General features: G+C 45.3%; 2 protein-coding genes across 9 annotated transcripts in view; one reads left to right on the top strand and one right to left on the bottom strand.

The window, feature by feature from the left end:
* ctc1 (CTS telomere maintenance complex component 1) overlaps positions 1-12347 on the top strand; it is a 74301-nt gene extending 61954 nt beyond the window's left edge. For 6 of the 7 annotated variants that reach the window (XM_038278131.1, XM_038278129.1, XM_038278127.1 and 3 more), the window contains 4 exons: positions 3808-3860; positions 5254-5410; positions 5479-5599; positions 12027-12347. In XM_038278131.1, coding sequence (XP_038134059.1) covers positions 3808-3860; positions 5254-5410; positions 5479-5599; positions 12027-12118 — 423 coding nt within the window. In that variant the 3' untranslated portion in view covers positions 12119-12347. The remainder of the gene's footprint in view (positions 1-3807; positions 3861-5253; positions 5411-5478; positions 5600-12026) is intronic. The other variant, XM_038278132.1, reaches the window with a different exon arrangement.
* A 23877-nt stretch (positions 12348-36224) lies between these two features.
* LOC119778761 (rano class II histocompatibility antigen, A beta chain-like) lies at positions 36225-51599 on the bottom strand. Of its 2 annotated transcripts, none has more exons than XM_038278126.1 (6): positions 51538-51599; positions 50296-50509; positions 50132-50199; positions 39498-39611; positions 36958-36992; positions 36225-36456 (listed from the first exon to the last, which is right to left on the bottom strand). In XM_038278126.1, exons 2-5 carry the CDS (start codon positions 50451-50453, stop codon positions 36967-36969), a joined length of 366 nt encoding a protein of 121 aa, XP_038134054.1. In that variant the 5' UTR covers positions 50454-50509; positions 51538-51599; the 3' UTR covers positions 36225-36456; positions 36958-36966. The 2 variants fall into 2 exon arrangements, with proteins under 2 accessions (XP_038134054.1, XP_038134053.1); XM_038278125.1 differs by lacking the exon at positions 36225-36456 and adding an exon at positions 36612-36902.
* Positions 51600-52500: the final 901 nt, after the last annotated feature.

The raw sequence follows: 52500 nt of genomic DNA, 5'->3' as shown, positions 1-52500 counted from the left end.
AGGATGAAATCGAATGATCGACACCAAAAGTTTGACAATTGGTCCTGTCTCTGCTATTTGGCTCATGCAGAATCCCCCCCTGACTGCTTCAGAATGGCTTCCATAGTGCATGTCCGATAATGGATAAAAGATGTTTATAAGCCAAAAATGAAAAAGCTGGGGCCTTTTTTGTCTGATTTAGACAGGGGGAACAGATTACAGCAGGTTTTATTTCATCCCATATTGCCAATTCTGGCAAAATAGGATGAAATAAAACGGCTGATGTTAGAACACAAACTGTTTATAAAGGATAGTACAACAGTGATAAATTGTACGTTACTATAAACACAGATATAGATTTAAGTACTAAATTTCAACCAGGAAAAAATTATTTTCCTTCTGCATATAGTCTTTAATGATTACACGTGCACTCCATTTTCTATTTCATTTTTATTACAAGTATATGGTTTACAACAGTTTTCAATGGGATGAGAACATTTGGACACTGTGAAACAATGAGAGATTTTTTTAATGAACATGTGGAAAAGAACAAGGATCTGTTTGCTTTCAGAGGGAGGAGTAGACACTGCTGTCAGCGACCAGCTTTCAAGCCAACGTTTGTGTTTTATTATTAGTTTTAGATCAATATCACTGGCGATATTCTGCTATAACATGTGAAGTAAAGAACAAAACAGTAAAGCTCAACTCTCATGTACGTAAAACCTTTCAAATTTCAAGTTCTGCACGTTGGAATTGAAGTGGAGTTAACTCGGGTTGTTCTTCCTACTCCGTGCGCGCTCCCAACGAGGGGATACAAATTTTCGCAGGGATAACTACCTTGGCACGACACCGGGACGGTAATTTCGCATTCTGCTTACTTTTTTCCATATAGTCAGAGAAACAAACTCAATCCTTTAGTCCTTCGTTTAGCTATGCTGCGGTTGTTTACGCCTTTTCAACCAAAAATGGCATCTTAGCAAAAAATGTCACGTGACTGACGGAGACCGATTGCATTGCACTGATTTAGAATCTATAAAGCAGGAGTTATTATTTTTCAGTGATTGAGGTTTTAATAGGAATAGGTGGAGTACAACTTTTCTACTTCTGTTATTTGCTGTTGTTTCTAAAATCCCTAACGATATTACAGCTTTCATTGATTTATTTCAAAGTTGAAACATAGTCTAGACTGTAAGGTGTAAAAAATAAAATAAAAAAATGAACCAATTAATTGAATCGTGGTGTATTCTTGAGTATCAAAAATAATGGAATGGTTGGGTCAGGAAATCGATACTGAATGGAATCGCCATGATGGAGGTGATTTACACCCCTACTCAGATTCCTGTTTAAAAAAAAAAAGAAATAACTCAGTATTTGTAAGATAATAGTTCAGTTAGCTCTCTCTTGGTTTGCTGGAATATTGTGGATAAAAAACTTTCTTCTTCGCTGTTTTCTATGGTTTTGCTGCAGGACTCTAATTGAGACGCAGCCTATATGAAGCAAAGGAACTTGTAATGGTAACATTTCACCACTAGTTCTGCATTGAGATTTTGTCATTTAGCTGAACGCTGCAGCATCAGCAGGTAGAGGTTCTGTGTTGATGTCATCTTGTAGTGAAATGATGGAAATCACATGTCTTCCATTTCTGGATGCAGCCTGTAGAAGTTTAGCAGTTTAGCCGTCAGACTCAGGTGGGATCACAGGAAGTTCTCTCTGGTCACTTCCTTCTTCAACATGTTTGGAAATATGAAAGTTAAGTTTATTTTATACAGAAATTAGCTTCAGTGATGATGAAGGCCAGTTCTCTCTTGCAGTAGGACAGTGAAAAAACTAATCATTAAAATTGTCTTAAAATAATTATTAGAGATGCACCATACTGTAGCAAATAATGCTCAGCCTGCTGCCTTGTGAAACATCCATCCACCTGCTGAGGTCTCCAGTTTAGGTTACTCAGCTAGAAGGCTGCTGGAACCTTTTTTAAACACACATACGTACGCATGTCTATAAGAAAATAGTAAAAACTAATAGCTTCTTACATAAAGATGATCACAGTTGATATAACTGATTGTCATTGCAGTCAATGGCAGATTGTTTATGTCCAAATGCTCCAAACTGAACTGACAGTAATTAATGCAAAGTTAGAAACAACCTTAACCTGTTTATTCTTATTCAGCAGACCTGCTTTAATGTCCAACTAAACTAATTAAAAGTTCATAGAACCAGACTGATAGAACTTAGGTACATTTCCATAATATTAATAATTTGCCAATTGTAATCAGGGAGTCAGCTGATGGTTTTCATTGGGAATTGTTTCACAATTATGTTTAAAAAATCCTTATAGTGATTAATTGATCCCACAGAGCTTTGATGTCAACAAGCCGTCTCAGCTGTGCTACTGATTGGGTTTCAGCATCATGTTAGATTTTCTGCATGTTAACCTGTGCATGGCGGCTGTTTTCAGGCAATGATATCAGGCGTTAACCATGGCCGTTAACATCCTGGGATCCTTCTGGAATCCTTGTCATCAGTCTTAGAAGTGAAAAAACAAACAAACTGGAGATCTGTGCTCTTTGTGGGGACTGATGAACTGCTTTCAAGTGGTGCAGGAAATCTCTGTTTTCCACTGGTCCTTTCTCGTCTGAAAAGACCAGGAAAAGACCTTTAAAGCAAATGGTCAAATGTAGCAGATAAATTAAAAATGTGAAACATATATTGTTGTCATAATAACATATAGAGTCATAATTTCTAACTTGGTCATCTCCTGCTGGACGTCAGTCTGTCTCATTCTTAGTTCCTGACTAGAGATGGTTCCTGAATTTCAAGCTGCAGTTGCTGATTCTGGTCTGGATCCTGAACTGTTGCTGTTAACAGTGGCAGCAGGTTCCTTCCTGCCGACTCAATGTGAGAATATTCTGGTCTCTGGAAAGAAATGCATAGAAGAAAGAATAAAGAACCCTAAATGATCTGTTAGCGCTGCATTAATCCTGGTATCCTCTGTAGCACTACTTGACATTCCACACCAAACACAGGCTACCTGAAGGAGTTGCTTTATGCAGCAATAGTTTGTGTTTAGCGTTGCCTAGGCCAGGTCTAATGTGTTGCTCTGGGCTAACATGATCTTGAACTGCAGCAGTGGCAGTAAACTGAAATCGTTCATGACGATTGGAAATATAACAACTATGTCATATTTCTGTCTGCATAAATGTGACATAGTCGTCTTTTATCTTTTTAACTCGTAACGTTTCAAACTCACCTGCAGTGCTCTCATCATGCAGCTTTAATCTCACATCAGTCTTTAGCCAAACCTCATCTTATCCTGCCGGCGGCACGTTTCAGGTGTTTCGATTGTGTGGCGCCTCCTGCTGTCGGTTAGTCAGAATGACAGTTCTCCATGTATCACATGACTTTTAGCAGAAACTTACAGCAGTGAGTGAAGAATTGTCTGGAACACGAGGAGAGGCTGATTGCTATGCAGCAGAGATCGGTTTGGACTCAGGGAAAATTTACTAATTATATTTTCAGTCCAATGTTAGAGTTCGGTTTGTAAAACTAACTTTTGTGTTTAAAACATTTAAGGACAGTTTGAAAAAAAGTTTGATTTGTGTTTGACATCAGAGGAGAGTTAATAACACAAGATTTATTGGTAAACAAGATTTATTTGAGCGCAACATGTTTATTTATGAGAGATAAGATTTGTTTGTGTGAAACATGCATTTTTGTAAACAACGTTTTGGTATAAAAGTCACTCCATACTGATCTATTAGATCTAGTTCTATTCTAGAGCTGCAGCGCCCTCTACAGTCTGACTGGTTCTGATCCGTTCTCCTGCAGGTCTGCAGCTCTCAGTGTGGATCCTCCTCTGCTGTGTTCCAGTCCAGAACAAAGTAAGAACAGAACCGCTGATCAGAACCTGCTGGTTCTGATTAACTCACCTGTTATTGTTCCTGAGGCTAAACCAGAACTAATTAGAACCTGGTACCGTCTGACCCGCCTTTAGAACCTGGTACCGACTGACCCGACCTTAGAACCTGGTACCGTCTGACCCGCCTTTAGAACCTGGTACCGTCTGACCCGCCTTTAGAACCCGGTACCGTCTGACCCTACATTAGAACCTGGTACCGTCTGACCCGCCTTTAGAACCCGGTACCGTCTGACCCTACATTAGAACCCGGTACCGTCTGACCCTACATTAGAACCTGGTACCGTCTGACCCGCCTTTAGAACCCGGTACCGTCTGACCCTACATTAGAACCTGGTTCCCTCTGACCCAACTTTAGAACCTGGTACCGTCTGACCCGCCTTTAGAACCCGGTACCGTCTGACCCTACATTAGAACCTGGTACCGACTGACCTGAAATTAGAACCTGGTACCGTCTGACCCGCCTTTAGAACCTGGTACCGTCTGACCCGCCTTTAGAACCCGGTACCGTCTGACCCTACATTAGAACCTGGTACCGTCTGACCCGCCTTTAGAACCCGGTACCGTCTGACCCTACATTAGAACCTGGTTCCCTCTGACCCAACTTTAGAACCTGGTACCGTCTGACCCGCCTTTAGAACCCGGTACCGTCTGACCCTACATTAGAACCCGGTACCGTCTGACCCGACCTTAGAACCCGGTACCGTCTGACCCAACTTTAGAACCTGGTACCGTCTGACCCGCCTTTAGAACCTGGTACCGTCTGACCCGCCTTTAGAACCCGGTACCGTCTGACCCAACTTTAGAACCTGGTACCGTCTGACCCGCCTTTAGAACCTGGTACCGTCTGACCCGCCTTTAGAACCCGGTACCGTCTGACCCTACATTAGAACCTGGTACCGTCTGACCCGCCTTTAGAACCCGGTACCGTCTGACCCTACATTAGAACCCGGTACCGTCTGACCCTACATTAGAACCTGGTACCGTCTGACCCGCCTTTAGAACCCGGTACCGTCTGACCCTACATTAGAACCTGGTTCCCTCTGACCCAACTTTAGAACCTGGTACCGTCTGACCCGCCTTTAGAACCCGGTACCGTCTGACCCTACATTAGAACCCGGTACCGTCTGACCCGACCTTAGAACCCGGTACCGTCTGACCCAACTTTAGAACCTGGTACCGTCTGACCCGCCTTTAGAACCTGGTACCGTCTGACCCGCCTTTAGAACCTGGTACCGTCTGACCCGCCTTTAGAACCTGGTACCGTCTGACCCGCCTTTAGAACCTGGTACCGTCTGAACCGCCTTTAGAACCTGGTACCGTCTGAACCGATGGTTCTTGTTCTGTTTGTCCCTCAGGTTGGTGATGGACGATGGGACGGCTGAGGCTCAGGTCTGGTTGTCAGGGAAACAGGTCCAGAGTCTGCTGCGATTGGCTGATCCTCAGTGGGAGGGGCTTCAGAGAGCAGTCAGGGTCAGAGGTCACATCAGTGTGACTCCTAGGGGGCGGAGCCTGGTCAGTACCTGGTCAGTCTGAGCTGAATCAGCTCCAGGTGAGTTTATTAACCTGTCTTTGTCTCTCAGGGGACTGATGGAGACTCTGAGGACGTCCTCCTCCACTTCCTGTTGTCTCTCTGCAGCAGTGATGTCATCAGGCAGCAGGTCTCCCTCACCTGCAGGAAACTGACCAATCAGAGCTCAGAAGGTAAAAGTCTAGGTTCTCATTCTAAAGTCTGACTAAACGGGGCTGAACTTGGTGACGGTCAGATAGAGGTTAGGATTTACTCTGAGGAAGATCAGCGTTTGAACACCTGAGAAAATCAGTGTTAATATTTGGTCCAGTAGCCTTTCATTCCAGAGGTCAAAGGTTTCCTGTAGTTTTTCAGCAGGTGTGAAACCACTGCAGCAGTGATTTTGGCCCACTCCTCCACACAGATCTACTGTAGATCAGTCAGGTTTCTGGGCTGTCACTCCCTCCATAGATTCTCTGTAGGGTTTAGGTCTAGAGACTGGCTAGGCCATGCTAGAACCTAGATCTGCTTCTTCCAGAGCTGCTCCTTGGTTATCCTGGCTGTGCTTCAGGTCATTGTGATGCTGGAAGACCCAGCCTCCACCCATCTTCACTGCTCTGAGTAAAAGGAGGTTGTTCCCAATAATCTGTTAATCCATGGCCCCGCTCATCCTCTCCTTAATACAGTGCAGTCAACCTGTCTCATGGGCAGAAGAACAGCCCACAGCATGATGCTGCCACCGCCATGCTTCACTGTAGGGACGGTGTTCTTGGGATTGTTCTCATCATTCTTCTTCCTCCAAACACAGTTAGTGGGATTCTGACCATAAAGGTTTATTTTGGTCTCATCTGATCACATGACTTTCTCTCCTCTGGATCATCCAGATGCTCATTAACTGCAGACGGCCCTGACATGTGCTGCTTTAAGCAGGGGAACCTTCCATGCATGATTTCAAACCATGACGTCCTAGTGTATTACCAACAGTAACCATGGAAACGGTGGTCCCAGCTCTCTCCAGGTCATTGAGCAGCCGTAGTTCTGGGCTGATTTCTCACCTTTCTTGGGATCATTGATCCCCAGCAGGTGAGATCCTGCATGGAGCTCCAGTCTGAGGCAGACTGTCAGCCATGTTTAGCTTCTTCCATTTTCTAATGAAGCTCCAACAGTGGAGCTTTTCCCACCAAGCTGCTTGGTTATTTCCCTGCAGCCTTTCCAGCCTGGTGGAGGAGGACAGTTTAGTCTCTGGTGTCTTTAACAGCTCTTTGGTCTGGGCCATGTTAGTAGTTTCTTCCTGGTTGTCTGGGGTGGTCGGGTGTCTTTATGCAGCTGACCACCTCAGACTGGTGCATCTAATTTAGGAGAATAAATGGAGGAGGACATTTTAGTCTCTGGTGTCTTTGGACAGCTCTTTGGTCTTCATTATTAATATATCTGTTGAATATGCTGGTGAAGATTCTCAGTCATTCAGGTCATAGGCATCCCTAAAAACTTAAAATCAATCCTCTGGACTTTGTTTCCAAGTCTGAAGACGTTTCTCTTCCATCCAGGAAGATTTTTCAGTTCAAAATGTCAGAAATAGCGTTTAGTTCCAGGTTTTATCCAGCAGCCCAACAAAGCCTGGTTTTAGTTTAGAAAACATGCAAATAGAAACAGATGAACGGGTCCCCCCCTTTGGAATGGGGGTTTCTGAGGTCTTTATTAGCCTCTGTGATGGGAGTAACGGCGTTTAAACTAACGGACAGACGCTGCAGTATCTATAACAACCCAAACACACAGGATTTCAGAATTAAACATCCCCAGTTATTAATTTCATCACCAGATCTGAACGCCCTGTTAAAAAAATTCACTCCCATGAGGAGAGATAATGCAGCCTGATGATATTTACATCGTATCATAGAGTGTTCCCCCATGTTAAGCAGAGGGAACGCTATCTGACGGGCCTATAAACCCCCTCAGATAGCGTTCCCCCCCTGATGTCATTTAGGTTGAGTTGCAATAAATGCTAAACTCTCTGCAGGTTCTTGTCTTTGTCGTCCGCTCTATTCAGCTGGCTTTGGAAACACACGGTGAGAAGGTGGGGGCTGGAGGGGAGGGTTACGGGGGCGAGAAACGCAAAAGTAACGCAATAGTTACTTTCAAGCATGGACTGGTAATCGGGCGTACCGGGCATTTGCCCAGTGAGCGGACGTGCTGTTTGGGCCGGCAGACCCCACATGTATATTAATAATATGTATTATTATTATTATTGTTATTATTAATATTATTATTATTATTATTGTTATTATTATATATCGGCCTCATTATATTTGCATACTGCATGAAGAAAACTAAAATCAGCAGCAAGAGTCTGTTCTGACCCCCCGTTCCTTCCCTCAGGCTACTGCAGCCCATTGGTTATCATCCCTGACAGTCTAAAGGGCTCGGCCAATCAGAAAGTAGAGAAACAACCTTCACCTCCATTGGAACTTTGTGTTCACAGTAGGAATGAAGAAGAAACGCCAGGGAGGCGCAGAGAAACTGACTGACATGTTCCCATCAGCAGGCCCTTCATCTGCTCCGGTGTCTGATGGTAAATATGATGGTGGTTGCTGACATCCCAAGTCTCCTGGAAGTTTCAGGCGTCTCCCTCATATAGACAGTTGTTCACGGATGCCCGCGAGTCGGATAAATATTTTAGATTTTAGACTCTGGGAGGTGGTGCTTTTTAATGTGAGTGAGAGAGGGCAGGCAGTACAATAATTCATGCATCATGTGTGGATTAGAACTACTGCGATTGCGCAGACAACAGAGAGCGGGGTGTGTGAAAGAGGTTGCTGGTGAAACCTGTGCTGCGTTTCTGTCCAAAGCGATGCTCTGATTAACCAGCGTTCCAGGAGACTGGTTGATCAGAGAGCTGATTGGATCAGTCTGAAAAATAAGCCAATAAGTTTCAGTTTACTCTTTTACAGTCTCCTCATTTTGCAGCAGAAAGTGTCTCCATGTCTCGTGAAGGTGAAGAATGATGGAGTGCATGTATGGCGCATGGTGCAGCCAGGGGCGTCAGCTGACCCAGTACTATACAGGGGCACAATAGAGCACCAAATGAAATGCGAGCGCACAGAGCACCTGAGCAAAAAAAAAAACATAGGCACAGATAATTAATGCAAGCATGCGAGCAAATATTTTATGGCACTTATTTATTATTATAAAGCATCATAAATAAATTGTACAATCAGATTGTTATTTTCTGCTTTATGAAATATCTACCTGAACCAGACTGAATTGGCCCTCTTGTGAACTTCACTGTATATCTCTAATCCACTACTGATGAAGGCACAATTGATCTTCATTAATTATTTCCCTGAAATTAGTTTTTGGAACTTGGGATGTCTGTGGTTGTAGTGGAGGCGACGGCGAACTGAGCAGTGAACATGATGTCGTTGCGGCTGAGGAGAGAGAGATGAGCGCAGAGAGCAGGAGGTAATAGATTACTTTGCCCGTCCTGATCCTCGTCTTTTACTAAACTGTTTGAATCACCACTAACAACAAAGCACAAAAAACTCAGTTGTGCAAAAGGTGTTCACCACTAAAAATCAACCGACAGGATGCGGCTCACATATTGTGAGAAGCGTCAGGCTTTATTTTAGTTTTGTATGTATTGCATTTGGAAAGACTTCTGATAGAAGCTCATTTATTACTGGGACGTCTGATGGGAGGCATGTGCACCAGCGCACAGAAGAGCATGAGAGGAGTAGCATCATTTGTGTGGTTGACTGTGACCTCCCTCCCTCTCTCTCTCTCTCTCTCTCTGATCTAAGAATTGTTGCTGTGGTGGAGTTTACATTTTACAGTGTTAATAAATTAAGATGTTGGAAGTATTCTAAGTGTCCACTCTCACTAATTGAACCTGGTCTTAAGGTATTGCACCGTTGGTATAAACATTCAGTACACCAAAAAATGTGGTGGGCCAGTCTAGTCCAAAATGCCAGGGCCCACTTTTTTGTCCCAGTCCACCACTGGTTACTTTTACTAGTAACTAGTTGCTTTTATTGAGGAGTAACTCAGTTACTTTTGGGAGAAGTATCTAGTAACTACAACTAATTATTTTTTCAAAGTAACGTGCCCAACACTGGTTAGCCTGCAATGCCCCATACCTGTCTATGTCTCTGAAAGGGGGGTCGTTAGGGTTGTTATTGGCCTGGATGAAAAGGTGAGATTCAATTCTATTCAGTTTATTTCTATAGCTCCAATTCACATCATGTCATCTCAGGTCACTTTCCAGTTCACCAGATCATCCAGTCAGATTGATTCAAAGTTTTCTATCTAAGGAAAACCAGCTGATTGCATCGACTCATTGACTCTTCAGCAATCCCTCACACTAAGCATGCTTGTAGCGACAGTGGAGAGGAAAAACTCCCTTTGAACAGGAAGAAACCTCCAGCAGAACCAGGCTCAGTGTGAGCGGCCATCTGCTGAGGCCCACTGGGGTTCAAGGAGACAGAAGCAGACATAGAAAAAGAAGCATAGATACAAAAGGAAACCAGCTCCACAGGCGGCCCCGTCCAGGAAACACACAGCCAGGCAGACGAGCTCCGAGCCAGCTCCCATGTCAGAGGATGAAGAGAGCACATCCAGTTAGTCACAGTCAGAGAAACAGGACTACACTGGAAAACAGGCCAAGCTCCAACATCTAGAAACAAAGGTGTTGATGGCAGCAGCACAGCTGATATTTCTCTCCAGGATGGAGTCACAGCCAAACAGGAACAGACCAGATGAAGCTACTATGAGAAAAAGCAGAGAGAGCAGAACGTTAGAGATTGAACTAACAGATTCTGCAGAGTGGGAGAATAGAGATAGAATGAAGCAGAATGATGAAAAAGGGGTCCCTATGTCCTCCAGCAGTCTAAGCCTATAGCAGCAGAACTATAGAGATAGCTCAGGAGATGTTCTGGTCCCCTGCATGGGGGTGGGGGTTGCTGTGATGGCGGGAAGGAATCAACTCCTTTTGTCCTGTCTGACCATGTGGCAATAAGAATAATTGTCTTGATGCCAAAAAGAGCCCAACAGATTTTAGTGATCCGCTTGATTTATGCGTATAAATTGCTTTATTATAATTATGCAGGGAGTTTTACTAATTATATGGACACTGCAATGTAAATAGAACAGGAAAGGAAAAACAGATAAAAAGGACAAAAGATGAAAGAAAGAGGAGATAAAAGGGAGAAAATGATATAACATCTTCAGTCTGCTTCATCACCTGCAAAGAGATGGAAAAAGAACAGAACAACCAACAGACATGATATAAGTTATACAATACCGTAACACCTAGATATTGTCGCTGAAGGAATCAACTCTATCGCTGCTTTGGAGGTTTCTGGAAGCTGGAATCTGAGTGCCCCCCCCCCCCTCTTTAAAGTGGTCTTTCCTAACATAGATGCTTCCTTCCTCTCAAACCACCTGTCTTCTTTGTCCAGAATGTGAACATTCTGGTCCTCCAAAGAATGTCCTTTGTCCATCAGGTGTAGATGTAGCGCAGAGTCTTGTCCAGAGGAGGGCGCTCTTCTGTGTTGGGCCATGCGTCTGTGGAGAGGTTGTTTGGTTTCTCCAAAGATCAGATCATTCCTCCCTGCATTGACCTGCAGACACTCTGCTCAGATTAGGATGAACTAGTCTCTGTTTCAGGGTCTGGTTGGTTTGAAATGTTGTGGAGTGCTTGGAGGAAATCCTCTGGAGTTCCTCAGAGACTCCAGCTACATGATGGGATGGAGATGTTTTAGGGTTTAATCTTCTCACCGTTATGTTCTGCTGCGTCTCTTTGGGATTTCACCAGTTTGGGTCTCCGCAGGTCTGCAGAGCATCTCTGATGTTTCTGATCTTTGTGCTTCTGTTCTAGTAGAGACATGTTCTGCCCGCTGCTGGAAGGTTCTGATGACTGAGAGTTTGTGTTCCAGTGGGGGGTGTGAGTCAGAAAGAAGATACTGGTCTGTGTGAGTGGGTTTCCTATAGACTTCAAAGTTTAGGCTTCCATCTCCTTCCATGCTCACCAGGCAGTCCAGAAAGGGTAGTTTGTTGTCCTTGGCATCCTCTCTGGTGAATTTGATGTTACGGTCAACAGAGTTGATGTGTTTGGTGAAAGCTTCCACTTCCTCTAGCTGGATTCTGACGAATGTTTCATCCATGTATCTAAACCAGTGGCTTTGTGATGTTCCTCTGAAGGCGTCCAAAGATTGTCTATAATTGGTGAGACAGGAGATCCCATGACTGAACCATGCTTCTGTCTGTAGAAATTATTCCTGAACTTGAAATAGATGGAAAGACAAAGGTCCAGCAGGGTCCAGATCTGGTCCAGAGTGAAACTAGTCCTGGTGTTTAGGTCACTGTCTTGTTGAAGACGTTTCCTGACTGTTTCTCTGCCTCTGATATTCTGCAGGTGGAAAGAGGAGGAACATCAAAGGGTTCCTCCTGCAGCCATCTTTAGATTGAAAAAGCTTCCTAGATGGGAAATGTCTAAAACCTTGGTCCAGTGGATTGTTTTTTTTATTACTTTTTTTAAATGTGGTTGCCAAGGTAACCAGTCTCCATAGACCCTCAGCAGAAGCTGCTGATCCTGATCTGATTGATCTATTTCTGTGTTTCTATCAGAGGTCAGAAGATTCAACAGAGGAGACAGAGACTTCCTGACCAGGATGCCCCGCCCCCTGCAGCTCACCTGTACTCACCTGGACCCCCCATGAAGAATCACGATAACAGCAAATAGAAGCTCCTGTTCTGTTTAGATCCGTTAGTCTGAGTCACTGTTTCCCTTCACTGACATAGAAAGTGTTTATAGATCAGTTATTCTGTGTTCCTCCTGTTTCTCTCTCCTTTAACCTCATCAGAAGGTTTCTGGTGTTTTCTATATTTTCCATGTTCCTTTAAATATCTGGTAAAACATCAGTGAATAAATGTAGATCTAGAACATGACAGATGTTGCTCATTTGATCATTTTCATCACATTCGTTCCTGAATCCATCAAACTGCTGCTAGTATCAGAATGGTCCAGATAAAGTTCTACTGAATGGTTCTGGTCACAGTGTGAAAGTTGGATCTGGATTAAACCAAACAGCCTACCTGAGAACAGCTGGGTCCTGGTTCTGGTTCTGGTTCTGAGGTCCAGCTGGATCCTATGAGGAAGATCTATTCTCTGAAACACACCACCACCTGGTGGAGGAAGTCTGCAACTGCAGCAGAAAAAATGATGGGATCATCCATCCATCTCCTCATTCCTTCCGGTTCGTGGTGGGGGCGAGGCATATAGGACAGAGAGGAGGGGGTCCACCCTGGACAGAGAGGAGGGGTCCATCCTGGACAGAGAGGAGGGGTCCATCCTGGACAGAGAGGAGGGGGTCCACCCTGGACAGAGAGGAGGGGTCCATCCTGGACAGAGAGGAGGGGTCCATCCTGGACAGAGAGGAGGGGTCCATCCTGGACAGAGAGGAGGGGGTCCACCCTGGACAGAGAGGAGGGGTCCATCCTGGACAGAGAGGGGGGGTCCATCCTGGACAGAGAGGAGGGGTCCACCCTGGACAGAGAGGAGGGGTCCATCCTGGACAGAGAGGAGGGGTCCACCCTGGACAGAGAGGAGGGGTCCACCCTGGACAGAGAGGAGGGGTCCATCCTGGACAGAGAGGGGGGGTCCACCCTGGACAGAGAGGAGGGGTCCATCCTGGACAGAGAGGAGGGGTCCATCCTGGACAGAGAGGGGGGGTCCACCCTGGACAGAGAGGAGGGGTCCACCCTGGACAGAGAGGAGGGGTCCATCCTGGACAGAGAGGGGGGGTCCACCCTGGACAGAGAGGAGGGGTCCATCCTGGACAGAGAGGAGGGGTCCATCCTGGACAGAGAGGGGGGGTCCACCCTGGACAGAGAGGAGGGGTCCACCCTGGACAGAGAGGGGGGGTCCACCCTGGACAGAGAGGAGGGGTCCATCCTGGACAGAGAGGAGGGGTCCACCCTGGACAGAGAGGAGGGGTCCACCCTGGTCAGAGAGGGGGGGTCCATCCTGGACAGAGAGGAGGGGTCCATCCTGGACAGAGAGGAGGGGTCCATCCTGGACAGAGAGGAGGGGTCCACCCTGGACAGAGAGGAGGGGTCCACCCTGGACAGAGAGGAGGGGTCCATCCTGGACAGAGAGGAGGGGTCCATCCTGGACAGAGAGGAGGGGTCCATCCTGGACAGAGAGGAGGGGTCCACCCTGGACAGAGAGGAGGGGTCCATCCTGGACAGAGAGGAGGGGTCCATCCTGGACAGAGAGGAGGGGTCCACCCTGGACAGAGAGGAGGGGTCCACCCTGGACAGAGAAGGGGGGTCCATCCTGGACAGAGAGGAGGGGTCCATCCTGGACAGAGAAGGGGGGTCCATCCTGGACAGAGAGGAGGGGTCCATCCTGGACAGAGAGGAGGGGTTCACCCTGGACAGAGAAGGGGGGTCCATCCTGGACAGAGAGGAGGGGTCCACCCTGGACAGAGAGGAGGGGTCCACCCTGGACAGAGAGGAGGGGTCCACCCTGGACAGAGAGGGGGGGTCCATCCTGGACAGAGAGGAGGGGTTCACCCTGGACAGAGAAGGGGGGTCCATCCTGGACAGAGAGGAGGGGTCCACCCTGGACAGAGAAGGGGGGTCCATCCTGGACAGAGAGGAGGGGTCCACCCTGGACAGAGAAGGGGGGTCCATCCTGGACAGAGAGGAGGGGTCCATCCTGGACAGAGAGGAGGGGTCCACCCTGGACAGAGAGGAGGGGTCCACCCTGGACAGAGAGGAGGGGTCCATCCTGGACAGAGAGGAGGGGTCCATCCTGGACAGAGAGGGGGGGTCCACCCTGGACAGAGAGGGGGGGTCCATCCTGGACAGAGAGGGGGGGTCCACCCTGGACAGAGAGGGGGGGTCCACCCTGGACAGAGAAGGGGGGTCCATCCTGGACAGAGAGGAGGGGTCCATCCTGGACAGAGAGGAGGGGTCCATCCTGGACAGAGAAGGGGGGTCCATCCTGGACAGAGAGGAGGGGTCCATCCTGGACAGAGAGGAGGGGTTCACCCTGGACAGAGAAGGGGGGTCCATCCTGGACAGAGAGGAGGGGTCCACCCTGGACAGAGAGGAGGGGTCCACCCTGGACAGAGAGGAGGGGTCCACCCTGGACAGAGAAGGGGGGTCCATCCTGGACAGAGAGGAGGGGTTCACCCTGGACAGAGAAGGGGGGTCCATCCTGGACAGAGAGGAGGGGTCCACCCTGGACAGAGAAGGGGGGTCCATCCTGGACAGAGAGGAGGGGTCCACCCTGGACAGAGAAGGGGGGTCCATCCTGGACAGAGAGGAGGGGTCCATCCTGGACAGAGAGGAGGGGTCCACCCTGGACAGAGAGGAGGGGTCCACCCTGGACAGAGAGGAGGGGTCCACCCTGGACAGAGGGGAGGGTTCCACCCTGGACAGAGAGGAGGGTTCCACCCTGGACAGAGGGGAGGGGTCCACCCTGGACAGAGGGGAGGGGTCCACCCTGGACAGAGAGGAGGGGTCCACCCTGGACAGAGAGGAGGGGTTCACCCTGGACAGAGAGGAGGGGTCCATCCTGGACAGAGAGGAGGGGTCCACCCTGGACAGAGAGGAGGGGTCCATCCTGGACAGAGAGGAGGGGTCCATCCTGGGCAGAGAGGAGGGGTCCATCCTGGGCAGAGAGGAGGGGTCCATCCTGGGCAGAGAGGGGGGGTCCACCCTGGACAGAGAGGGGGGGTCCACCCTGGACAGGGAGGAGGGGTCCATCCTGGACAGAGAGGAGGGGTCCATCCTGGACAGAGAGGAGGGGTCCACCCTGGACAGAGAGGAGGGGTCCATCCTGGACAGAGAGGAGGGGTCCATCCTGGACAGAGAGGAGGGGTCCATCCTGGGCAGAGAGGAGGGGGTCCACCCTGGACAGAGAGGAGGGGTCCATCCTGGACAGAGAGGGGGGGTCCATCCTGGACAGAGAGGAGGGGTCCACCCTGGACAGAGAGGAGGGGTCCATCCTGGACAGAGAGGAGGGGTCCACCCTGGACAGAGAGGAGGGGTCCACCCTGGACAGAGAGGAGGGGTCCATCCTGGACAGAGAGGGGGGGTCCACCCTGGACAGAGAGGAGGGGTCCATCCTGGACAGAGAGGAGGGGTCCATCCTGGACAGAGAGGGGGGGTCCACCCTGGACAGAGAGGAGGGGTCCATCCTGGACAGAGAGGAGGGGTCCATCCTGGACAGAGAGGAGGGGTCCATCCTGGACAGAGAGGGGGGGTCCATCCTGGACAGAGAGGAGGGGTTCACCCTGGACAGAGAAGGGGGGTCCATCCTGGACAGAGAGGAGGGGTCCACCCTGGACAGAGAAGGGGGGTCCATCCTGGACAGAGAGGAGGGGTCCACCCTGGACAGAGAAGGGGGGTCCATCCTGGACAGAGAGGAGGGGTCCATCCTGGACAGAGAGGAGGGGTCCACCCTGGACAGAGAGGAGGGGTCCACCCTGGACAGAGAGGAGGGGTCCATCCTGGACAGAGAGGAGGGGTCCATCCTGGACAGAGAGGGGGGGGTCCACCCTGGACAGAGAGGGGGGGTCCATCCTGGACAGAGAGGGGGGGTCCACCCTGGACAGAGAGGGGGGGTCCACCCTGGACAGAGAAGGGGGGTCCATCCTGGACAGAGAGGAGGGGTCCATCCTGGACAGAGAGGAGGGGTCCATCCTGGACAGAGAAGGGGGGGTCCATCCTGGACAGAGAGGAGGGGTCCATCCTGGACAGAGAGGAGGGGTTCACCCTGGACAGAGAAGGGGGGTCCATCCTGGACAGAGAGGAGGGGTCCACCCTGGACAGAGAGGAGGGGTCCACCCTGGACAGAGAGGAGGGGTCCACCCTGGACAGAGAAGGGGGGTCCATCCTGGACAGAGAGGAGGGGTTCACCCTGGACAGAGAAGGGGGGTCCATCCTGGACAGAGAGGAGGGGTCCACCCTGGACAGAGAAGGGGGGTCCATCCTGGACAGAGAGGAGGGGTCCACCCTGGACAGAGAAGGGGGGGTCCATCCTGGACAGAGAGGAGGGGTCCATCCTGGACAGAGAGGAGGGGTCCACCCTGGACAGAGAGGAGGGGTCCACCCTGGACAGAGAGGAGGGGTCCACCCTGGACAGAGGGGAGGGTTCCACCCTGGACAGAGAGGAGGGTTCCACCCTGGACAGAGGGGAGGGGTCCACCCTGGACAGAGGGGAGGGGTCCACCCTGGACAGAGAGGAGGGGTCCACCCTGGACAGAGAGGAGGGGTTCACCCTGGACAGAGAGGAGGGGTCCATCCTGGACAGAGAGGAGGGGTCCACCCTGGACAGAGAGGAGGGGTCCATCCTGGACAGAGAGGAGGGGTCCATCCTGGGCAGAGAGGAGGGGTCCATCCTGGGCAGAGAGGAGGGGTCCATCCTGGGCAGAGAGGGGGGGTCCACCCTGGACAGAGAGGGGGGGTCCACCCTGGACAGGGAGGAGGGGTCCATCCTGGACAGAGAGGAGGGGTCCATCCTGGACAGAGAGGAGGGGTCCACCCTGGACAGAGAGGAGGGGTCCATCCTGGACAGAGAGGAGGGGTCCATCCTGGACAGAGAGGAGGGGTCCATCCTGGACAGAGAGGAGGGGTCCATCCTGGACAGAGAGGAGGGGTCCACCCTGGACAGAGAGGAGGGGTCCATCCTGGACAGAGAGGAGGGGTCCATCCTGGGCAGAGAGGAGGGGTCCATCCTGGACAGAGAGGAGGGGTCCACCCTGGACAGAGAGGGGGGGTCCACCCTGGACAGGGAGGAGGGGTCCATCCTGGACAGAGAGGAGGGGTCCATCCTGGACAGAGAGGAGGGGTCCATCCTGGACAGAGAGGAGGGGTCCACCCTGGACAGAGAGGGGGGGTCCACCCTGGACAGGGAGGGGGGGTCCACCCTGGACAGGTCTCCAGTCCATCGCAGGGCAAACAACAACATTACAACCAACCATTCACACTCACACCTAAGGAGAATTTAGAGAAGCCAATTAATCTAACAGTCATGTTTTTGGACTGTGGGAGGAACCGGAGTACCCAGAGAGAACCCACGGATGCTCAGGGAGAACATTCAATCTCCATGCAGAAAGACCCTGGGCCGGGAATAGAACCCAGAACCTTGCTGCAGCGCAGCAGTAATATAAGCTGCTCCACTGATCTGATGAATGAATCATTTTGGACCAGAACCATCAGATCAACCTTTAAACCCAACTGGGTCTGTTACAGAACCACTAAGCTCTCCCTGGGCAGCTGTTGGTTCGGGTTACCTTTCTGCTGTTATGGTTAAAAAAAACATTAAAGATTTAAGTGGGTAAAGAAAGGGAAAAACATTTTTTTAAAAACTGGGTCCAAAACTGATGTTTTTCAGAGGAACCAAACTGGACTTTAGATTTTAACTTTCAATTATATTTTTTAAATTGTTTTTAAAGTTTGATTGTTTTTTTATTTTAACTCTTTGTTCGTGTTTTTCCTTATTTAATTTTTATTTTAAATGTTCAGCTGTGACTGTTTTAAACAGCTGTATAATAAAGTAGTGATGTATTAGTGGTAACTTTTAATTATAGAATACTTTAATCTGCAGGATAAAATAATCTCAAACAATAAAATAAAGCTTTAAAGTTTCAGCTTCAAATTTTTTCCAGTCAGTCTCTGATAACATCTTCATCATGAAGCTCTGAACGGAAAACTGGACGGTGTTATAAAACACATGATTAGAAAGGAGAAGACAGCAACAGATTAAACCCTCAGAGGAAAAGATTAAAACTAAAAATCTATTCAATTAAAAATCTATGAAAATAGTCAGTAATTATTCTCCACCTTCCTCAGAGGACGATGGTCTCCATTCTCTCAGTCGTTCCATCTCATCTTTCAGTCGTTCTCTGGGTTCTCTTGGTTTTAATCTTTGTTCTCCGGATCTTCTCAGCATCAGGATTCTCCCTGAGGATCTAATCTCAGTTACCATAGCAACAGCCTGACCCTGATGGTCCCTCCTTCATCCTCCATCCTCATCCTCACAGAGGAACCTACAGCAGGTGGAGATCATGGCAGCAGACTGATGAATGTCCTTAGCTAGAAGATAAGGAGCAACCAGTGTAGGTGAAGTCATTCATTTCTTGGAAAAATGTATGTTTATTTCTAATAGTTAAGGCAATTTATTTTATGTTGTTTGGTTCACTTTTCGGGAATGTGTAAAATGATTGTATTATTTTTTTGTGTTGTGCTATTTTTTGTTGAAAGTTATCGTTAGATTTGCGTATATGTGAAAAGCAACGCGACTTGAATAAACATAGAAGGAGCAGAAGCTTGGATCAGAGCTATGTGGAGCAGCCTTGTGTTTACTGTAGCTCTCAAGGTATTTGTAGTTATGTTTGTAATATCTTGCAGTGTTATTGGTTATGGTGTTTTAATTACTTAATATCTTAGTTTAGAGTTGACGAGGAAGAATTGAACTGTTAAAGATCTCCGAAGTGTCAGGCGGTCACGACGTAACTTCTGTTAAAGCCAGTGTCACCTGATTGTCTGTAAATGTATCGATATCTAAAACTTTATCTTCTATTTCTGTAGTTTTCATGGCGTTTAATAAAGAGCCCGTCTAAAGGAAGCCGTGCCAGTGTCGTCACTTTGGAGTCACAGTGAAAACTCACCCAGCCAGCGCCATTAAGAAGCCGTTAACACTTCTCGCTATAAATGTAATCAAAACCCATTTAAATGCAGAAACTGATTGAAATTATTGATTTTCCCACTAAAAGTTAGAGAAATCTCAGCCATGTTTATACCAAAACGTTTCAGTTTCACATTATCTTGAAAAATCTTTGCAAGAAACGAACAAGCAAGTGAATATGTACATTCCCTGAGTAAATATTCTGGCAACAAACTATACATTTCTCACTAGAAATGTAATCAAAACTCATTTTAATGCAAAAACAAACTCAAGTTATTAATCTCTCCACAAAAAAATGAGCGAATGTCGGCCATCTATATATATTTTTTTCTTCTCCCAGCTGGAATCTTGAAAGTCACGTGACTAGGACGTAAAACAATAGAAAGCGTATAGGCAGAAGAAACGTAACAGTACCACAAAAAAATGGCCATTAATGTACCTCCACTACGTTTTGCAGTGTGGACCAACGTAGTGGGGGTACATTTTCCCATGAGACTGGGTAAGACGACGGCAGCTGCAGTGAGCGACGGTACCGTGATGTAACACAAAAGGGCGCCATTTGTCAAGCTCACCGTTTACAAGAAACCAACAGCAACAACCTTGAACAACTGAAGTATGATGGAAATTAAGGACAATGTTAGAAGTAGAATAAGAGTGGATTAAGTGAAATTTAAAACCACAGTAAGTTTCTACAACACATTTGTTAAAAGGTTACTTATTCTCTACTAAACTTCAGAGCTATTGCTAAGGAAAAAGTGTTTTTATCTTGAGGTCAAACTATATGTGAAGTTAACAAAGTTCTTTAAGTTAAAATACATCTGTATTAAGAGTGAAGCTCATTACAGCTACAGTATAAAGTAATATTCAAGTCATATAAGTTGGAAATTTGAAACAGTATTTTGCAATTTAAATTGAGCCTTTAGTGACATTAAACTATACTTATAAGATGACTGACAAACATAATAAAGAGCTCTATGCTGTATCATGCACTGAAGTGGAGAAAATTTATACTGATCTCAGAACCACAGACTGCCTGAAAAAGTGAAAGAGTTAGAACGCTAACTGAAAAGGGTAAAGAGCCTCAGGAGGAGAAACTTAAAAAGCTTCAACACAGATATGCAGTCGCTTTTGAAAAATGGAGATATGCAGCAAGACTTAGCAAAGTAATACTAAGAAAAGAAGCTTCAGACAGTGAGTTAAAGGAGCTGATTAATAATGTAAACATCACCTGCAGAGATACGCAAACCATTTATAAAGAAATACGACAAATACAAACTCCTGATGCTGACACAAGGCGCAAAGTAGATGCATGTACATCATTTTCTGAATTCATTGCCAGAAGAGCTGAGAAACAGCTGCAAGGTGACGTTGCAGAAGGCGACGAAGAGCCGTGGCCAGATTTTGGGATCTGAAAGTACGACATCAAGGTCAAAATCCAGAAGGTCTAAAAGTAGTTCAGGGAGTTCACAAACGACCAAAAGATTGTAAGCAGAGGCAGCTGCATCTCAACAAATATTAGCAGTTATGGAAGAGCAAGAAAGGGAAACGATTGAGTTACAAAAACTGGAATGTGAGAATTTGGAAAGGCAGCAAGCAATGGAACAGCAGCGAAGAAAGATTAAACGCTTGGAAGAAATAAAAAATATTAATGCTGCAAAAGCACGTGTAAAGGTTTATGATGAGGTTGAAAGTACTTCTCCAAGCCAGAGTTCATCACAGAGTGTTAAAACAGAAAGTGAAATCCAAGCAATCCCTTTCACAGCACATGATTCTTCTCTTGCTCTAAATGTTACCCATTTCCATGATGCTGCAATGGTTTGATCTGTACCACATACTCCCACTGTAATAAACCAAACTCAACAAAGTCTTGCTGAACAACCTAAGGCCAGTATGAGCCAAACATTAAAAGCATCAAGTCCACCATTCGTCCCTCAGGCCACACGGGTCTCCTCTGATGCAGCTCAACAACAGTCGAATTATGAGTTAGTTGGCGTACTAGCAGATGCAATAAGTGCTAATCATCTTCCAACTGCAGAACCTACATTGTTCACTGGTGACCATTTAAAGTTCAAAGATTGGCAGTTATCCTTTAAAACCCTGATAGAAAGGAAAAACATTCCAAAGAATGAGAGACTCTATTATCTCAGAAAGTATCTAGGTGGACCTGCAAAGAGAGCAGTTGAAGGTTTTCTTCTAGTGGGGACAGATGAAGCATATGACTCAGCTTGGCAGGTGCTGGAAAAACGTTTTGGGGATCTATTCACCATAGGAAAGTGCTTCAGAGACAAGCTTCACAGCTGGCCTAAAATAAACTCAAAGGATGGAAGTGAGAATTTGCTGACTTCCTTAAGAATTGTAAGGCTGCAATGTCACATATAAGGTCATTGGAGGTTCTCAATGATTGTATGGAAATCCAGAAACTCTTGCTAAAACTTCCAGATTAGTTGACCGCAAGATGGAACCGGACAGCCATGAAAAAAAGAAGGGCTAATGATGGAGAATATCCATCTTTTCATGTGTTTGCTGATTTTTTATCCACTGAAGCAGACTTGGCATGTGATCCCATAGCATCAATGCAAGCTCTTAAAGGTTTGGAAATAAGTAAACCCAAACAATTACGCAACCAAGTCATCCAAGCTAAAACGCTAACAACAAACTGAAATCACACAAATACTATAACCTGTCCTTTCTGCAAAGGAAATGGTCACGCACTTGATAAATGTTTCAGATTCAAAGAAACCCCACTTCAAGACCGTGTCCAGTTTGCACGAGCGGAAAGTCTGTGTTTTGGATGTTTAAGAAGAGGACATCACTCCAAAAAGTGTGACAAAATGAGCATGTGAAAAATGTCTAAAGAGACATCCAACATGTTTGCACAGAGACATGTTCATTCAGCATAAAAGAGTAATACATGCAATAAGTGAAAAGTGTTAAGACAAGGACGAAGCTGACGATAAAGAAGGAGATAACCCATCGGTTGTGATCTCTAGCAGAGTAACTCAAGCAACTTCAAGCACAGTGACATCATCTATACTACCTGTATGGGTTTTATCAAGGAACGACCCAGACAGAGAGGTTTCAGTTTATGCACTCCTTGATTCACAGAGTGATACATCCTTCATCTTGAATGAAGTAGCCCAAGGTCTTGACACAAATAAAAGTAAAGTCAATCTGTGCCTGTCAACTATGTCCACCAAGTAAACTGTTATACCATGTGACAAACTGGTAAACCTTCAAGTTAGAGGATATAAGGATGGAAAGAGAATTTTGTTGCCACCAGTTTATACAAGAGAGTTTATCCCTGCTAACAGATCACATATCCCAACGTCTGAAACCGCCTTAAAGTGGCCCCATCTGGAAAAGCTGGCAAATAAGATAACTCCACTGCTTGGATGCGAAGTTGGTCTACTTATCGGCTATAACTGTCCACAAGCCCTCCTACCACGTGAAGTTCTTGCAGGCCAGGAGAACCAACCTTACGCGCAGTTAACTGATCTCGGGTGGAGCATAGTTGGTTGCTCGTCTCATGTTCAAAATCACAATGATGTCATCGGTACAAGTCACAGTTCGTGAAGTATTTCCTGTTTCAAAACCAGCAGTTGAACTCAAGCAACAAGTGCATTTTGTATGCAGAACTCAAGTAAAGGAAGCCAGTCCAACTGATGTGATAAAGGCTTTGGAATCAGATGTCTCTGAACATGCAACAGATGAGAATCCAGTTTCAAAGGAAGACATTTTGTTCTTGTCAAAGGTGACCAAAGGCACAAAACAGAAGAAAGATGGTCATTACGAACTCCCGTTACCATTCAAAACAGACAATCCAAATCTCCCAAATAACAAGCAAAGTGCTGAACACAGATTGTCTGCATTGGAACGGTGACTCAAAATGGATGAGAAATACTATAAAGATTATGTCAAGTTCATGAATGGTATGATATCTCACGGAGATGCAGAGAAGGTGCCAAAACAAGAGCTGGACAACAAGACAGCATGGTACATCCCGCATCACGGGGTTTACCATCCCCACAAACCAGAAAATATACATGTAGTTTTTGATTGTTCTGCACGCTTCCATGGAACATCTCTCAACGATCATCTTTTGACTGGACCTGATCTCACCAACACATTGGTCGGAGTGTTATGCCGATTTAGAAAGGGCCCCGTCGCCATTATGTGTGATGTGGAAAGAATGTTCCACTAATTACACGTCATTAAGGAACATCAACATTACTTAAGATTTCTTTGGTGGGACGAGGGTGATATGAACTCCGAACTCTCAGTTTAAAGGATGAAAGTACCTCTTTTCGGAGCAGCCTCATCTCCTGGATGTTGTAATTTTGGACTCAAGCACATTGCATCGCAATGTAGAAACAAGTTCATCAAAGAGACCGTTGACTTCATCCAAAGGGGGTTTTATGTCGTTGATGGACTTGCTGGTGTGACATCAACAGCCAAAGCTATACAGCTGGAACTTTGCAAAACAGGCAACTTACATCTGCATAAGTTTGTGTCAAACAATAAAGAAGTGCTTACAACAATTCCCCAAGAAGAACAAGCTCAACCCAAATATCAAAACATGGCTTTTGGAGAACTCCAGATTGAACGTGCACTCAAAATACAATGGTGCGTAGAAGCTGACGAATTCCAGTTCAGAGTTCAAGTTAAGGACAACCCATTGACTAGAGGAGGGGTACTCTCGACTGTCGCTTCCATCTATGACCCACGTGGGTTTGTCGCTCCTTTCACAGTGATTGGAAAGCAAATACTCCAAACATTATGCAAAGACAAGGTTAGCTGGGATGATGATCTTCCAAATCACATTCTACCATGATGGGAAGTATGGTTGAGAGACCTGCCTAAGCTGGGAGCTCTGAAGATCCCACGAAGCTACTCACAAGATGTCAACATCACACAGTATAAATCGCATAACTTCTCGGATGTGAGCCTCAATGATTACGGCACATGTTCATACCTTAGAGCACAGGTGTCAAACTGGTTCCAGAAAGGGCCGTGTGGCTGCAGGTTTTCTTTCCAACCAAACAATAGCACACCAGACTCCATTCATATCATCAAGTCATCATGTTCAGATTGGACTCCCTTGATGAGATGATTGCAGTCTGCTGTGCTATTGCTTGGTTGGAAAGAAAACCTGCAGCCACACGGCCCTTTCTGGAACCAGTTTGACACCCCTGCCTTAGAGCAATTAGCAAGGAAAGGCAAATAAGCTGTTCGCTCGTCATGGGAAAAGCGAGAGTTACACCCATCAAACAAATGACCATCCCAAGACTCGAACTGTCGTCGGCTGTAACTTCAGTCCGAAACGTGGATGTAATCGAACAAGAACTGGAAATTGAAAATCTACTAGAATATTATTGGACGGATTCTAAGGTAGTATTGGCATATATAAGCAATGACGCTAAAAGATTTCACACATTCGTTGCCAATCGGATTCAACGAATAAGACAAAGTACAAGTCCTGAAAAATGGCAGCATGTCAGCTCAGAAGAAAATTCGGCTGATCAGGCCTCAAGGGGTTTAACCGCTGCACAACTGAAAGAATCAAACTGGTTGAAGGGTCCAGATTTCCTTTGGAAAAAAGATCTTCCAATCAAGGCGGAAATGGTGGGAGAAGTTAAAGAGACAGATCCTGAACTCCGTGCAGGTCATGAAGATTTCTGATTGTTTGAGAGCCGAAAAGGCTATCGCCATGCTCAAACGATGCATAAAAGAGTTTAAAGGTGTTCAAGAAAGAACAAACAAAACAACAGATCTTTAAGAGAGAAGAGGCTCAGAAGTGTTCATTATCAAGTTAGCGCAAAGAGAAGCTTTTACTGAGGAAATACAGAGAATCAGATCTCAGAAGGAAAATTCTCTGCACAAACATGACAGGCTAAAGCAGCTAAATGCTTTCTTGGACAAGTCCGATGTTCTTAGGGTGGGAGAAAGATTGTCCCAATCAGCCTTGCATCATCATGTCAAACATCCCGCAATTCTTTCCAAGGAGTCCCATTTATCAGCCCTGCTCGTTAAATACTACCATGAACGTGTACATCAACAAGGAAGAGGCATGACCATTACGTTGAAATGGCATATGGATTTTATGCTGTGGAAGTATAGTTTCTTCGCACATTTACCACTGTGTTAAATGTAGGCGATTTAGAAAGAATACAAATGTCCAACAGATGGCAGAGTTACCAGAAGTAAGAACAAGAACGGTACCTCCTTTTACATATTGCGGTGTTGACTGTTTTGGTCCATTCATGGTAAAGGAAGGAAGAAAGGAAGTCAAAAGATATGGATTATTGTTCACCTGCTTATGTTCACGAGCTGTGCACATTGAAACCCTTAAGGACTTATCAGCTGATGCTTTCATGAACGCTCTTCGGGTTCTGATTGCAATAAGAGGCCCTGTTCGACAACTAAGATGTGACCAAGGGACACATTTTGTCAAGTTAAAACAGCAAATGGTGTATTGGTGTGAGTGCAATACCATCTCCACCCAACTGGTACGCGCCTCACAGAAATCAAGCGCACCCATCTCTCTCACTCAGGCCTTCAGGAGCCTATAAAGTAACTCAACACACCTGTGTTCTGAGCAATCTCTACAGACAAAGACCTCATCTTCAAGCTCCTGCAGAGACACCACTGGTAGGAAATGAACTTTAAGACATTAAACCTGCATTCAGAGGACCTAGCAGGCTTTACAAAAATGGATGTATGCATTTGGAATTAACTTTATTTTGCTTATTTATTGATAACTTGAAAGTAAAAAACATTGACTGGAAACTTATTAATTCATTGTGTTTTGTTTTGTTTGTTTGTAGGTTTTCAACCTGCTTGGTTGTCTTGTCTTTGAAAGTGAAGTGATTTAAAGAAAAAAAAGAGAAAGGAGAAATAAAAAGATGACACTGAGATGAGTTGGTCCTGAGTCTCTTTGATGGGAGCAAGGCCTTTTCAAGTTTGGGCAGAAGGCAAGGTGGTTTGTAGAGGCCAAAAACTTGACAGTTGAAAACCAAGAAGGAAAAATAGACTAACAGAAGAGCTGGAGAAATTCATAGCTGGACTTTCACCAGAACTAGCAGATGAATGCAGAAAAGGCTTTTCTGCATTCATCTGCTAGTTCTGGTGAAAGTCCAGCTATGAATTTCTCCTGCTCTTCTGTTAGTCTATTTTTCCTTCTTGGTTTATCAATCCCAACCCTTGTAAGCTCACCCTTTGGGCAAAGGAGGAAATGGTGATCTGAAAAGCTCCGTTTCTTACAGTCTTTGTTTCTACAAAGGCATGTAATGATGCTTCTGACATAAAAGTTTTAACTGTGAACAAAAGTGCATATGAAGTCCAACTGTCCTTTGTGGAGAATGTGATCCAGGAATCTATTAAAAGTTTTGTGACCTGGGAAATATGGATTCCTGTAGAAGAGAAGGACAATATTGAAGACAGAATAAAACAGATTAAATTGATGAAAAATAAACTTCAAGCAAGAAAATCACAGTTTGCCATAGCACAAACGATCGCAGAGGAGAAGAGTAAATCAGATGCTGCTCAATCAGACCTTACATCTTTACCTATACTAGCTCCACCCGCACCCATTGTAAAGATCAGGCCCATTTGTCTACCAAAATTTCATGGTTGTAAAAGAAACTTTCACAGATGGAGAAAAGACTGGGAAAGTCTTCAGAACCAGGGAGAACCAAGTGGCTCAGTGGAAGTGAAAAAGTTTCAGTTGTTGGATAGTGTAGATAAAAGGATCTGTAGTGAATTACACCTGTCTGCTTATGATACTGCTGCAGATATGTTCCGAGTGATGGAAAATAGGTATGGCGACAAGTCAAGCATTGCTTTAGAAATTATTGAAGAGCTTGAGAAGACTCCACCCCTGAAAGCAAATCAGCCAAGGAAGGTGATAGATCTTATACAAGCAATTGAAAAGGCTCTAGCTGACTTAACAGAGCTAGGTAACATTGGAGCCATGAAAAACCCTCTGGTTATTAAATCTCTAGAGAGCAAACTACCTGATGTTATCAAAAGAGACTGGCTAGTTTTTATGGTTAATCCTGCCAATGCAGTTACACCAGATAACCATTTTGATAGTCTTCTCAAATTTTTAAAAACGCAGGAGGAAGTTCTAGAGAGATTAGAGCAACTTGGAGTGAGTGAAAAGACGGAGAAAAAGGTTGAGAAACGACATGCTTTTACTCGATCCACAAGAAAGAATCATGTCTGTATTGTGTGTGGAGACGCAAGACATGGAGATAAAATATTCTTCTGCAAACAGTTCAAAGAAATGAATGTACCTGAAAAGCTCAACATTGTAAAGACATTGAAAACATGCAAAAGGTGTTTGAGAAAGCATGAAGATGATGCTGGATGCATCAACACTTACCTTTGTAGAAACAAAGACTGTAAGAAAGGGAGCTTTTCAGATCACCATTTCCTCCTTTGCCCAAAGGGTGAGCTTACAAGGGTTGGGATTGATAAACCAAGAAGGAAAAATAGACTAACAGAAGAGCAGGAGAAATTCATAGCTGGACTTTCACCAGAACTAGCAGATGAATGCAGAAAAGCCTTTTCAAATGTAACTGCTTCAACAAGAAACACAAAGTGTGAAGTCCCTGGGCTTATGGAGTCATATGGACTAAAGGAGCAACCTGTCATTCTAATGCTGTTGGAAGTCACTGCAAATGCAGGCCAGAAAATTGGCACTTTGATTGACTTGGCTTCTTCAAGCAGCTAAAAGGTTGAACCTAGAAGGTGAGAACATAACATTAGTTGTTCATGGTGTTGGGGGAATGTCAGTCAAAGTTAGAACAAAACGATACCTGTTAAAAGTTAGAGTCAAAACCCCCAAAGGCACAGTGAAAGCCCACCAGCTCATTTGTTATGGACTCAGTGAAATTGCTAAAGTGCATAAAGTCATTCAACCACTGCAGCTGCAAAAGTTTTTCCCAGATGTTGACCTGGAAGACCTCAAAAGACCAGATACCATTGAGCTGCTAATAAGTCACAGAAAAGGCAGACTGGCCCCTCAAAGAGTCAAGGTTGTTGGAGACCTGGTCCTGTGGAACAGTCCACTAGGCATGACCGTGGAAGGAGCTCATCCGGACCTTTGTGAAGATGTCGACGTGGCAGCACACAGGTCAGAGACACACTTTGCTCGTTCTATGCGCACTGCTGCTGTAAAGTATGAAGAAGTCTGCAGTTTCAAAGAAGTTAAAGCAGAAAGCAAAAGTACAACTACCAATAAAGAGTTCATTGATTGGTGGAAGTGGGAGAGCATAGGAACAGCTTGTGAACCAAAGTGTGGTGGATGTCGCTGTGGGACATGTCAACCAGGTGGTAAAGATATGACATTAATGGAGGAGAAAGAACTTGAAATAATTAAACAAGGTCTTACCTATGTACAAGCAGATGACCACAGTGATGCTCCCCACTGGGATGCAAAGTATCCTTGGATTGTAGAACCCACTTGTCTTCCCAATAACAGGAAAAGTGTTGAATCAACTTTCTTAAGAACAGAAAGACGATTAAATAAAGAGCCTGAATGGCAAACTGTCTATGCAAACCAGGTGCATGAAATGGTGGAGAGGAAAGCAGCAATAAAGCTAACAGAAGCCACCCTAAACACCTGGAAAGGACCAGTATGGTATATAAACCACCAAGTGGCACCAAATCCTCATTCTGTGACCACTCCTGTGCGTTTAGTATGGAACAGCAGTCAAAGATTTGAAGGTCTAAGTATGAATGATATTCTGCTGAAAGGTCCTGATGTTTTAAATCCTATTCGTGCTGTTCTACTCAGGTTCAGAAGGGGACTGCATGCTGCCTTGGGAGACATTAAAAAGATGTATAACTCTGTGTGGCTTGAGGACCTGGAGAGACATCTACACAGGTTCCTCTGGAGAGACAGCTCAGAAGAGGAGATCGGTGAGTTTGCCATTACCAGAGTTAACATTGGGGATCGACCTGCTGGATGTATTGCCCAAGTAGCAATGCGAGAGACATCAAAACTGCCCATGTTTGACAGCTGTAAAGAGGAGCGGAGGATCCTGGAAGAAGACTGTTATGTTGGATGGGGCGACAGTGGCGTTGGATGTAGGAGTTTGCCCTGTAATCGGAGGGTTGACGGTTCAAGCCCCGACTCCGACTTTCATTGTCGTTGTGTCCTTGGGCAAGACACTTCACCTGCATTGTCTACTGATGGTGGTCAGAGGGCCCGGTGGCGCCAGTGTACGGCAGCCTCGCTTCTGTCAGTGAGCCCCAGGGCAGCTGTGGCTACAATGTAGCTTGCCACCATCAGTGTGTGAGTGTGTGTGTGAATGGGTGAATGAATGTAGTGTAAAGCGCTTTGGTCAAGTCTCCTAACTTGAATAAAGGCGCTATATAAGTACATGCCATTTACCATTTACCATTATGATGACATCTTAACATCTGACAATGACCCAGAACTTTTGCACAAACACACTAAGAAGGTGGAAGAGATCTTACAAGCTGGGGGATTCTTTTTGAAACCATGGGTCCTATCAGGTCAAAGTGGGAGGCAAAAAATGTCCTTACCTAGCAGGGAAAACATCCTTACACTCCCTAATCAGTTGAAAGAAGATGATAATAAGGCTTTGGGAGTGGGATATCTGGTGGAGGAGGATAAATTATATGTGATGACATCAATCAACTTCTCAAAAAGAAGGGAAAAAAAGAAGGTGGGACAAAACCTAGAAGAAGGAGAAGTGAGGGCAAATACTCCAAATCCTCTCACTAAAAGAGAACTCCTTAGCCAAGTAGCTAGTCTTTTTGATCCCATTGGGCTAGTCACACCCACCAAACAGAAAGGAGCCATTCTAGTGAGGAAGGCTTTCCAAGAAACCAGAACTGCAGGTAAAGCAGATGACACTTGGGATCAGCCACTTTCTGATGGGCTAAGAAATGAAGCCATTGAGTTGTTCCAGGAGTATGTGCGCCTTGGCCAAATTAAATTTCACATGAGTTTAACACCAATCAGTTGGATTGGAAAGCCCATAGGAATAACTTTTTCTGATGGAAGTGACAAAAGTTATGGTGCAGTTCTATACTTCAGATGGGAGACAGAGCAAGGGATCCAAGTGAGACTTGTAGAATCCAAAGCAAAACTCACTCCACTTGACCAGAAAGGAGAACCTGTAAAAGCAGAAATGTGTGGTGCAGTGTTTGCAGCTCGACTGAGGAAGTATGTTGAAAAGCACAGCAGGATGGAAATTGGAGGCTGGTACCATTTTCTGGACAGCCAAACTGTGCTAGGAGCCATTCAGCGTGACAGCTATGGGTACCAAACTTTCTTTGCTAACAGAGTTGGTGAAATACAGAAAGCTGGGCCTGTCGCAGATTGGTGGTGGATTCCAGGTGAGCTCAATGTTGCAGACATTACATCAAGAGGAGCATGTCCTGAGTACCTCCAAGAGGACTCACAGTGGCAAAATGGACCAAAATTCTTGGTGCAACCTATTGATCAATGGCCGATAAGATCAGCCAAAGACATTGCTATAGGTGCAAAAGAAGGTGTTGAAAAGCTCCAAAGAAAAGCTTTCTCAGCAGTAACAACCAGAGCACAGTCTAAGCAAACTAAAGAAAAAATGTGTGATGAGGATGTGACAAAGAATGCTTTAAAAGCTACAGAGTGTAAAGAAAAAGACAGCCAACTCAAGATCTCTCCTCTTACATTCATTGCCAAACAATTAATTCAAGAGAGAAGATATAGTAGTCTTTCTAAACTAGTCAGAGTCATTGCATGGGTGAGAAGAGCTGTTGAAAACTGGAAACTCACTTTGGAAAGCAAGCAAAGTGGCAGAAAAGTGAGGAAAAAAGCATGGGTGGTGAGAGGCAGAAGATTGGCTAAAAAAGTTGTGGATAATTGTGTGACGTGCTGGAAAATCAGGGCAAAGAGATGTGAACAGATAATGGGGGATCTTCCACCAGAACGAACACTGCCTGCCAGACCATTTGAGTTTACTACTATTGATCTATTTGGACCCTATGAAGTGAGGGATGAGGCCCGGAAAAGAGTTAAACTGAAAGTGTGGGGCATCATCTTCTGTTGCATGTCATCTAGAGCTATTCACACAGATCTTGTAAGCGATCAGTCAAGTGAAGGATTTTTGTTAGCATACCAAAGATTTACAGCCTTGAGAGGACATCCAAGGAAGTTATGGTCAGATGGCGGAAAAAACTTTATTGGAGCCAAACCTGTCCTGGCTGATCTTTACTTGTTTTTGGACCATCTAAACAAAGAGCAAATTCAACAGGAAGCTTTGAAACATGGAACTGAATGGAGCTGGAAAATACATCCTGCAGACTCCCCCCATAGGAATGGGGCAGCAGAAGCAGCTGTAAAGATAGTGAAGCAAGCATTGCACAATCTAGGATCAGATGGAGTTTTTACATGGAGTGAATTTCAAACATTCCTGTATATGGCAGCTAATCTGGCTAATGAAAGACCAATAGATGCAAGAACTCAAATTCGAGAAGATTGCATAAGCTACATCACCCCAAACTCTCTGCTGCTTGGAAGAACTGATCCAAAGAGTGATAACTGTGGATTTGACTTTAAAAGTTATCCACTCAAGAGATTAAAGTTCATTCAAACAGAAGTGGACAGATTCTGGAGAAAATGGAGTCAACTAGCTGGACCAAATTTGTTTGTCAGAAGTAAATGGCATTCAAAGAAGCGAAATATTGCTGTCGGTGACATTATTTGGCTTGCAAAATGCTTTGAGAGGTCAGTACAAACTTGGCAGAGTGATTAGTGTAAAAAGTGACGGAAAGGGGACGGTAAGAGATGTGCATGTTCGTACTTATCCAAGTTACCCCGTACCACTTGTGAGAGCTGGAGGACAAACGAGGAAGATGAGGAAGGAACTTCAAATGAAGATACCCTCAACAATACTTCACAGAGACATAAGGCGCATTGTTGTGTTATTGCCAATAGAAGAACAAGAAAACCCTGCTGGGACAAGATCTAGTGAAGAGAAAGAGGTGTGACCTCCTTAGGTTCAAAGACCAGGAGCTCAAGTGGGAGGTGTCAACTTAAAACAGCAAATGGTGTATTGGTGTGAGTGCAATACCATCTCCACCCAACTGGTACGCGCCTCACAGAAATCAAGCGCACCCATCTCTCTCACTCAGGCCTTCAGGAGCCTATAAAGTAACTCAACACACCTGTGTTCTGAGCAATCTCTACAGACAAAGACCGCATCTTCAAGCTCCTGCAGAGACACCACTGGTAGGAAATTAACTTTAAAACATTAAACCTGCATTCAGAGGACCTAGCAGGCTTTACAAAAATGGATGTATGCATTTGGAATTAACTTTATTTTGCTTATTTATTGATAACTTGAAAGTAAAAAACATTGACTGGAAACTTATTAATTCATTGTGTTTTGTTTTGTTTGTTTGTAGGTTTTCAACCTGCTTGGTTGTCTTGTCTTTGAAAGTGAAGTGATTTAAAGAAAAAAAAGAGAAAGGAGAAATAAAAAGATGACACTGAGATGAGTTGGTCCTGAGTCTCTTTGATGGGAGCAAGGCCTTTTCAAGTTTGGGCAGAAGGCAAGGTGGTTTGTAGAGGCCAAAAACTTGACACATTTCATGGGAGCTAGAAGAGAGTTTTTGGAGCTAATGAAGGATATGGACCAAGAACCGCAAAGAGCTATTGGTTGCGAGTTTGTCATGAACATACCATCAGCTAGCCACATGGGAGGCATCTGGGAACGCCAAATTTAAACTGTACGAAGCATACCAACAGCAATGTTAGATAAATTCAATGATCATCATTAACAGCAGACCCTTAAGTGTGGAGTATCTTAATGATACTTAATGGGTCCGGAGCCATTAACTCCCAATCACATATTTAGGATGAAATCTTCAGTTATTCTTCCCCCTCCAGGACAGTTTTGCAGAGAAGATTTGTACTTGAACAAAAGATTGAGAAGAGTACAATTTCTAGCAAATGAGTTTTGGCAAAGATGGAAACGACAGTATTTACTAAATCTCCAACAGCGACAAAAATGGCAGAAAGTTTCACGGAACCTGTACATTAATAACATTATGATCCTACGAGATGCCTTGTGTTTACTGTAGCTGTCAAGGTATTTGCAGTTATGTTTGTAATATCTTGCTGTGTTTTTGGTTATGGTGTTTTAATTACTTAATATTTTGATTTAGAGTTGACGAGGAAGAATTTAACTGTTAAAGACCTCCAAAGTGTCAGGCGGTCATGAGGTAACTTCTGTTAAAGCCAGTGTCACCTGATTGTCTGTAAATGTATCGATATCTAAAAATTTGTCTTCTATTTCTGTGGTTTGCATGGCGTTTTAATAAAGAGCCCATCTAAAGGAGGCCGTGCCAGTGTCGTCACTTTGGAGTTACAACCAGAGAGGAGACCAGTGGCTGCTGGTGGAGAGGAAATGGGATTAATAATAATAATAATAATAATAAATCCAATTTGTACCGCACTTTTCATTAAGAAAAATCTCAAAGTGCTACACAGTGCAAATAAAATCAAAGATAAAAATCAACCATAAAAATCATGTGGTCAATAAAATCAAAGATAAAAATCAACAACATAAAAATCATGTGGAGGCAGAGTAGGCTTGCTTAAATAAAAAAGTCTTCAAGCCTCTTTTAAAATCAATCAGTGGTTGTGGAGCTCTCAGATGATCTGGGAGAGAGTTCCAGAGACGGGGGGCAGCGACAGCGAAGGCCCGATCTCCCATGGACCTTAATCTGGAGCGAGGAAGGTGAAGGAAGTTGCAGTCTTGTGATCGAAGAGATCTGGTGGATGAATGTGGAGTGAGAAGGTCCTTCAGATAATCCGGTGAGGATCCGTTTAAACACTGATGGGTGATGAGCGCGATTTTGTATTGAATTCTGCAGGTGATGGGAAGCCAGTGAAGGTCATGCAGAATAGGTGTAATATGGGCAAATTTGCGGGCCCTCAAGAGAATCCTGGCTGCGCTGTTTTAAATGTATTGGAGCTTCTGAAGATGTTTTTTATGGATTCCAACAAACAGAGAGTTGCAGTAGTCTAACCTGGAGGAGACAAATGCATGAACCAGAGTCTCAGCATCAGAAAAAGAAAGAAACGGACGGATTTTGGAGATATTACGAAGATGAAGGAAACAGATTTTAGACAGATGCTTAATGTGATTTTCAAAAGTAAATTGAGAATCCATTCTAACTCCAAGATTTGTAACTATGGTGGAAAATGGGATGTCTTGTCCAGAAAAGGAAACAGTCGTCATAGTTGAAGATTGAACCTGGTGAGGTGTTCCGATCAGCATGGCCTCAGTTTTGGAGCAGTTCAACTGAAGGAAATTCTGAGTCATCCTCTTCCTGATCTCCTCCAGGCAGGTAGTGAAAGCATTAAGTGAAGATGGTGATGATGATGCTCCAGTTCTAATATAAAGTTGTATATCGTCGGCGTAGCAGTGAAAGGAGATGTTATATCGATTTATGATTTGACCCAAAGGCAGCATGTAAAGGGAAAACAGCAGGGGCCCTAATACTGACCCCTGTGGGACACCACAGGAGACAGAGACAGCCTGGGACTTGGCCTTGCCTAGGCTAACACATTCCAGCCGATTGGAGAGAAAAGATTTAAACCAGTCCAGAACGGTGTCACAGAGACCAACCTCCACATGAAGACGGTGTAGTAGGATGTTATGGTCCACAGTGTCAAAGGCTGCAGTTAGATCAAGGAGAACAAGGAGAGATGTAGACCCAGCATCAGCTGCCATGTAGATGTCATTAGTAACTCTCAGCAAAGCGGTCTCAGTGCTGTGAGCAGAACGAAACCCAGACTGAAATTTCTCGTACAGGGAGTTTTGTTCTAGATGAAGCTGCAGCTGAGCGGCAACAGCTTTTTCCAGCACTTTTGACAGAAAAGGAAGATGTGAAATTGGGCGGTAATTGGAAAGAATATCTGGATCCAGGGTAGATTTCTTTAGAAGAGGTTTAATGATAGCTGTTTTAAGAGGCAATGGAACATGACCAGATTTCAGTGATTTGTTTATTATTTGTGTGATTAACGGACTTATTGCGGCATGATTAGATTTTATGAGTGATGAGGGGCAGGGATCCAGGGCACAAGATGAAGGCTTCATTTTCTTGAGGATGCTCTCCACTTCACTCTTTGCAACTTCATCAAAGCAGCTCATGGACCCATGGTGTACAAGGGTAGATGGCAGCCGAAGATCAGGAAGGCTGTGGAGCTGAGATCTAATAGAATTAACTTTGTTTTTGAAGAATGAGAGAAACAGATTGCATTTTTCAGTCGAATCCTCATCCTCAGTTTGTTGATTGGGATGAAGGAGATGTTTTATTGTCGAGAAAAGCTGTTTGGAATTTCCCGGACAGCTGTTGATAATGTTGGAATAATACTTAGACCGTGCTTCCTTAAGAGAAAAGGCATAAGCTTTCTGATGTTCCTTATATGCCTGCTTGTGTACAGAGAGACCTGATTTTTTTACACGTCTCTCGATAGCACGTCCAACGGCTTTCATGTTCCGCAGCTCATCGGTGTACCAAGGAGCTGAGCGGCAGAATGACACCAGCCTCGACTTCAGTGGAGCATGGAGCTCCAGAAGCTCCTGGAGAGATTGATTGTAGTAATCCACAGAGTCAGTTACAGAAGAATGATTGACAGCAGTCAAGGAATGAAAAGCAGAAGACAAAGCCCCAGGGGAGATATTTTTCAAATCACGGAACTGAATAAGACGTTTAGATTTTGGAGCAGACAAAGATTATGGGGGATACTAGTTGAGAAGGTTGGTCTGATACAGAAACCCCTGCAGGAGGCTGAACACCACAGAGGAGGAGGAGGAGGATGAAGCTTTCGGGGGAACGGAGGAATCAGAGTTTCAGGTCCATCTGGAGGAGGAACATAACTAAACCTGGAGGTCCTCCTGTAGGAACATCTGCAGAGGTTTGATTATTTCACTGAAGAGAAAAAAATGTTTTTATTTTTGGACATTAAAGTTAAAACTTCTACTGCAGCAGCTCTAATGATGAGGATGTTTCTGCTCCTTTCATACTGGTTGAACTGGAACCAGTCCCTCCAGCTGCTGGTCCAGTTGAATAAAGACTCAGATCAGAGGTTCTGGTGGTTGAAACGGTTTATTTGGGTTCAAACATCAAATAAAGATTAAATCAGAGGAGAAGAAGATCTGAGATCATTGATGAAGATGATTATAGGAACAGCAGCTGGTCCACCAGAACCAGAACCCTCACAGAACCACGGGGGGACGGTTCTGGATCAGAGGGTCCAGTTCAGACTGGGATCTAACCGGAAGCAGGTCCAAGCAGCAGCAGAAACACCAGAACCAGAACCACCATCCAGGATCAGTGGGTAGGAACCAGAATAACATGATAGACCGGATCAGAACCACCATCCAGGATCAGTGGGTAGGAACCAGAATCACATGATGGACCGGATCAGAACCACCATCCAGGATCAGTGGGTAGAACCAGAATAACATGATAGACCGGATCAGAACCACCATCCAGGATCAGTGGGTAGGAACCAGAATCACATGATGGACCGGATCAGAACCACCATCCAGGATCAGTGGGTAGAACCAGAATAACATGATAGACCGGATCAGAACCACCATCCAGGATCAGTGGGTAGGAACCAGAATCACATGATGGACCGGATCAGAACCACCATCCAGGATCAGTGGGAAGGAACCAGAATCACATGATGGACCGGATCAGAACCACCATCCAGGATCAGTGGGTAGGAACCAGAATCACATGATAGACCGGATCAGAACCACCATCCAGGATCAGTGGGTAGAACCAGAATAACATGATAGACCGGATCAGAACCACCATCCAGGATCAGTTGGTAGGAACCAGGATCCGTCCTGGAAGAAAGATGACAGACTGGATCAGAACCAAGGATCTGAATCAGCAGTAGAACCACAGATTGTTAACCTGCTGGTTTATCGTAACATCAGCAAACGTTCCTGGTTTTTCCTATTACCAGTGAATGCAGCATCCAGCCCTGGTTAGCTGGAGCTAGCGTTAGCCATGCTAACAGTTTGAAATGATCCTTAGACTTAGACTTCCTTTATTGTCATTGCACAAAAAAACACAAGGTGAATCTTGACAACAAAATATCGATTACTTGGCTACCAGTGTAACAGAGCTAAGACTTCTAATAGTTAAGACAATGTATTTTGTCTTAACTATTAGTATTCCTGCACAATAAATATGTCTTCTATGAGTAAGAGCTAGCTTTATACAGGGTAAGAGTATATATGTATACATATATATTGGGCGTTTCTCAATTCACAAGAACGCGAGTACATACTCGCGTTCTCGTGAAGTCCGTTCTTGGCGAGAACGCAGGAAGATCGGACTTGACGAGAACGCGAGCACGCAAGCACGTATGTGTATTGGAGCAGAAGCGTACTCGTGACGTCATCACATGCAACGTTGTTTAGCATTTCTTTAACAGTCAAAACTATTTATTCCCTACACAAAACATTTTGAAAACAATATTTTTAATTTCTAAAGCTTAAAAAACATTAAAAAAAATTACCGAACCGCAAAAAACTGCCATCAGAACGAGCGGTAGTTCACACATAACTAGACGGAGAGAAGTGCACTACAGACGGGGTAAATTTAGCCCTGGCTGCGGTTACCCTCGGAGGTCTGCTGGTCACTCTGGTCCGCTCAACGTCGGACTTTTTTTTTTATTTCGCACTAACTCTGTAAACAGGCCACACAGGGAGGCTTCAATGTATAATGTTATCGCCTCAAACGATTTCAAAACGTACTTTTGAAGAACAACAGCCGCAGAAAAGGGAATGTTTAACTTACCACTGTGAGCGCTGTCTGGAATCAAGCTGCGGCCGCGGGGCATTCTGGGGAAGCGGTCAGTCTGAAGAACGCACAAGTACGCTCTGATGCATGCTCGATAAAGAGGGCGGGGCCAGAACAACATCCGGGGATTTGATGCGTTCTCGATCTGGCGTTCTCGAGAATTGGAACGGTACTCGGGCTGAGGCTGATGACGTGTCACGAGCACACGAGAACGCTCAAGAACGCATATTGAGAAACGCCCATTGAGTTATTGAAGAAGTAACATCAATAAACAAATATTGCACTGAGTTACTGAATTTTGCCCTGAAGAGTTATTGAAAGAGAAATATTAAATCAAAGACAAAACTAAACTAAAGTAGGTGTATTGTCCATGTCCATGGGGGGTGGTTTAAGTGTGTGTGGGGGGTGGAGGAGTGCTATGTGATGTTCTTCACTCTAAGGAATGATCTAGATAATAAACTCGGGAGGAGCAGCAGGTCTCCATCAGGAGGCTGTTGCTAGGAGACAGGAATCCCACCTAGCATTAGCTCATTAGCTCCCATGCTAGCTCTGTACCATGTTTGGTAAAGTCATGGGAACATCAGGCAGCCCTGATGGTCCATAACAGATGTAGATATTCTAGATCACATGGATCAGAGCTGGAAACTGTCTGTCTGATAATCCTGGATAATCCTGTGTTACTCCTGGATTAAAATGTTTAATCTGGATTCATTCAGTCATTCAAAGATCTTTAAATCTCAGGTGGATCTCAGTGATCAGGCTGGTGGAGCAGCGGTTCACCTGTTATTGATGTTCATCAGGGTTTGATTCCCTGATGGAGGGAAGATGATTTTCCTCTAAAGGAATAAAAATATTATTTCTGTCTAATTCCTCTTTTATCAGACTGAAGCAGCTCAGGATTAAATAGATATTATTAATCTGATCCTGATCATGTTGTTAATCTGCCACTAAAAAACCTGCTGTAAATAATAAAACGGTATCGATAAATTAAAAAACAAAATATGATACTTTTACATTGTTATGGTTGGTAGTTAGAAACCACTTTTCCCCCTGGTTTAGATTTTCCTTTGTGCTTCTAAACAGGATTAGCCTTGTTCTGCTGGAGGTTTCTTCCTGTTCAAAGGGAGTTTTTCCTCTCCACTGTCGCTACAAGCATGCTTAGTGTGAGGGATTGCTGAAGAGTCAATGAGTCGATGCAATCAGCTGGTTTTCCTTAGACAGAAAACTTTGAATCAATCTGACTGGATGATCTGGTGAACTGGAAAGTGACCTGAGATGACATGATGTGAATCGGAGCTATAGAAATAAACTGAATAGAATTGAATATTTTGGTTTATTGCTCTGAATCTACTCTGAAAATGTATCTGTTTTGTGTTTTCTTTGTTTTCCTTCTTCTAAGGCATCATTGGTCCATTTAAAGACCAGAGACGTTGTTAGGAACCAATAATGGATCAGAGTGGACCACAGAGACGACTGATCCTGATCTAAACCAGAGGAAACGGTCTAGAGACTGGATTAAACCAGTTCTAACTGGTTCCTACCTCTGGCCTTCCTCTTGTAGTAGATGAATCCAGCCAGAGACAGAACCAGACCCAGGATCAGTCCTGAAGCTCCGATGGCCAGCTGGTTCCTCTCTGACTCTGGCATGGACGGATCTGAGGACAGCAGGAGACGGTATGAGACAGGAGGAGACCATATGAGACAGGAGGAGACAATAAGAGACTGGAGGAGACAATAAGAGACTGGAGGATACAATATGAGTCAGGAGGAGACCATATGAGACAGGAGGAGACAATATGAGACAGGGGGAGACCATATAAGACAGGAGGAGACAATAACAGACTGGAGGAGACGATATGAGACAGGAGGATACAATATGAGTCAGGAGGAGACCATATGAGACAGGAGGATACAATATGAGTCAGGAGGAGACCATATGAGACAGGAGGAGACAATATGAGACAGGGGGTGACCATATAAGACAGGAGGAGACAATAACAGACTGGAGGAGACGATATGAGACAGGAGGAAACCATATGAGACAGAAGGAGACAGTATGAGACTGGAGGAGACCATATGAGTCAGAAGGAGACAGTATGAGAAAGGAGGAGACAATAACAGACAGGAGGAGACCATATGAGACAGGAGGAGACGATATGAGACAGGAGGAGACAATATGAGACAGGAGGAGACCATATGAGACAGGGGGAGACCATATGAGACAGGAGGAGACCATATGAGAAAGGAGGAGACAATATGAGACGGGGAGACCATATAAGACAGGAGGAGATGATATGAGACAGGAGGAAACCATATGAGACAGAAGGAGACAGTATGAGACTGGAGGAGACCATATGAGTCAGAAGGAGACAGTATGAGAAAGGAGGAGACAATAACAGACAGGAGGAGACCATATGAGACAGGAGGAGACGATATGAGACAGGAGGAGACCATATGAGACAAGAGAAGACAATATGAGAAAGGGGGAGACCATATGAGACAGGAGGAGACCATATGAGACAAGAGGAGACCATATGAGACAGGAGGAGACCATATGAGTCAGAAGGAGACAGTATGAGAAAGGAGGAGACAATAACAGACAGGAGGAGACAATATGAGACAGGAGGAGACCATATGAGACAGGAGGAGACAATATGAGACAGGGGGAGACCATATAAGACAGGAGGAGACAATAACAGACTGGAGGAGACGATATGAGACAGGAGAAAACCATATGAGACAGAAGGAGACAGTATGAGACTGGAGGAGACCATATGAGTCAGAAGGAGACAGTATGAGAAAGGAGGAGACAATAACAGATAGGAGGAGACAATATGAGACAGGAGGAGACCATATGAGACAGGGGGAGACCATATAAGACAGGAAGAGACAATAACAGACTGGAGGAGACGATATGAGACAGGAGGAGACAATATGAGAAAGGAGGAGACCATATGAGACAGGGGGAGACCATATGAGACAGGAGGAAACCATATAAGACAGAAGGAGACAGTATGAGACTGGAGGAGACTATATGAGACAGGAGGAGACCATATGAGACAAGAGGAGACAATATGAGGAAGGGGGAGACCATATGAGACAGGAGGAGACCATATAAGACAGGAGGAGACAATAACAGACTGGAGGAGACGATATGACGGGAGGAAAACATATGAGACAGAAGGAGAAAGTATGAGAAAGGAGGAGACAATAACAGATAGGAGGAGACCATATTAGACAGGAGGAGACCATATAAGACAGGAGTAGACAATAACAGACTGGAGGAGACGATATGAGACAGGAGGAGACAATATGAGACAGGAGGAGACAATATGAGACAGGAGGAGACGATATGAGACAGGGGGAGACCATATGAGACAGGAGGAGACAATAACAGACTGGAGGAGACGATATGAGACAGGAGGAGACAATAACAGATAGGAGGAGACAATATGAGACAGGAGGAGACCATATGAGACAGGAGGAGACAATATGAGACAGGGGGAGACCATATAAGACAGGAGTAGACAATAACAGACTGGAGGAGACGATATGAGACAGGAGGAGACCATATGAGACAGGAGGAGACAATAACAGACTGGAGGAGACGATATGAGACAGGAGGAGACCATATGAGACAAGAGGAGACAATATGAGGAAGGGGGAGACCATATGAGACAGGAGGAGACCATATGAGTCAGAAGGAGACAGTATGAGAAAGGAGGAGACAATAACAGACAGGAGGAGACAATATGAGACAGGAGGAGACCATATGAGACAGGAGGAGACAATTTGAGACAGGAGGAGACCATATGAGACAGGAGGAAACCATATGAGACAGAAGGAGACAGTATGAGACTGGAGGAGACCATATGAGACAGGAGGAGACAATAACAGACTGGAGGAGACGATATGAGACAGGAGGAGACCATATGAGACAGGAGAAGACAATATGAGACAGGGGGAGACCATATAAGACAGGAGGAGACAATAACAGACTGGAGGAGACGATATGAGACAGGAGGAGACAATATGGGACAGGGGGAGACCATATAAGACAGGAGGAGACAATAACAGACTGGAGGAGACGATATGAGACAGGAGGAGACAATATGAGACAGGAGGAGACGATATGAGACAGGGGGAGACCATATGAGACAGGAGGAGACAATAACAGACTGGAGGAGACAATATGAGACAGGAGGAGACAATATGAGACAGGAGGAGACCATATGAGACAGGAGGAGACAATAACAGACTGGAGGAGACGATATGAGACAGGAGGAGACAATATGAGACAGGAGGAGACGATATGAGACAGGGGGAGACCATATGAGACAGGAGGAGACAATAACAGACTGGAGGAGACCATATGTGACAGGAGGAGACAATAACAGATAGGAGGAGACAATATGAGACAGGAGGAGACCATATAAGACAGGAGGAGACAATAACAGACTGGAGGAGACGATATGAGACAGGAGGAGACCATATGAGACAGGAGGAGAAAATATGAGACAGGAGGAGACAATATGAGAAAGGAGGAGACCATATGAGACAGGAGGAGACAATTTGAGACAGGAGGAGACCATATGAGACAGGAGGAAACCATATGAGACAGAAGGAGACAGTATGAGACTGGAGGAGACCATATGAGACAGGAGGAGACAATAACAGACTGGAGGAGACGATATGAGACAGGAGGAGACCATATGAGACAGGAGAAGACAATATGAGACAGGGGGAGACCATATAAGACAGGAGGAGACAATAACAGACTGGAGGAGACGATATGAGACAGGAGGAGACAATATGAGACAGGAGGAGACGATATGAGACAGGGGGAGACCATATGAGACAGGAGGAGACAATAACAGACTGGAGGAGACAATATGAGACAGGAGGAGACAATATGAGACAGGAGGAGACCATATGAGACAGGAGGAGACAATAACAGATAGGAGGAGACCAAATGATACAGGGGGAGACCATATAAGACAGGAGGAGACAATAACAGACTGGAGGAGACGATATGAGACAGGAGGAGACAATATGAGACAGGAGGAGACGATATGAGACAGGGGGAGACCATATGAGACAGGAGGAGACAATAACAGACTGGAGGAGACCATATGTGACAGGAGGAGACAATAACAGATAGGAGGAGACAATATGAGACAGGAGGAGACCATATGAGACAGGAGGAGACAATATGAGACAGGGGGAGACCATATAATACAGGAGGAGACAATAACAGACTGGAGGAGACGATATGAGACAGGAGGAGACCATATGAGACAGGAGGAGACAATAACAGACTGGAGGAGACGATATGAGACAGGAGGAAACCATATGAGACAGAAGGAGACCAAATGAGACAGGAGGAGATGATATGAGGACAGGGGGAGACCATATGAGACAGGAGGAGATGATATGAGGACAGGGGGAGACCATATGAGACAGGAGGAGACCATATGAAAAAGGAGGAGACAACATGAGACAGGAGGAGGCCATAGGAGGACAGGAGGAGGCCATATCAGGCAGGAGGAGACCACATGAGACAGGAGGAGACCACATGAGAAAGGATGACACCATATGAGACAGGAGGAGACCACATGAGAAAGGAGGAGACCATATGAGACAGGAGGAGGCCATATGAGACAGGAGGAGACCATATGAGACAGGAGGTGATGATATGAGGACAGGGGGAGACCATATGAGACAGGAGGAGACCATATGAAAAAGAAGGAGACAACATGAGACAGGAGGAGGCCATATCAGGCAGGAGGACACTACATGAGAGAGGAGGAGGCCATCTGAGAAAGGAGGAGACCATATGAGACAGGAGGAGACCATATGAGAAGGAGGAGACCATATGAGACAGGAGGAGACCGTATGAGACAGGAGGAGACCATATGAGACAGGAGGAGACAATATGAGACAGGGGGAGACCATATAAGACAGGAGGAGACCATATGAGAAGGAGGAGACCGTATGAGACAGGAGGAGACCGTATGAGACAGGAGGAGACCATATGAGAAGGAGGAGACCGTATGAGACAGGAGGAGACCATATGAGACAGGAGGAGGCCATATGAGAAAGGAGGAGACCATATGAGACAGGAGGAGACCACATGAGAAAGGAGGAGACCATATTAGACAGGAGGAGACCAAATGAGACAGGAGGAGACCATATGAGACAGGAGGAGACCACATGAGAAAGGAGGAGACCATATTAGACAGGAGGAGACCAAATGAGACAGGAGGAGATGGTATGAGGACAGGGGGAGACCATATGAGACAGGAGGAGACAATATGAGACAGGGGGAGACCATATGAGACAGGAGGAGATGATATGAGGACGGGGAGACCATATGAGACAGGAGGAGACCATATGAAAAAGGAGGAGACAACATGAGACAGGAGGAGGCCATAGGAGGACAGGAGGAGGCCATATCAGGCAGGAGGAGACCACATGAGACAGGAGGAGACCAAATGAGACAGGAGGAGACCATATTAGACAGGAGGAGACCAAATGAGACAGGATGAGATGATATGAGGACAAGAGGAGTCCATATTAGAAAGGAGGAGACCACATTATAAAGGAGGAGACCATATAAGACAGGAGGAGATGATATGAGGACAGGAGGAGACCATATGAGGCAGGAGGAGACCACATGAGACAGGGGGAGGCTATATCAGACAGGAGGAGACCAAATGAGACAGGATGAGATGATATGAGGACAAGAGGAGTCCATATTAGAAAGGAGGAGACCATATAAGACAGGAGGAGATGATATGAGGACAGGAGGAGACCATATGAGGCAGGAGGAGACCACATGAGACAGGGGGAGGCCATATGAGGCAGAAGGAGACCACATGAGAAAGGAGGAGATGATATGAGGACAAGAGGAGTCCATATTAGAAAGGAGGAGACCACATTATAAAGGAGGAGACCATATAAGACAGGAGGAGATGATATGAGGACGGGGAGACCATATGAGACAGGAGGAGACCATATGAAAAAGGAGGAGACAACATGAGACAGGAGGAGGCCATAGGAGGACAGGAGGAGGCCATATCAGGCAGGAGGAGACCACATGAGACAGGAGGAGACCAAATGAGACAGGAGGAGACCATATTAGACAGGAGGAGACCAAATGAGAAAGGAGGAGATGATATGAGGACAAGAGGAGTCCATATTAGAAAGGAGGAGACCACATTATAAAGGAGGAGACCATATAAGACAGGAGGAGATGATATGAGGACAGGAGGAGACCATATGAGGCAGGAGGAGACCACATGAGACAGGGGGAGGCCATATTAGACAGGAGGAGACCAAATGAGACAGGATGAGATGATATGAGGACAAGAGGAGTCCATATTAGAAAGGAGGAGACCACATTATAAAGGAGGAGACCATATAAGACAGGAGGAGATGATATGAGGACAGGAGGAGACCATATGAGGCAGGAGGAGACCATATGAGGCAGGAGGAGACCACATGAGACAGGGGGAGGCCATATGAGGCAGAAGGAGACCACATGAGAAAGGAGGAGACCATATTGGACAGGAGGAGACCAAATGAGACAGGATGAGATGATATGAGGACAAGAGGAGTCCATATTAGAAAGGAGGAGACCACATTATAAAGGAGGAGACCATATAAGACAGGAGGAGATGATATGAGGACAGGAGGAGACCATATGAGGCAGGAGGAGACCACATGAGACAGGGGGAGGCCATATTAGACAGGAGGAGACCAAATGAGACAGGATGAGATGATATGAGGACAAGAGGAGTCCATATTAGAAAGGAGGAGACCACATTATAAAGGAGGAGACCATATAAGACAGGAGGAGATGATATGAGGACAGGAGGAGACCATATGAGACAGGAGGAGGCCACAGGAGGAGGCCATATCAGGCAGGAGGAGACCACATGAGACAGGAGGAGACCAAATGAGACAGGAGGAGACCACATGAGAAAGGAGGACACCATATGAGACAGGAGGAGACCACATGAGAAAGGAGGAGACCATATTAGACAGGAGGAGACCAAATGAGACAGGAGGAGATGATATGAGGACAGGAGGAGACCATATGAGACAAGAGGAGACAATATGAGACAGGAGGAGACCACATGAGAAAGGAGGAGACCATATTAGACAGGAGGAGACCAAATGAGACAGGAGGAGATGATATGAGGACAGGAGGAGACGATATGAGACAGGGGGAGACCATATGAGACAGGAGGAGACAATAACAGACTGGAGGAGACGATATGAGACAGGAGGAGACCATATGAGACAGGAGGAGACAATAACAGATAGGAGGAGACAATATGAGACAGGAGGAGACCATATGAGACAGGAGGAGACAATATGAGACAGGGGGAGACCATATAAGACAGGAGGAGACAATATGAGGAAGGGGGAGACCATATGAGACAGAAGGAGACCATATGAGTCAGAAGGAGACAGTATGAGAAAGGAGGAGACAATAACAGACAGGAGGAGACAATATGAGACAGGAGGAGACCATATGAGACAGGAGGAGACAATTTGAGACAGGAGGAGACCATATGAGACATGAGGAGACAATATGAGACAGGAGGAGACCATATGAGACAGGAGGAGACAATAACAGACTGGAGGAGACGATATGAGACAGGAGGAGACCATATGAGACAGGAGGAGACCATATGAGAAGGAGGAGACCGTATGAGACAGGAGGAGGCCATATGAGACAGGAGGAGACAATATGAGACAGGAGGAGACCATATGAGACAGGAGGAGACAATTTGAGACAGGAGGAGACCATATGAGACAGGAGGAAACCATATGAGACAGAAGGAGACCATATGAGACAGGAGGAGACAATAACAGACTGGAGGAGACGATATGAGACAGGAGGAGACCATATGAGACAGGAGGAGACCATATGAGAAGGAGGAGACCGTATGAGACAGGAGGAGACCGTATGAGACAGGAGGAGACCATATGAGACAGGAGGAGACCATATGAGAAGGAGGAGACCATATGAGACAGGAGGAGACCATATGAGACAGGAGGAGGCCATATGAGACAGGAGGAGACCGTATGAGACAGGAGGAGACCGTATGAGACAGGAGGAGACCATATGAGAAGGAGGAGACCGTATGAGACAGGAGGAGACCGTATGAGACAGGAGGAGACCATATGAGACAGGAGGAGGCCATATGAGAAAGGAGGAGACCATATGAGACAGGAGGAGACCACATGAGAAAGGAGGAGACCATATTAGACAGGAGGAGACCAAATGAGACAGGAGGAGATGATATGAGGACAGGAGGAGACCATATGAGACAGGAGGAGACAATATGAGACAGGGGGAGACCATATAAGACAGGAGGAGACAATAACAGACTGGAGGAGACGATATGAGACAGGAGGAGACAATATGAGACAGGAGGAGACGATATGAGACAGGGGGAGACCATATGAGACAGGAGGAGACAATAACAGACTGGAGGAGACGATATGAGACAGGAGGAGACCATATGAGACAGGAGGAGACAATAACAGATAGGAGGAGACAATATGAGACAGGAGGAGACCATATGAGACAGGAGGAGACAATATGAGACAGGGGGAGACAATATGAGGAAGGGGGAGACCATATGAGACAGGAGGAGACCATATGAGTCAGAAGGAGACAGTATGAGAAAGGAAGAGACAATAACAGACAGGAGGAGACAATATGAGACAGGAGGAGACCATATGAGACAGGAGGAGACAATTTGAGACAGGAGGAGACCATATGAGACATGAGGAGACAATATGAGACAGGAGGAGACCATATGAGACAGGAGGAAACCATATGAGACAGAAGGAGACAGTATGAGACTGGAGGAGACCATATGAGACAGGAGGAGACAATAACAGACTGGAGGAGACGATATGAGACAGGAGGAGACCATATGAGACAGGAGGAGACCATATGAGAAGGAGGAGACCATATGAGACAGGAGGAGACCGTATGAGACAGGAGGAGACCATATGAGACAGGAGGAGACCATATGAGAAGGAGGAGACCATATGAGACAGGAGGAGGCCATATGAGACAGGAGGAGACCATATGAGACAGGAGGAGACCGTATGAGACAGGAGGAGACCATATGAGACAGGAGGAGACCATATGAGAAGGAGGAGACCATATGAGACAGGAGGAGGCCATATGAGACAGGAGGAGACCATATGAGACAGGAGGAGACCGTATGAGACAGGAGGAGACCGTATGAGACACGAGGAGACCATATGAGAAGGAGGAGACCGTATGAGACAGGAGGAGACCGTATGAGACAGGAGGAGACCATATGAGACAGGAGGAGGCCATATGAGAAAGGAGGAGACCATATGAGACAGGAGGAGACCACATGAGAAAGGAGGAGACCATATTAGACAGGAGGAGACCAAATGAGACAGGAGGAGATGGTATGAGGACAGGGGGAGACCATATGAGACAGGAGGAGACAATATGAGACAGGGGGAGACCATATGAGACAGGAGGAGATGATATGAGGACGGGGAGACCATATGAGACAGGAGGAGACCATATGAAAAAGGAGGAGACAACATGAGACAGGAGGAGGCCATAGGAGGACAGGAGGAGGCCATATCAGGCAGGAGGAGACCACATGAGACAGGAGGAGACCAAATGAGACAGGAGGAGACCATATTAGACAGGAGGAGACCAAATGAGACAGGATGAGATGATATGAGGACAAGAGGAGTCCATATTAGAAAGGAGGAGACCACATTATAAAGGAGGAGACCATATAAGACAGGAGGAGATGATATGAGGACAGGAGGAGACCATATGAGGCAGGAGGAGACCACATGAGACAGGGGGAGGCCATATTAGACAGGAGGAGACCAAATGAGACAGGATGAGATGATATGAGGACAAGAGGAGTCCATATTAGAAAGGAGGAGACCACATTATAAAGGAGGAGACCATATAAGACAGGAGGAGATGATATGAGGACAGGAGGAGACCATATGAGGCAGGAGGAGACCACATGAGACAGGGGGAGGCCATATGAGGCAGAAGGAGACCACATGAGAAAGGAGGAGATGATATGAGGACAAGAGGAGTCCATATTAGAAAGGAGGAGACCACATTATAAAGGAGGAGACCATATAAGACAGGAGGAGATGATATGAGGACGGGGAGACCATATGAGACAGGAGGAGACCATATGAAAAAGGAGGAGACAACATGAGACAGGAGGAGGCCATAGGAGGACAGGAGGAGGCCATATCAGGCAGGAGGAGACCACATGAGACAGGAGGAGACCAAATGAGACAGGAGGAGACCATATTAGACAGGAGGAGACCAAATGAGACAGGATGAGATGATATGAGGACAAGAGGAGTCCATATTAGAAAGGAGGAGACCACATTATAAAGGAGGAGACCATATAAGACAGGAGGAGATGATATGAGGACAGGAGGAGACCATATGAGGCAGGAGGAGACCACATGAGACAGGGGGAGGCCATATTAGACAGGAGGAGACCAAATGAGACAGGATGAGATGATATGAGGACAAGAGGAGTCCATATTAGAAAGGAGGAGACCACATTATAAAGGAGGAGACCATATAAGACAGGAGGAGATGATATGAGGACAGGAGGAGACCATATGAGGCAGGAGGAGACCACATGAGACAGGGGGAGGCCATATTAGACAGGAGGAGACCAAATGAGACAGGATGAGATGATATGAGGACAAGAGGAGTCCATATTAGAAAGGAGGAGACCACATTATAAAGGAGGAGACCATATAAGACAGGAGGAGATGATATGAGGACAGGAGGAGACCATATGAGGCAGGAGGAGACCATATGAGGCAGGAGGAGACCACATGAGACAGGGGGAGGCCATATGAGGCAGGATGAGATGATATGAGGACAAGAGGAGTCCATATTAGAAAGGAGGAGACCACATTATAAAGGAGGAGACCATATAAGACAGGAGGAGATGATATGAGGACAGGAGGAGACCATATGAGACAGGAGGGGACCACATGAAAAAGGAGGAGATTATGTGAGGACAGACAGAAGTTCAGTCAGTCAGATGTTCAGTCAGTCAGACATTCAGTCAGTCAGACATTCAGTCAGTCATATTTTTACCCCAGTCAGTGATCAGAGGTTCCTTCAGGCTGGCGTGTTCCACCCTACAGGAGATCTTCTCTCCAGACCTGCAGAGACCAGAACCATCAGAACTGGACCAGAACCATCAGAACTGAACTGGACCAGAACCTCTCTCTGCTACCAGAACCTGTCAGAGGACTGACCTGGGCTGGTACTCCAGGTTGGAGTGGATCTGGTAGTACCAGTCTCCATCTGGCAGCTCCTCAGTGGAGGTGACTCCAGAGGTGATCTCCTGTCCGTCTCTCAGCCAGCTCACCTTGATGGTTTTAGGGTAGAAGTCATAAACTCTGCAGACCAGCATGGAGGGATGGCTGCCACCAGGGGGAGCTCTGGAGTACAGTCTGACTGTTGGTTCCACTGGAGAAATAATCCAGATTATAGATCTATTCAGGCTCGGACTGGGAAAGATTTTCAGCCCTGGCATTTTTCCATCTACACCGGCCCACTTATGGACCACCTTCCTGGTTTGTTTTAATTTTATAGAAATTATTTTGTAATAAAACAGGTTTGATGACAGATCAACAGAAATTATTTACTAAGAGGTAGAGCGATGCTTATTGATATAGAAGTTTTTACAGATAGAACTGTGTGTTACAGATTGCTGTTTCCAGACTGACTTTAAATAGATGGTAAGATGTGTTATTATATATCTGCAGTGAACTTCTAAAATTACATTTTGGATTAATTTTATTGATTAAATCTATTTTTAAACATGAGAAGGATTGATCTATTTAGTCTATTTCTATTATATCTGATTATGAATAAATAAATGTTTGTGGTCAATATTGATATTTGTGTCTAATTCCATATTTTTCCATGATCATCATTATAGAATGTTTATTCTAGGACTGAAACAATCGATCAATCGATGATTGAAATAATCTTCAACTAATTTAATAATCGATTAATCGTTAACTAGAGTATAGAGACTATAAAACATGTCTGACAGAGCGACCCACTGAGAGCAGCAATTATACCAAGATTGTAAAAGAATAGATAAACATTTTGCATTTAAGATAAAAAAGAAACCTTTCTCCACTGTTAATCTGCTCTATAATCCAGAAGTAATTAATTTCATTAAAAAATATTCTTTAACTAACCTTTTACTATCTGATTATTAATCAATTAATCCAAAAATAATTCACAGATTAATCGATTTGCTAAATATTTATTTGCAAACCTATTTATATTCCTAACAAACTTTATATTCCAAAGGTGCTGATGACCTGATGATGATGATGATTATGATGATGATGTCAGAGATTAGAGTTTTATTTCATACATAAACTACATCTGAATAAAACAATGTTTTCATGGTGTGAATGTGATCTTTAGTCAGAGATGATCTGAGGATCATCAGGAGGAGATTTAACACAAACACTCACCTGATTTAGTCAGAGCAGCCTGGTAGTCGATACCAACGTTGTGCAGGCAGTAGGTGTCCCTCTGAGCCATCCTCACAGCTATCTCTGATTTATCTTTGTTCCATTGTTCTGCGTTCTTCACTCCCAGCTCCGTGTATCCAACATAGTGCCCCACACTGGTGTCAAACCTGAGGAACTCCTTCTTGTTGTAATAGTAGGAGAAGATGTACTCGATGTCCTTCGGCTCAGTGGAGTTAAACACACAACGATTCAGTGCATAATACTCATATCCATCTGGGAACCAGAACAGAAGATCAGCATCAATAATCAGAACATTATTGATCTGATATCAGCTGATTGATCTCTGAGGACCATAGAGGAACAATATCCTAATTAATCACTTTGATGATTGGAGCAGCTGGACAGGAAGTGATGTAACATAAAACAACCAGTCATTGATCATTCCTGACTAACAGAGTTGGATTATAAACACGATTGATATTTTATTTGTTTTCATCAGAATATTTATTCAATTGATCAATCAATCTTAAAATCATTAGTTTATTAATAAGAGTATTTATCCCATTAGCTGTACAATCATGTTTATAGAAAAAAACAGCTCAAAGTGTTTATTATTGACAGATTGATCGGTGATCAGATTGATCGGAACCTTTATCTCTCAGAGACCCAGTTTACAAAGTGAACGTTGATCCAGATATCAGTCAGATTATTGATCATAGCTGCTCTGCTTCAGAATGAGGGTTAAAGTATTAATCAGTTAATTTAAGTATTGATCAGGTTACTGGTCACTGCTACTGATCAGTGATTCAGTTTGAAGCCTAAATATCTGCATTGATCAGAGTCAATAGTTCTGATCAGATTATTGCTCCTACCTGCAGCGGGGACGATGATAAAGAGGAGGAAGCAGCAGCAGAGCAGTGATGAAGAATCCATGTTTCTCTGTCAGCTTCAGTCCAGGAACTG

The sequence above is a fragment of the Cyprinodon tularosa genome, unplaced genomic scaffold (genome assembly GCF_016077235.1).
Source record: "Cyprinodon tularosa strain WSP-4 unplaced genomic scaffold, ASM1607723v1 ctg1385, whole genome shotgun sequence".
NCBI classification, from domain to species: domain Eukaryota; kingdom Metazoa; phylum Chordata; class Actinopteri; order Cyprinodontiformes; family Cyprinodontidae; genus Cyprinodon; species Cyprinodon tularosa.
The sequence above is the reverse complement of the archived record's forward strand: the minus strand, read 5'-3'. Positions and strand labels throughout refer to the sequence as shown.

Excerpts from the sequence above, each read along its gene's own strand:
- LOC119778761 (XM_038278126.1), bottom strand. The coding sequence starts at position 50,453 with ATGCTGGTCTGCAGAGTTTATGACTTCTACCCTAAAACCATCAAGGTG. Across the intron at positions 39,612-50,131 it reads ACCTCTGATCACTGACTGGG|ATCCGTCCATGCCAGAGTCA; the intron begins GTAAAAATATGA and ends TGCTGTCCTCAG. Across the intron at positions 36,993-39,497 it reads CTACAAGAGGAAGGCCAGAG|GACGGATCCTGGTTCCTACC; the intron begins GTAGGAACCAGT and ends TCTTTCTTCCAG.